Below are 59,626 nucleotides of genomic sequence, written 5' to 3'. Positions count from 1 at the left end.
TCTGGGCTCCTACATAGTGCACCGTGGTCGGTCAATTTAAAAAGCAGTCTTGAAGAAAACATCTCAAAAGTACAACTTTAACAATATACCGCTAGCACTGCACAAAATATCAAAGAAAATCAAATTTCATTCAGACCGAGCTTTTTCAGGATACTCTGTCAACAAAAGACAAAAAAAAAAAAAATTCCGGAACGTGGCGGTACAGAAAACGATATGATGAAAATTGAGATATCAAAACAATGCTTTAAAAACCACAAACTATGTACATGTACAGTCTTTGTATAATTAAAATACTATCACAAAGCATGTACATATATGAATGCAAGAAAATATTTATAACAACCCTTATTATTGCGTGTGGTTACCATGAAAACATACATGTATACACTCGGGTGCCAAAAGTGTGTCATTTTTTTTCTCTTTTCACTATATATTTCATTGAAAACCAATATTTTTTCAAAGAATTATTAAAAATTGTCCCTTACTAATTAACATTATTTTATTTTGTCGTGGGGAAAACTTTGTTTTCAAATCCACTTGAATTATATTTATTGAATATCTTGATTTAAAAAAAAGTTCATTACGTCACGTGTATATAAGTAATTCTATCAAATTCTTCTTTTAATCCGATGACATGACTCAATTTACTTTCCACAGTTAATGCTATGTACATTAACTCAGGAAAGTAACCCCTTGACCAATTTTATAAAAGACCTGGCTTGATAAATTTAGAATTTCTCTCGATTTTAAGCATCATATTAAATATATATTTTTCCAACCTTCTTGTTCCTGAAAGTTGATATTAACAATCCAAAGTAAGATTTTTCGGCTCGCATATTGCAAAAGATAAATAGTTTAGCTCTTAAAAATATCTTAGTGTTGTGTTTGAAATATCAAATTATAATGATCTAAATTCTAAATAATCTAAATTCTAATAAAAATGAGAGGTCAAAAAACTTTTTCAATGTATGTCAAAAAATGCAAATTGAATCTACTGTAATTATGATATCAATTTCTTCAAAATCGGACCACAACCCCCCCCCCCCCCCCCCCCCAAAACACCAGAACTGAAAAAAACCCTTTAAAACTAAGTCTTGTTTTCAATAAGATATAAAGGGAAAAAAGATAAAAAAAAAAAAAAAAAAAAAGATAAACGTTTTGGTGCGTGGTGTACATGTACGTGATCAATACCAAAAACACTCCCCGAGAATAACACATTTTTGGGGAGGGGGGATCCTTGTTTGGTAGCATGTCTGGTTGTCATTTACACGAGAAAACACCCAAAAATCATATATGACTATGTACTCTCTCTCTCTCTCTCTCTCTCTCTCTCTCTCTCTCTCTCTCTCTCTCTCTCTCTCTCTCTCTCTCTCTCTCTCTCTCTCTCTCTCTCTCGATACGGTTTATGAAGCATGAAGTTGTTTTTTTGCCGTTATTGGGCTGTTGTTTTTTTTTTTTTGGGGGGGGGGGGGTGTTCAATTAAGATCGGGTTCGAGGTGCTCGTCTGCTACAATATGGTTTGATAAATCAGATGTTGCAACGTTGTGTAAGACAGCATTTGTGCCGTGTATTCCATACACAATCACCGTAATCCAATAACAGGTAAATATAAAATTAATAATTTTTATTTTTATTTCGATATTATTAGCGTGTTGAACTTCGAAACATTTAAATTGTTGCATTCTGACAAATGACCGTTGTCATCATTGAATTTGAAAAGCCTACAATCAACACTCTAAGTCACTTTTCCCCACATTGTCAATAATTTAAGGTTCCCCCTAACCTATAGTAATGTAGCTCTGCATGACCTGTTCACTTTGTTAGGGTCAATACATCAACAAAAATGTAAGGATATCCATTTCATCCAAATTGATATTGATTTAAACTCTAATATTATATTACCAATGCACCCAAACAGTTTTATATTAGTTTTTCGACTACAATGTAAACACTTCATACAAGTATGCTGCAAACCAACATTTGTGTGCAAGAAATTTTTGTTGGGTTCTCGGCAGCCTCATTGTCGCGAATATTTTTTTGCGGAAAACCAGTCCTTGGTGTGTGAATGTATAAAACAACACAGGTATAGACAAGACTTTACGATAATAAAACACAGCAAGCCAGTTTATCTCTGGTAAATCAAAAAATAAAAAGTTGACATATTGAATAAAAGTGGTTCACAGTAATGAATTTAGTTATATATGCATTCGACCTGTTCAAAAATTTAATGGACTATTTTCTGGTTGATTTTTCTAGTGTTGAATTCTGGTGTTAAAGCAACATTAAGTGCCGAGTATTCTTACTCAGGTCAAAAGAAAAGAAAGAAAATGGCATCCAAGGATACAAATAGTCAACTTCTTGGAAAAGATGAAATTGATAACTGCAGAGTAGTAGATTCCAAGAACAATGCAAAGACAGATGTTGCCCCATCTGCAGATAATACAAAAGCAAAAACCAGCAAACCCAAGGAGAAAGTAGGCAGTTATACACAGTTGTTAAGACAGCATCAGAAGAAATCACCAAGAAATATGGTATGTATTCTGATATAAAACAAGTCCTGAATCCTGACTCCATGAATATATACATGTATTGTCAAATTGCTTGCTTTTGAAAAAATACCCCCAAAAACATGCATTGAAATGCATTTTAGTTTTGCGCATAAAATCTCCAAAGAATGTGTTGAGGTCCCTCTTGGAGAGCTTTTCCCCTCAATGTTATATTTTTGTAAAGAGATATGTTAAGACATTGTGTTTTGCAGGAGGATCCAGAACAGAAGAAGTCTTCAAAAGCAGCAAAGAAAAAGGTTTGTGAGATGATTGTGGAATCCACACAGAGATCTCTAGAGAACGAGGGACGGAAATGTAGTGGAATGGACGATACCACTCCGACAGGAAACATTGCCTCTAGTACTCCCATAAGTGATGGTTCTAAATCTTCTAATGGAACATACCATGATGTTAAAAGTGAACTAAGTTCATTAAGTGTAAATGTTGGCAAAAATGACAGCCAGTTGGTTGCTGGATCACAGGCTGAATTCAAAGATGAAGAAAAGAGTGCCAAAAGTAAGACGGAGATAAGGCCAGATAGTGGAAAATCTAAACAGAATCCTCAAGGTGCTGAAAGCTCAGGGGAGAGGCAGAGAAATGAAAAGGGAGGCATGAAAGGAGATAAAAAGAAAGAACTGCTGGACAAAGCTGATAGGCCCAAAAGTGGGAAAAGTAGACAAAATAATAGAAGGAATGAAGAATTCGTAGACAATGTATTAGAAAGTAGGGAGGAAGAATCCAGTGGAAAGAAAACGAAAAGAAATAAATATAAACAAATTGTAATGGAAAGTGAAAGTAGATCTACAAGTGGAAATGAAAATGAAAGTAAACACAATGAGCCAGAAGGAGAGAAAAGTGGAGACTGTAGACCAAGAAGTGGAAAGTCCACTAAGGGCAGAAATCCACAAGGAGGTCCTAAGAAAGAATTAAGTGAGAAACAGGACAACAATTCACAGAGAAGGGGACATAATAGAGGGAAACAGAACATGAAAGGTTTGTTTTTATTATTTATTTTTTATTTTTATGAGTTAACCTATGCAATCTTCAGAAAATATTTTCAAATTTATACATCTGAATAAAAATAAGTATTACGAAGTATTGATTTGGAAAGCTAACCCAAAAAGATTATTCTTTACACACTATTACATAAAGTACATGTACATTGTAATTTTACTATATAAAAAAAAACACCCCTTATCTTTACTGGCAAGTGAAAGGAGAACAGAAGTTTTTAATTGTTACAAATTTGATGAATGCATAATTTCACCGTTTCACTTTTATGTCAAGTTATTCTTATAGAACTAAACTTCTTGCTTTGAAATTCATTGCAAGGACATGGATTTATATTTATTAGTAACAAAAATCAGACCGGGTGACCCTGAAAATATTCTGAAACTTGTGTTACAAAAATCTGTATATGTTTGGGTACATGAATTTTAACCAAAATGTCTTAATTACTTTAGGCCAGCAGCAAAACAACAACAGAGGACCATCCTCCAAATTCCAGGTATATACAGACCTATAGCATGCAGATTGTTCTCTTTTAGTAATGGAAATTGACTTTTATTGATATCAATGTGGGATTTGGAGCTCATTTCGTATGCTGTAAATAATATAAAGTTATTGCCTCAACCAGCCAAATTTTGTTTTGCATCAAATAAGAACTGATTTATACATGCATGTGTAATACGCATTGTAAAACACCCACTAAATACTAGATGTGTAATGAATTTTAGCCAATCAAACTAAGTGAGAAAAAACCCCAAGAATTCATTTAAATATGTATATGTGTATGCATTTATTGTATGTGTATAATTATATTGATTTATACTATCAATATATTTATTGATTGTTTTTAGCCAGCGTTTGAACCATACTGGTCAAATGAGGAGGTTTCTGCTGGACTCAAGCGAGGAGAACTGCTACAGGTGAATATCAGTTCAGATGTAAAAACTCTAACTTTAATTTTAATAGGATTATATAAAAGATATTTTAATTACTAATACTCAATGTACGCTTTTTATTAATGATTTTATTTGAAGAAGCCAATTTTGGATTTTCTTGCATAAAAATTGTTTAAAAAATAAAATTTTCCTTAAAAAATCTTAATATTTTTTTCTGTATTTTGTTTATTGTGTTCATTATCATAAATTGTATTGAAGCAATTTCTTAATAGGTATAAATACACTATATTTTACTAGATTATGCAAAAATGTATGCAATGAAAACAAGTCAGCCACCTTAAATTCATATTTTTTTGAATTTCATAGGATTTTGGATTACTATTTGTCATTGTGTATTTTACAGGGACAATTTAGGATTAATGTAAAGAATTATGAAGAGTGCTTCATTGATCACCCAGTGAGTCATAGATCTGTAGAACTCCAAGGTTAAAGTTTAAAGACAATGTTTTTTCATCTTAATTAATCTTTCATTTTGACCAATTATTTGTAAATTAATTATCAATACAATTATATTAATGTAGGAGCTTACTAATGATAAAAGTGTTTTTTTTAAGTTTAAACAATGTCAAGCTTTTTGATTGAAGTCTTACTTTTTGATGTTTTTGATGTTTTGATTTGTATTTTGTTGTCTTGTGTAGGATGGTACCAGGGATGTCCTTATTCATGGGACCAAAGACAGGAACCGGGCCTTTCACGGAGATATTGTGGCCGTCCAGCTGAAAGATAAGATGGAGTGGAGGGTAAATCTACTTTAATCTTCTGCGATGCAATTTCATGAAAAAAGAATTGTATACACCCTTGTATCAGTGTGGTAAACAATGTAAAGTTTCTCTCCTCAGGAATTTTGAGGTTAAAGAAGTAAGAATTGAATTCACGTCTTTATATTTATGTATCAGTGCGGCTAATCATGAATGTTCCTGATATGAACGCATTTTTATACCCCCCGCAAACGAAGTTTGGGGGGGTATATAGGAATCACCTTGTCCGTCCGTCTGTCCGTCTGTCTGTTCGATTCGTGTCCGGTCCATATCTTTCTTATGGAGAAACATTAGAAGTTCTTACTTCACACAAAGATTGCTTATGACCTAAGGGTGTGTCATGACCTTGAACCAAGGTCATTCGGACAAGGTCAAGGTCACCAACAGAAAAAGTGCAAAATTCGTGTCCGGTCCATATCTTTCTTATGGAGAAACATTGGAAGTTTTTACTTCACACAAAGATTGCTTATGACTTAAGGGTGTGTCATGACCTTGACCCAAGGTCATTTGGACAAGGTCAAGGTCAATGGCAGTAAAAATGTAAAGTTCTTGTCTGGTCCATATCTTTCTTATGGAGAAACATTGGAAGTTCTCAGTTCACACAAAGATTGCTTATGACCTAAGGGTTTGTCATGACCTTCACGCAAGGTCATTTGAGCAAGGCCAAGGTCACTTGCAGAAAAGTGTAAAACTCGTGTCCAGTCCATATCTTTCTAATGGACAAGTATTGGAAGTTCTTAATTCACATCTAGAATGCTTATAACCTGAGAGTGTGTCATGACCTTGACCAAAGGTCAATTAAGGAAGTTCAAGGTCATTGTTAAAAAAAATCAGACTCAGTATACCAATGATTCAAAATGTTTATATTAAGTGGCTGCTTGACATGTGGAATATCGTTTGATTCGAGTCATGTTTGTAAACATAAGGATGCAAATGTCCTCATGCATTAACAGTTAACTTGAACTAAAATGGAATTTAAAGAATACAAATTGGTTTGTGTACTCATATAAGCATTAACAGTTTTAAAAAATAGAGCAGTTGTTATTTATAGAAAATGGACGATGAAATAGATTCATCCAATATTTCTATAATAGAAAAAAAAACATGAGTTATGATTTTTTCTTAGCGGGGGGTATCAATTGTGACCTTGCTCACAGTACCTCTAGTTCATATAGGAATTTTAAGGTTCATGAAAAAACCAATTAACATCCAAATATTCCAGTATCAGTGTGGTAAAACTTGCATTATTCTGGTATGTATTTTCAAAGCACATTTTACCTGTGAATTTTAAAGGTTCATGAGAAACATCTGACAGATCTAGATGAAGAACATCGACAAAGGAACGGTAAGGAAGAAGCGTCAAACTCCATGAAATCAGGTGACGTTGCCACAGGTGCGACTGGGAACAGCACCAATGTAAACAATGATGGCAGAAAATCTGACAGCAAAATGAACACCCCCAAGAAAAAGTACTTGTCCGTGCAGGGAGCTCTCACCAACAACAGCCCTGTGGTCAAATCTCTGTTTCACTCTGAAGAAAAAGATGATGACCTGGAAAACAAGCTTTTGCAACCAACAGCCAGGGTAAGAGGGGAGCTTGATTTGGAATCACCTGTAATTTAATCATTTTTAGATGCAAATATATGTACAGTTTAGATAATTGATATCTCGTATACTGTGGGATCACACATAGAGTTAGGCGACTTAAGAAATAGTTATTTCAATGTATTTAAATGTGCCATCTTGAATCTTCCAATATCTCAAAGATTTTTTTTCTCTCCGACCCTTTCTTTTTTAAAATTTTCATCTTGAAACATGTAAATTTTTTGCAGGTTGTAGCAATTATAGAGAAGAGAAACAATCGAGCATGCACAGGAAACATAATGCTGATGACAGACAAAAACAAGGACTGGGCGTTCTTCAGACCCATCGATTCCAGAATGCCTCGCATGAGGGTACCAATGTCCGAGTGTCCCAAAGGTAACTAAAAACCTACATTTTCTTCCATAAATATTTTTAAAAAAGCAATGTTTTTAAATTATGTTATGTACATGTAACCATCTTTACTCACTGTTTTCTGCAGATTTTTATGAACGTCCGGATGATCACAAGAACACTCTGTTCATCTGTAGGATTGTAGATTGGAAGGACAATATGCAGGCTTTTGGGTAGGTTCATTAGATAGAAAGAGAAAATGACTTTCATGTACATATATGTGCACATGCAGTTTACAATGGAAGACTGTTTTTATATCTCTCTTTGTGAAATACATATCTTGATGCATTTAAGAAAAAAAGAAACAAATTTGAAAGTGACATTCATCACAGTTTATTTCATTTTAAGTATTTGATAGTGATATTCAGATTAAATTTACAAAAATAAGTTTCAAATAAATATATACACAATTTATTACATTTGGAAACCTGTTTGTTGATTGTGTTAGGTCCCTGATGAAGAGCCTGGGAGAGGCAGGAGAGATAGAGCCAGAGACAGAAGGAATGCTGATCGAAAACAATGTGGACTTTTCAGAATTTCCACAGGAGGTACATTTATGTTGATTTCAAGAGATGCTACATATTATAGACATCAAAGTAGATTGAGAAAGCATCTAATTATTACTGTGCTGGAACTAATATAAAACTCATTTAACACTTACTTGTGCACTGAGTTAAGAATGTAATATATATCTCTACTTAATCAGGCCATAGACAGCCTGCCTGTCCAGCAATTACCTTGGAGAATTCCAGCGGAGGAATATGAATACAGACGGGATTTCAGATCCCAGTGTGTATTTACCATTGATCCCTCCACAGCAAGGGATTTGGACGATGCTCTCTCATGTGAACAGTTACCTGATGGTAAGGAACATTTTGAATTCAAATATTTCTTGATTTGAGTAATATGCATCATTCTGTCCGATTTCTGTATGTAAACATGTATTTTAGCTCCTTCAGTTATAAACAAAAGAAAGGCTTAAGTAATTATCTCTTTTTGTTTACTGTGTACTCACCAGGTAATTTTGAGGTTGGTGTCCACATAGCTGATGTTAGTTACTTCTTGAAGGAAGGAACAATTCTGGATAAGATAGCAGGTCACAGAGCCACTAGTGTCTACTTAGTACAAAAGGTTTGTCATAATGATTGTAAATCTTTGTTTTAGGAATACTACACATGCATATACATGTACATACATTAGAAACAGATATATGGGGATAATTTTACAGAGAAATTGAAATTGATATCATTTTCAGGTAATTCCCATGTTACCCAGAATTCTTTGTGAGCAACTGTGCAGTTTGAATCCTGATGAAGATCGGCTAACATTTTCTGTAGTTTGGAAGATGTCAGAGAAAGGGGAGGTAGGTCACTGAAAATAAATTAATTAGAAGTTATTTAAGATGTTAACAAGCTATATTACGGTACTTTAATTGAAATTTCTTTGGTTTTAATATCATAAAAAAATTCAAGAAAATGACAAAAAGTAGCTTTATTTGTCAATTACAGTATATTTGTTTCTGTATGGTATAGATTTATGAGGAATGGTTCGGTCGTTCTGTGATAAAGTCTTGTTGTAAGTTGGCTTACGAGCATGCTCAGGGATTCATAGAGCAGCCAGACAAGGAATGGACTATTGAAGAGTTACCACCCATATCTGAGAAGTTCTCTGTGGAGCAGATTAAGGAGAGAACTCTGAATCTACACAAGGTATGTCCTCTTTAGTGTCCAAAGAAAATTCATGTACTTATATATGTTTAAAAAAATATTAGATTTTATTATTGAATTTTTGTTCCCTTTATGAAAAAATAGATCGCACAGAACTTGAGGAAGAACCGAGCAGAGAGTGGGGCCCTGAGGCTGGATCAGGTCAAGCTACAGTTTTGTCTGAACGATGAGACAGGGCTTCCCAATGGCTACAGTATCTACCAACAGAAGGACAGCAACAGGTCTGATCTCATTGTGGCTGTAGTCAGTATATAATTATTGTGCATGTACCTGGTATATGTAATTACACATTTTACATGTACATGTATATGGCTATTTTACATGTACATGTATATGGCTATTTGCATTGTCATGTTAAGAAATTTTCTGAATATATAGAAGATTCTTATGATTAGTGTATTGTAAATGTATCTGTAAATGAGCTAGTGAGATTATAGAAACATTTTTGATCTTCTTCTGAAACATAATATCACCCCATAGAATTGATTTGTATGTTTGATTTATTGTTTACATCAGACTTGCCAACAGTTACAAGTTTCAGAGCCTTTTGTATTTTTAAAAGATATAAAAATCAAAGTACCATGAGCTGATGGTTATACTGGTAAATTTAGTCAAACCTTATTAATCTTTAACTTGATGGGACCAAGTCAAAACATTGAAATATTCCAGGAATCAAGGTTAAAACACATATTAAGAATACAATGGTTGAAACTTCCAACTCATTTCGATCTCTTTACCCCTTCACATTGTATACTTTTGCTTTACAGACTGGTAGAAGAATTCATGTTGCTGGCCAACATGGCAGTGGCCCACAAGACGCACAAAACGTTCCCCCAGAAGGCATTACTTAGGCGTCACCCTCCACCCAAATCCAAGATGATGGAGGATCTGGTAAATAGTTTCACAATCAAAGAATTGATTTCTTCTTTATGTATCCCGAGGCTTGTTTAGAAAAGCGGCTGCTTATGAGCGCTTGCCAAAATTTGTGTAACAGAAATATAGAATTTTGGCAAGTGCTTTCAAGTACCTGCTCTGCTGAACAGGCATCTGGATCGTTCTCGACTAAACTTCTTCAGAAATACTTTGCTTGAACTATAATTGCATTTCCTGTAGAGAGACCTTTGTAAATGCCTTGGGGTCCCCATTGACATCACCAGCTCACAGACTCTTCAGGTAAAACAATTGAAATCTTTTGTTCATCTGACAATATGTATTTACACATTGTACATGTATCATATGTTAGACAGATAATGACATTTTGCATGTACATGTATTTATTCATTGTTGTTTCAATATTGACAGAGGTCTTTATGGAGTTACTTAGGGAATGATGAATTCTCAGGGGCCAGGATGCAGGTGCTTGTCAGTATGTGCTCCAAACCAATGCAGGTAAGACATTTGGATAAGTTTACTGAATTTCAAATCTTACTGACAGTATATAAATAGTGCCTGTTTGGGAGGGTAACAGTTGAAATTGACACCCCGAGAAAACCATTGTCAACTGACGCGAAGTGGAGGTTGACAATGGTTTTCGAGGGGTGTCAATTTCAACTGTTATCCTCCCAAACAGGCACTATTTATTTTGTTATACTGAATGTCTTAATTTTTAAGAAAATTTTACTGCTTTTATATAGGAATAACGTGAATTCTACAGCGAACCGTACGCGCATAATTTTCGCGCATGTAACAATTTTTAATGTTACCCGTTGCTAAGTGCGTTGCTAATGCTGAGGGTAATAGAAAGGATTATGAACTGCGTCTTAACCAATCAGATTTCAGTATTTAACATGAAAGTATAACAAAAAAATTTATTATATGATTGAGATGACACTTGGTCAGTTACTTTTGTTTAATATGCTTATCAGTAAAACAGTGATAAGAGGGTATGTCTGTTTCAGAACGCTCTGTATTTCTGCACCGGTTGCCTGGAGGACGAGGAACTGTACAGACATTATGCCCTGAACGTTCCTCTGTACACCCACTTCACCAGCCCCATCCGACGATACGCCGATGTCCTGGTACACAGAACACTTTCAGCTGTCCTAGGTACTTTGTGCATTTTGAATTGTTGTAGTAGAGGTTAGCTGATAAAATATCTTCTTCTTTTTTCAAATCTGAAAATTATTCTGTCCATATTTTGCAAATATAATCTTACATTTAAATTTCATTGGGGAGAATTTGTCACGAGTCAAAAGTAAAAAAAAACCAAAAAACCAACCACCCATACACACAAACTGTCCATAAACATGTAAACTCAGAACATGCCAGACCACATTTGGAAGTAAATGTAATGCATCGTATGATAGTGTACTGATCAGTAATTATTCCAGCTTTTACATACTATACTTACACGTTATACATGTACCCCAGTACTGAGTGTAGAAGCTCAACAGGGCTTTTTTGTGTGTTTGCAGAGTATACTCCAGAAATCAAGCTTTCTCCAGTAGAGATAAACAAACAGGCCCTGCAGTGTAACGAGAAAAAGACCAACTCCAAGCGAGTCCAAGAAATGTCTGTGGACCTCTACTTCTCTGTGTTTGTCAAGGTAATTCTTTTCAATCCAAATGTGTCATTAAGGTAAACCATGTAATATGGATTTTTACACTGTGGTGAAGATTTGAGAGGTTTATGAATCCAAAGAATATTATGTTTTTGAGTGAATAATTTGAATCACTGTTGCAGGAAGCTGGTCCCTTTGAAGAGAGAGCTATGGTGATGGGTGTATATGACAAGTCATTTGACATCTTCATTCTGAAATTTGGAGTCAGTAAAAGAGTTTACACTGATGTAAGTTTTTATTCAAATATGCACTTGTCTTGCTACATGGTTTCACATTTACATACATATGTATAATTATGCATATCAATTTGATACACAACCATTAACTTGATTCTGGAACCAATTGATGGAAAATGCTTCTATTTGCATTTTTATGCATAATAAGCAACTTCACATGTACGTGTATGTTTGAAAAATGATCTAGAAATACACTGTGGAAGCTTAGTTTTACAATTTCACTCTTTCACACCCAAGACTGAAATGAAAAATGCAAGACAAACATGCCATAATTGCTATATCCTTTTTCTCCCCTTCAGAAACTGGACATAAAGGACAAGACCTTTTTAAAAGAACAGAAGGAGTCAGTGTTGACCTTAATCTGGAATCCGGAGAAGGAGGGCGGGGAAAGTGTGCAGGAACAGGTCACCATCTTCTCTCTGGTGGACTGTGTGATGGCAGCAGGGGAACTCCCACTACAGTGGATGGTAAGTCTATAAGTATTAGGCTTACAAGAGATCTACACTATAGTCAATAGTTAGTCTATAGATACAGTGGATGGTAAGTCTATAGGTATAAGGTTCACAAGAGATCTACACTACTGTGAATAGTTAGTCTATAGGTATTAGGCCTAAGAGAGCTTCCACTTCAGTGGATGGTAAGTCCATAGGTATTAAGCTTAGAAGAGATCTACACTCCAGTTGTTAGTCTGTAGATATTAGGCCTACAAGCTCCCACTTAAGTGGATGGTAAGTCTATAGGTATTAGGCTTACACAAGATCTACACTACAGTAGTTAGCCTATAGGTATTAGGCCTACGAGAGCTTCCACTTCAGTGGATGGTAAAGTCTATAGATATTTGGCCTACAAGAGATTTTCACAGCTGTAGGTCTTAAGTTTATAACAGTTACAGATAGCCCTACAGAAGATACTTGACTAAAGAGGTGTAAAAGTCTTTATTCATTTTTAAACTACGGTACAGTGCATGGCAAGTCTATAATAATAAATCCCTAAAACAATAAATATTACTTTTCCGTGAAACTTAAGTCTTTGAGAATATGAACTTACCCTACACATGCAATTTGGATTGGTTTGCTCCATTTCCCTTTACCCTCCGAGGTAGAATTTGAAACTGGGTAAATTCATAACACAGATGTATTTCAAAACTGACTTTTATGTAACAGTGGAAAGTGCAAGTGGATGAATAAAAGAATATTGACCTTATATACAGTATTAGTTGTACAGATGAAAAGACAAAAATATGAAGTACATGTACACATGTACATGACTGTACATGTAATATGCAAGGACCAACCTAGGGGGCGACTTAGGCGAAATAGTCGCTTTTTGATCGGTAACTTCGCCGGAATTTCCTCCGAAAGAGAAGTTGAAGTCGCCCTGTATTATGAGTTCACAATCGTGTAAATTAACCCTAAAGACAATAAAATGATAATTAACTAATTCTAAAGACGTTTTCACAGTCTCAGTTAACCCCTGTTGTGATTATTTACTCAAGACTGTCTTATCTTTAGGGGATTATAAATACGGGTGATGCAACCACATACTGTGCAACCGATGTTTATTTCTTTAAGTGTTGATGTTACAATTAGTTGGTAACTTGTAATTAGTTAATAACTCTGCCAAAGTAATGCTAAAATAATCATAAAACCGTTTGTTTACAGTTATCTTTAAAAATAAGATCATCTACATAACGGTTGTAATTGGGTCAAAGGGTTAGACTAATACCTCCAAAATACACAGAAATACAGACTGATTTTATTTGTCATTTAGCTAACACAATTACAACACATTTCATCTATAAAATGTATGAATACATCAAATAGATAAAATTTAATAAATTGGATATTTTTTTTTTAATTTTTAGAAGTTGTTTTATTTCTTATTGACAACTAATCTAATTTAAATTATTAAAAGTTGAATCATAAGCATTATGCTGTTGTCAAAAAATGGAAGTCTCCCTGATTTCTCAAACTTCTCTCTATTTTTCTGTTAGGGAGAAGTGAAGTCTCCCTAAAATTTTGCTCTAGGTTGGTCCCTGAATATGTTACTGTATCTTACTTACAGTACTTATTTAAGGATTAGTCTGAAACTATGTGTACATGTAATAGACATTGAACCTTCTTAATTTTTTACTGTTTTAGGTCACAATCAAACCACCCCACAAAAGAAAGAAGCAGCAGCCAGAAGCAGAATTAAGTGCTCAAATGGACAATCTGGATCTCAGCTAATCTTTAAACAGACATAGTGCAATATAACTGAACCATGCATATATATATTTCATTTTAGGAGTTCAGATGAACATTGAATACAGTGAATGTGATAAATATTTGTACAAGGTACATTTATTGCTATTTATATGACATCAAAAAGTATGAATAAAATCTAAATCATTTTATTAATTTTAACTTGCGTTCATTTTTTTGTTTTTTCTCTAATGATTTTTAAAAATTCTATTAGTGTACTTTAAGCTAAATACAAATCTATTACGTATACATAGCCCTTTGAGTATTTATGGAGACATACAAACCCATGCTTTACAAATACAAACCCATGATTTACCAAATAATTATCAAATTTTTACTTAATGTTCACATGTTTATTATGGTAAATCATATGAAAAGATGAACTTTTGAAAAATTACAGAATTCATTTGTAAATATATGCAATTAAAAAGAGAAAATGAAATTATTTGTTGGGCCAACACATAATTATTTAGTTTTCTTTCTGCTTCATTGCCACACAAGCACAGGAGAATGTATATTCTGCAGCATGGCATAATAGTGTATCATGAGCAAGCGGCCTCTCAGTAAAACCAGATGTCTCTAAGATCCAGAATAATTTGTATATATATCGAGATGCACTCTCTGTGAATGAATATTTTCTAATACAGACATCAAATAACTATGAAATCTTATTCTTTTCTTGGTGCTTCAATCCCAATGTAACTATTTTTAGACAGCAATTGCAATTCCAGGACACTCAAATTAATGTTCTAAAATAACTCAGTTTGTTTACATGTGTAATTCTGGATGAGTTGTAATGACTTGTAAACTGATGGGTAATGACTTACAATGAGTGAAACCTCTCACATGATCAAATTTCTTATTTTCCTTCTTATTTTTTTTGTCATTATCAAAAAGTAAAACCTTTTTTTTGTTAGTTACCATGTCATTTTCAGTATGAAGTACATTGTAAAAGACATTCTAGAATGTTGCATTGGTGTCATAATAGATGGTAGATGAAATATTTTATCAGAAACTAGCCAAGTAATATTTAAGAGTTTATTGACGCTGAATACTGTATACCAGTACCGGTAATTATTTAAACAGATATATAAGCCTTAGAGTAACCATCGAACAAAGTGATATTTAACAAGTGTAAGTCTGGTTTATTTGTAATTCATAGTTGATTGCCTTTCTGACACGTACATTGAAAACCAACAACAAAAGAATTAATACTTAATATTACAGAGTACTGTCAATACAGCAAATAAATAAATAGTTCAGCTACATTAAAATTATTATGACAGAATAAAATGATATTCATTCAAAGCCTTAATTTCTCCAAAACATCATGACAAATTCACCATGAATGATATGAAGGGTATGTTGAAACAAAATATAATTTGTCTTCATTTATATTGCACAACTTAAAACTTAAAATCATACATAGAATGATTCTCACAGTGTCCCACGGCCACAAGAGGACTCGGGAACCCTGATATTGTGAGGATGATGCAAGATCATCCGAAATGAAACTTGATTATGTAAAATATTTGGAGTACTCTTTTAAAATGTCTAACAAGTGTATACATGTACTACTTGTTAACTGAGACAGCAGTATTACGTGTCGTACACATACTCTCAATTATAACGAGAGCCAGGGTATATGTTAATACTTAGAATTTACAAAAAGATCATCATGTAAAATTGTCCATCAGATCTGATAATTTATGGCAATGAATTGGAACACAAACGCTGATACATGTACTTAAACATGTAGTACAAGTAAGAAAAAGGATTTTTTTTTGTCATCAGTAAAATAAAACAGGCATTTAGAAAAATAGCAGTTTTGTAAATCACAAGCAAGCACACAAACATATCATTTATTTGATATTGCATCACTCCTAATTTGACCGCTAAGAAAAAATGCAACAAAATTCATTTACATGTATGTATTAGGAAAATTATAAATAAAGTGTTCCACAAACAAAAATAAAAGATGCAAAAACTTCTCATTAGGTTTGACACCCATTTTACCACACTAGATGAAAGACTAGCAAATTCAAGACAATGTTAATATCCTTTTGAAGGATATACATGTAGCATAAATAAATCAAAGTGTTCACATCACATCTTGGATTTTTATAACGTGTTATAAAATTCTTTATGGTTGCATGATATCACTGTAGAAATGTCCATGGCCAATGATGAAGGCATCATTGAATAATAGTTCTTGTCCTCGATGAAGGTCGAGGAGATTGCATATAATCGGTTCTTGGGTTTAAATGTCCATGACCCCAGCTGCAGAAATGGAGTTGATGCCCACAGATCCATTCTGAGTGGAGCTCATTGTTTTGACTGCATGTAGGACCTCATTGACTGTCACCTCCACTGAGCTGTTAATTAAGAAAAGTAAATTTAAAGAAAACGGCCATTCCACCTCTATTTAAAATTCACACACATAGAAGCAATTGTTATTTACAAAAATTAGCATCTGACTGCCTGCATATTCAATATGTAACACAGTGTGTGAGAAAATACTAGTGTATAAAATACTGTGTATATGTAAACTATTTACATTTACATGTACAAATAAATTGTAAACATCATGACTTGCTAAGTGTGGCCATGACCTGATCATTGGCCCACCATGAAGTCACTGTTTTGCAAACAATCAAACAAGGAAGAGGAGAAAGTCACTGACATTATTTCAGCAAGAGTATTTCACATACCAGGTACATGTACACATAGTTTTGTAGTAGTTTTACTTATTCTCTCTCTCTCTCTCTCTCTCTCTCTCTCTCTCTCTCTCTCTCTCTCTCTCTCTCTCTCTCTCTCTCTCTCTCTCTCTCTCTTACCCCCAGTTCTGGGCTGATTCAGCCACTGTGGTGGTGTGGATCTCTATCTGTTTCTGGAGACCGCTGATCTCCGACCTCAGTGAACTTAAACAGTTTTGTAGATTGTCTAATGGCCTGGAAGATAAGTACAATTTATCAAATTAAGTTCATAAACTGGAATTCAGTTCATCAGATTCATAAACTGGTCATCATTTCATCTGAATTCAAAAGAGACCATTTTAGTAGAGTCGAAACTTATTTAATTACTCTGAATAGCAGTTGTTAGAAGAAGCTTCATAACTGACAGCTGGATTTTAAAATTGATAGCATTCATTTGATCAAATAAAGAATTGGCACTTACTTGCTAGCTAAAGCTCTCGCAGAGGTTTCCTGAAGGAGCCTCTCTACTGCTTCGAGGTCAAAGGGCAAAGGTGGGATGATGATGTCACGGTTCTCAACTTGCGTTCCAGTATCCTTTGTGGGATCAGAATTTTCATTGATTCTCTTTGTTAACTGCAAGAGAACAGCATTCTGGTAAAAACGATATACATTATAATTCTGTACCTCCATCGCTTAAAATATTAAGTATCGGGAGTGTTTAGAGCATATAATTAGAGGGTCAGTCTCCATTGACAAAAAAACACCATTAAGTAGCATTTTGGATAGAATTGTGAGTTTAAACCATTCCCTCTCATTAATTTGAATGAGTAATTTCTGTCAAACTTTGTCCCGTATAATGTTTTTCAGTGAACTTGCTAATTCAAATATGGTATTTGAAATTTAAATAAACAATGTACATATATTTTTACAGGTACCTTGAAATGATGCTGTACTAAGTATTTTATCAGATTGCACATTATGCTAATTAGTTTGAATATTCATTAGTTGCTACCTTGTGATGCTGTACTGAGGCTTTCAGTGTGGTCCTGAGTTCTGTGACCTGTGTCTGCTGTTCTGCCTTCTCCTTGAGGGCTGTTCCGAGTTCCTCCCTCAGACCCTCTAGCTCCGCCTGGTTTTCTTCGATTGTCCTCTTTAAATCATCAATCTCGCCTTGCTGTCTCTGTTCTGATAGCTCCATCTTCTGTTGAATGGCTGCCACTTCTTTATTCTTTTGGCTGATCTGCCACTGTAAACTCTACAAATGGAAATAGTCATTTTATCAGAGAAAAAAAAAAATCATTAAAATTCATCTGGAATATGTAGGTTCTGTTATCTGGGTTTGATCTATCATGGCAAAAGACTAACAAAATATAATAAGGCAATCTTTTCTTTTAAAATCAAAGATGTTTAATAAGATAACTGGAATATTTCCTTTTATTTTAAAAAAAATCTGTTGGACAGAAAAGGTGAAATTACACAGCTTTTGGTTTCTTTAATATTCTTTGGCATTAGTTTTCATAGATTTAGTAAAAATCAATGATCTGAGGTTAAAAACACTTCATGGACAATAATCTTATTAATAAAATTTGGAACTGCAAGGCCTAATCACCAATGGAAAATGTGGTCTTGGGCAACCTTTTCAACTTTACCTGAATTTGCTCTTGAAGAATTGGTTCTTTGGCAAGATTGTCGGCAAGTTCTAGTTTGGCTTTTTCCAGATCCCGGTGGAGGTTTCTGTTTTCTGCTTCCAGCTGGTTGATCTGGTTGGACTTGGCAAGCTGGAGGTTGTTGCTGCTGTCTAGCTTGGACTGGATGTCCTCAGATTCCCGAGTTTTGTGCTCCAAGTCCTGCTGTAGCAGCTCCTTCTCATTTTTCAAAGAATCAAAGTTTCTCTTCAGCTTTTTGTTTTCTGTGATTTTTAATCCAATCTGAAATTTTTAAAAAATCTTATTTATCAAACCAATCTTGTATCTGAATAAAACACAAACAGTAGGCACATATTATGCTTTAATTCAACATTTATGAACTGGTAAGTTAAATGTATATGGTACATGTACATTGTACATTCTGTTTCCTTTATGTACAAACACATGCTAGTTACTATGTGTATTACAGTTTGACTTGCTAATATTTTATATAAACTTCGAAGCGAAAAATCATCAATGAAAAAAAATTCTTACTATTTATCAGAGTTAAGAACCTACCCAATTTTATTTTTAGCTGTTGAAAGATACCCAATGACTGACCTGTTTTCTGAGCTCTCTTTGAGCGTCTTTTTCTGTCGTCTGCTCCTCCTCCAGCTGTTGAATCTTGACTACATACTCCCTCTCCTTCTCCCCTGATTCTCTCTTCAGACTCTCCATCTCTGACTCCACATCCTCCAAGCTGGTTTCCTTCTCGGCCATTGATCCCTCCAGTTGTTGAACATGATTCTTCAGGGAACTGTTGGTCTGAATCAGTCCTGTAATAACAGCATACTTTTTACAAATATTCATGAAGACATTTTACAAATTAAAAATTCCATGTCCTTTGAGTATACTGTGTATATATAGCTCATATTGTTTGACTTCATGATGATATTTACTGACTTCTATGGCAGAAATCTGATGAAGGGACTTAATTTTGTAACTGAGGAATATATCTAAAAAGATTTAGCAATATCTATTATGATTACAACAATTTATAGCATATGCTACAAATGGAACAGTAACTGCTTTGTAACTTTGATGAAATAAAGCTTACTGGTAATATACATGTATTCAAGTGCAAATTCAATGTAGCAATACATAATTAATTATATAATGGTAATTTCTTGCTTTGCACGACTTTAATTTTCTTGCAGATATTAACCTTCAACTTTTCCTTTCTCTTTTTCCAATTCCAAGGCCAGTTGTTGGTTGACTTCTTCCCTTTGCTCTGCTAGAGCAGCAACCTCTAGGAGCTGGCCGATCTGTGAATCAAGGGCAGACAACCTCTGCTGGTATTCCTGTATCTGGAGATCTTTCTCATGTTGTAAATGATGAAGCTGGCTCTCCAGGGCTTGCTTCTCCATCTTTAGTGCCTCCACTTCATCAATCATTTGCTGTCAACAATGAGAGAAAGACTTCATCTTCCATGTATCTTTCACCTTTAAAGTCTCATTTTTAAGCATTAAAAAAAAAAAATCTTTCGACCAAATGTTCATTTTGTTTTAATAAAATCATTCAATTGATAAAAAAAATCGTACTCGATATAGAAAAATTTAATAAGATTTTACCCAAATCAAAACTAAGATTAGCATTCTTAAAAAATTTCTGGAATAACATCCTCAATCTTATACCATTGTCATTAAGGTAGTTTCCTTACCTGAAGCATGGTTTTCATTTGGTCCTGTTGTTCAACCACTCCAACTTCAAACTTTCTTTGTGCTGAGTCAAGCTCAGTCTCCAAACGAGTCTTCTCATCAGAAATCTCTCTAATCTTATTGGTCAGTAACTCCACATTGGAATCAAATGTAGTCTGTCTCTCGGTTAACTCACCCTGTAGAACCTTCACATCAGAACTCAGCTTTGTGGCTCTAGCCTTCTGCTTCATCAGATCTTTCTGATGTTGTTTCTCCATGGAAGAGATTTTCACCTTCAGGTTTTCATTTTCCTCTCTGAGTTCACTATCATCTGTTTCCTGTGGAACTGCTGCAGTTTGTTGGTGCACCTCTTGAACCTGAACCTTTGCCTCACTAAGTTTGGTCTCAACCTCATTCAACTTAGAATTCAACTCTGTTAACTGCTGCTGCAGTTCTTGGTTTTCTTTTACAGTTGAACTGTTAGTTGAACCAAGAATTGCTATTTCGTTTTGCAAACACTTGACTTCGGACTCCAATTTGACCTTTGCCTGCTGAAGCTCATCAATTATCTGTTGTTTTTCATCAGACTGAACCCCAGTGATTAACATTTCTCGTTTCTCCTTTTCAAACTCTGTGACACATTTCTCAAGCCTGTCCTGTAGTTCAGACTTCTCCTGCAGTGCTTGGTTACATTCAGACGACTTGCTGGTCAGATCTTGCTTCATTTGTTTGAATGTCTTCTCTACTTTCCCCATGTTCCTCTTGAGATCGTCTAAAGCAGAATCAACACACTTCTTTTCTTCCATGGCAGATTGTAAAGATATTTCAGTGGCTGCCTTTTCCTCTTTCAATTTCCAGATTTCTGAATCCATTTGCGACACTCTCTTCTGGAACTGTTTCAGTTCCGCCTCCACACTTAATAACTTTTGTTGCAGTTCCTCGACCACTTGATCCTTTTCTATAACCATCTCCTGAGAAAGAGCAAGTTGTTTGTTGAGCTCGATTTGCTCATTTTCTAAAAGAATAATCTGAGATTGCTTTTTCTTTAAATCCCCATGAGCTTTATCAAGGCGAGACTCCAGGTCATTGGTAATTCTCACAAGAGACTGGTACCTCTCCCTCTCATCTTCAACTGACTGAAGCTTTGAATCAAAAGTCCCCTCCAACAGAGTTCTCTCCCTTTGAACCTCCTGGAACGCGACTTCCCTATCCATCATGTCTTTCTCGATTCTCTCCAACTGTCGGGCTAGCTGCTCCTTGTCTCTCAGAGCCTTCTGCTGGATTTCCTTCATCTGATGTCGGAGTTTGTTGCTCTCAGTCTTCATCCTCTCGATGATTTCCCCCTGGGACAAGGCCTGACCCTGGAGAGTAGTCAATTCCTGCTGCAACTGTAACTTGCTGTCGTTTGCCAGCCTCAGTTGCTGCTGGTACCACTGCTTGGCACTGATCAAAGAAGACATGTCTGTCTTAGCTGCTCGGTGCTCATTATCAGAATCTATCTTGGCCTGCATCTGAGTCTGGACTTCCACATACAGTTCAGCAATCTTGTTCTTGAGAGCTTGTATTGTCATGTCTTTTGTTCTTGTGTCGTCCCGGATCCCCTTCAGGCGGATTTGTAGCTTGGTGTTCTCCTCCTGAGTAAGCTGTAAATCTGCCTCAATGGCCTTCACTTCTGCTAGCTTCTCCTCTAGAATTTTCTGAGCAGACACTAAGGATTTCTCTAGTACTGAGCGATTGCGCTGCATTTTCTCCACCTCTGACTTCAACTCAACTTTCTCTGCATCATTTGCTTGATCACGCTGTGATTTCAATTTCTGTTTTAACGTTGCAATCTGGGACTGTAGTTCACTTCTTTCGGTCAAAGAGTTTTTGGCCTCATAAGTCAACATTTCTAACTGCCCTTCCAATTTTGCCTTCTCTCTCAGTGCTTCGTTCAACTTCTGTGCTGAATTAAATTGCATATCAGAGGTAGCTTTACTTGATATATGTATGTTGGTTGCTTGTGATGCCCTCGTCTCTGCTGGTAAATAAGACTTGGGTGTGCTTGATCGCTCTGGGGACAACATTTGTGGCTTGGAATTTTCAAAATCTACACTAATCCCTGAATCAGCCATTTGCGGCAGAGAATTAGCCTGCCTCTCTACTACTGGCCTCTCACTCTCAATACTTCGGAAAGGTATGAACTGATCCAGAATTGGTTTATATGATGTGTCTCTCTTCGCTGCCATGAAACCTGAATAATTACTGGACGTTTTCGGTATAACCTCACTGATATCAATGGTCTTGGATGGCGGCAATGTACTGAGAAATTTGTCCATGTCCGACTGTGAGAATGAGTCTGTGGATGCTACAGAAGCTGTGTCGCTGGCTGTAGTAGCCTCACTAACCACACTCTCTGATTTGTTCAAGTCAGGGGCAGATAGCTCTAGGTCAGGAGCTGATTGACCTTTGAACCAGGATGTTGATTTTTCCCTGGCGGTTTGGAGATCTGCTGCGGGAATCCTGACAAGTTCTCTTGCGGATATGTCCTGTGTGTGAGCCGGATAATGAACACTGCTGGGGTCTGAGACAGGGAGGGAACTATCTGAGGCAGAACCTGGACTCTATTCATAAATGAAATATCAGCAATTGATTAAATTTCTTATTTATCAAATGAAAAAAGGTAAAATCACCAACTTGTATCTTCATTTAGCTTCAAATTGTACTCAATTATATTTACATATAAATATGCTTATAAACAAACACCTGCATAAAATATCATGATTTAAAGTCCATTTTAAGATATGAGTTTTAAATTCCATATTTTCTTCTACTTAATCCTTCTTTACTTTTTTTTAACATATTCTAACAAATGCCTCCAAAATTTAATCAATGTAGAGCATATCTATAGTATCTCAATTTCTGAATTTCAATTAATTTGCCTAAAAGTAATTAAGAAAAGTATCATTCTATAGCTTCTGCATTCAGAATCATTAATTCATAAGGATCAAGAATATAGAAATAGTTGATGTAAATTACCTTCATTGATTGTTCTTTTAACTTCCTTTGTGTTGCTGCAATCACTTGATTGATTTCCTCAGGACTTGCCATAGGCACTGTGAATTCACTGGGAAGATAACTAGCAGAAGTGCTAGTGGTCTGGCTCTGCATCATCTTCTGAGTTTCTGCTATGGCTTGTGCTATTGCCTCTGGCGATGCCATAGGAACCATTGGTGAACCTTCATTGGCAGAGGATTGACTCATTTTCTTTTGAGTCTCCGCTATAATCCGAGCAACCTCCTCTGGTGAGGCTGGTGTTATTTTCTTCTCACCTAAAACAGATTAATGTCCCTTTATAACTTTTCTAATACTGTGGAATCATAAGATTTCGTGGTGGTTCAATTTTCGTGGAATTTGTGGTTACCTCTCATCCACGAATTAACATCCTCCTCGAATTAATAAATTGGGGCTTTAAAGTCATATTCCCTTTTGTAGGTATAAGAAAATACACGAAATTACCTCCCCACGAACCTGTAAAATTTAAGTAATCCACGAAAATTGGCCCCCACGAAGTTTAATGATTCCACAGTAAAGATCTCTAAACTACATGTACATATATATACTGACAATGTCATGGTCTCCACGATATGTGGAAGATTTGAAATGATTGTTTTATTTGTTTTTTCAATTTACATATGAATAAAATGGTCACATAAAACTTTATTTCATTTTAATTCCTTATGATTACACAAGTTATGACAAATGATTAAAATGGTAACTGTGTATAGGAAAAAGAAAAAAATCTATTTTTTTCCAGTAATTTCTTACCAATGACGGACTTCTGAAGATGAAGTGCATCAGCCATTGTTTGAAATGCTAAAGCTCCATCCACTTTGTCAGGTTTCTGTTGTTCAGACATGGTTGGTTTTCTGGGAAACTTCTTAGCGGAAGAACTGTTAGAGGTAACCTGACAAACACAAAAGCCAAAATTTTTTTACACATTAAATTCTCAAAAATTTTAATAAATCTTTATTTTGTTACCCTTTGACACAAATCATCGAAAAACAGAATCATTGTAAGTAAACGTATAACAAACAGATTTAAATTTTTCAAAATATGGATAAATAAATGTATCTGTACAATAAGGAGGCACAGAAAAACTAATATACATATTACTAAATTTCGCTTTCCTTGGTTTTTGATGGGATATGATTTTTATCAAACAAGCTTTTAATTTCTCTCCTGAAGCCTGTAAGATCTTATAGATATAAACACCATACACCCTTACCTGAAAAAGTGTGCGTATGTCTGTTTGGGAGATGTGCACAGGTTCTCGGCGAGTGAAGAAACTTTGTGATTCAATAAGGCTATATTGCGGGTTGATGAGCGAGTCTTGAGGAGTGCTGTATGCAAAAGATCCAGACTCCAAGTGACCCTTTGGAGGCGATACGGAAGAGATAGATTTGGAATAGATCTGTGTGGATTTCAGACGGCTAGGCTGGGCAAATCCCTGTGGTAGTTTCCTTAGTTTTCTTGGTTTAACTGAGAGAAAAAACAAGGGAATCCTTTTCTGTTTAGAGTTCTAGATACAAAAATGGTACAAAAAATTTAAATATTGGAAATTTCTTCTCATAAAACCATAATCTGACAAACATTTTGTTAAAACTTATGATATCTTAATTCTTCTAACAAAATTTATTCTGAATTTTCTAGACATCTATCATAATAATTCTTTCAGTTTGGTATTGTCTCTGCATGCCAGTTACTATATTTTTCTAATTTCTGGTCACAATTCTGTATACTCTTAAAATTTGTACTTAAAGATGTAAAAATAAAAATCCCTGCATAAAAACTCTAAATATTCTGAACTGGCTTCATACACATCGTTCACAAATTATGATTTTTAACTCTACTACTATTTACATGTACATGTGATTATATTTGAAGCATTACTTAGAAGCAAAACTGTTTCTGTTAGTTTGCATTTTGGTCATTTTTAGGCAGAGTTTCAAAAAAACTTTCACCTACACATACTAGTACATGGGAAGGGAACTTGAACGTGTAGATATGCAATCTAATTAAAATTAGACGTTCTGAATCGATAGCGGATTCAGAACGTCTAATTTTAATTAGATTAGTAGATATATACATTGCATGTATCAAGTACATATATTTGCATGGTGCTGAAACCCTCTCCCTTTTCAGGTTAGTATGTATAATGAATAAGGTATTGAAAAAATCTTAAAATGGTGATTTGTTGTATAAAGTTGCAAAAAAAAAAAAATCAATTCAAGAATATTATACATAAAAATAATTGAATGAAAGAAAATAACAAAAAACATTGAAACATAAGTAAGCAAATAATGTTACTAGTTTTCCTTTTCTCTATCACTACCTATATGTGTCACAAAATATGACTGGATACATACAATTGTTAATTAAACTCAAATAATGTAAAATCTTAATTTAAAAGAAACCTAAAATTAAAGTACTAAGTCTATCCGTAATTATTGAGAAATTGAGATAAGAAATGTTCCCTGGGGATTTATATAAGATGTTAATTTTTCTAGGTAATAGAGCCTACACAGTGTTTGAAAAATAGTACACAATACAGATACACATATATAGTAAGTGTCACACACACCATTTACCATTTGTTATCAACCAGTCTCTGTAGAGAAAGCAAACTTCAGAGTTTACATGCTGTAAAGTCAAATACCATAACTAGGGGAAAATTGGGAAAGAAAATAAATGTTTTAAATTCTACATCAAGCTTGTTAAATTGTATGTATCATCCCTTAACATATGTGTCTGAAATGGTTGAATTAAATAGAATTTATTTACCTCTGTTTTCAGTAGCTGCAGTAAATGTAAGAGGGGTTGAGCAAGTTGTGGGCACAGTGTCTACTTGACTGAAGTGAGAGTCGTAGTTGACAACAGTGCCGAACGAATCCAATTCATCAGGCGAATCAGAACCTTCTTCGTAGGTTACTTGATGGAGGGTGAGATCGAAGGGCTCCATCTAAGATCAGATAATTTTTCCTCTGTATCCAAGGCCATCCACAACTGAAAATGAAATTTCATGGAAAAATAAAGAACTGCTATTCCTCAGTACATATCATATTTCATATTTTTATGTCATGGTACAAAATACCCGGATTTTTCAAGCCCAAAACTCTTCAAATGACAAAGCACTTAAAATCATGACAATATGAACAACTGATTTTCCAGCTGTAAGTAAGGATCGGTTGCATCACTTGAAGCAAGTAGGTATTCAAAATGCAGTTTTGCAATGCCTTCAACACAATCGAGGACATTCGAACTGCAACAACACTTGCGATTTGTTTTCCATAACTCAAAACATAAAAATCATATATACAGAGAACATGATATCTAATGATAATAATAAATATTCAATATATGTGTATCCTGTTTATTCACTCGTGAATATGGGCTTTTACACATTTTGATGTTGAAAATTTATAATGACAATTTATTGTTTTGGTCTGACAATTCAGCGAGTAGAGTAGTTGTATTTTATATTTTTGCACGAGAAACAAACCATTATGCGCTGGTTTCTTTACAGAGGAGCATTTATCGGCAAGTCACATCCTGACGACGTGTTAGAATGTTGACATGCATCTAACTTCCGGTATGAAGGATACTTGTTAGTTTAATCTATAGAATATTCGGGGCGTTCTATAAATGATAAAGTGTGCGGCTAATGAGCAGTTTTAGATAGTAGGGATGAGTCTCACAAATTTATGTAATGTAATAATGTTAATATAATTGGAATATTTCAATGGGAGGGTATTGATAAACTGGTATGAATGTAACGTTAGTTTTTTGCCTCTTGCCATATCATGCAAATTATGTACTGTGCAGAACAGTTGGATAAGATAGTGATTTACGATTCAACCATGTATTTGACTTGGTAAAATTGTGGAAATACCTCTGATTACAAAATGTACTTGAGGGTACATCTGGCCACGCTGCCATAAAAGTTAGACGAGCTTACTTTTGACCTCAGTATCACTTTTCAGCCATTATAAATTCCTTTTGTAAAAGTGAGACTAAAATGGTTAGCATTTATGTTTCACTTAAAGTTGGTTTAACAAATCTTGTGTGATAGGTGAACTATTAGAAATCAAAATAAAATAAACTTAATTTATAAGACCTTTCGCTGAGACTTAACTTTCTCTCAGCTCAAAGTACAAAAACCTTACTCTACTACACTGAATATTTCAATGACTTATGACATTTGTACTATCTAAAAATTATTGAGTACCTCTTCTATGTATGCGATAAAACCCCTGTGAATTTATTGACAAATAGTAAATTTACCACTCTGCTCAATGGTTTAGAGGCAAGTAATTTTAGTTATGGGGGTGTGCGGCCATCTTCTACATTTTAGAATGAAAATGTCAACTTTTTTTGAACTAGCTTGTTTCTGCCCAAAACTAACTAAAAATGTTGTCAAAGGATAAAAATGCAATAAATATGGCGATCTACTACAGGCACGTAGCATCTTTTTTTAAAGTGGGGGAGGGGGGGGGGGGGGGGCAGACTCATCCAAAAAATCTTGATAAGCAAAAAAAAAAGGTTAGAAGGTTACGAGTTAAGTATCTCGTAATTACGAAAAAAGATCTCGTTATTACGAGTTAATTATCTCGTAAATACGAGAAAAGATCTCGTTACTACGAGTTAAGTATCTCGTAATTACGAGAAAAGATCTCGTTATTACGAGAAAAGATCTCATTATTACGAGTTTCTTATGTCGTAATTACGAGAAAAGATCTCGTAATAACGAGAAAATATCTCGTAATTGCAAGAAAAGATCTCGAAATAACGAGATCTTTTCTCGTTATAACGAGTTAATTTTCTCGTTATTACGAGATAAGATCTTTTTGAAATGGCGCGTTTCATTAATTATTCTCTTTATATAAAGTGTATGAACTACTGCAATGTCTATTATTATACACATACTTAGCATAATCATCGTTTAAAAGCGTACACAAAATTTTATATAAAATCGGACCAAGCCCTTTCTTATTTTTTTTCCAGATTAAGTCTGCATCTGCGCAGTTCTACAGCTGTTTTAAGTGATTAAAAAGGCGTTGTTCTGTTCTTGTATGCGTAATTTGCATACAAAACAACACGTAAAACCTTATATTTATTGGTTTTTGACAACAGTTTTGGCCATTTGTGGGCAGACACAAGCCAGATCAAGAACTGTTTACATTTTTATCTTCAAATGTACAAGATGACCGCACATTCCCCCTTAAGGATCCTGAATGGTCAACAAATTGACCACCTTTGCCTTCAACCTTTAAACATGATATTTTGGCCATTTACTTTCATTTAGGAAAGAAAATGTTATATATTTTTGCTTTAAAATTTGAAAAATATTCTACATCTTATTACAGAGCTCCTCTTCTTAATGAAATCAATTTACTAAAGTAGCCACGACCACTCAGCCACCTTAATGTCATAACTGTCGTTTACTAATTAACGGTTTCCACTGAGTTTAGGAACATATTGACAATTAAAAATTGTTAATGAATTAAAAACATAATTGCAATTGCCACACATAGTTGTAAATTCACATTGTATCATTTTAAGTTTACCGTTGATAGTTCTTACTACCCCCCCCCCCCCCCCCATCCTCTTTTAACTCCCCTTTCCAGACCCGCGCCTATTTCAAATCTATTACTTGTTTACCCTCCCAATTTTATATGATACTGAACTTAACAACCTCTTCCAAATCACTAAATACAAGTATAAAACATCAAACATATTACCCCAAACAACATTAGTTGTACAACTAGCACTGATTGGCCGCATGAATTGGAAGACTGTTTATGGACATATTGATTGTTATCATTTTTCTCAATCGAAAATAATAGCAATACATTTCTAAATCGAAAATAATAGCAATATACAGGCAACTTCGCCACATATGATTCACATATGAAGGAATTTTCATATGTGAATCATATGTATATTGTTTCATGTGATCCACATATGAGTATTCATATGATTCTCATATGATCTGCCACATATGATACTCATATGATTCAATATGCATATGATGCACATATGATGCACATATGATTATCATATGATTCTCATATGAAAGGCAATACATATGAGAATCATATGTGGCGAAATTGCCTATGTATATTGCTCATGTTGACCCATTTATATCTGTCTATAAGCCATCATTACATAAACATCGATATCGATTCATTCGAACACTTGGCAGGGCTTCGTTAACAAACTATTCATCGGTTGATTTATGGTAAGATTGATTTGAAGTATCAATTCATTTTGTCTTACTTAATGAAGCCATTGAAAGTCATGATGGCCTAAAGACGGTTGATTTTGCAAAGAGTTGGCATAGAATTTCCAAATGCACTTAATTTTATCCAATCCAAATTTTTCATTCCTTTCTGAGAAGTTTTGTTGATTTTACGCAATTCAAGTATATTTTTGTTGATTTTACGCAATTCAAGTATATTTTTGTTTCAAATCCTTTTTGAAGACCTGGATATTTGTTGAGTTTTCCCAGTTCAAAGTGGATCGAGTCGTCTTCAATTTGACTCTGTGAATTAATTTGTCATCAATTTTTAAGGACTCACATCTAGTGGACTTGGAGCCATTTATATTACCATACATAAATTTTTTGAGTTGGTATATACATATAGATGAATCTAAACACAAATTCTCTCTCTCTCTCTCTCTCTCTCTCTCTCTCTCTCTCTCTCTCTCTCTCTCTCTCTCTCTCTCTCTCTCTCTCATATGACTTTCATTGTTTATTGAAAAAATATCTATATATATTTAACTAATCTGCTTTAGGAAAAAAATCAAGAAGATAAGCATAAACAGTGCATTAATTACCACTGCTACATTAGGGTACTTAGAAATACTTTCTTTGGTTATTCATTGGGTATGAAGGCATTTAAGAAAAGAAAAAAAAACATACCCCGTACATTTTTCCTTTTGTAAATTATTGAATTAATCATAAAGAGTAAGTAAAAGTAACTAAATTAATGTTAATGTCAGTACGTTAGATAAAAGAAATACCGAACTCTTCATCTATGGGAATTTTGAGTCTGACGTCATTTCGTGCATTCCTTGATTTTGTATGTAGATATAAAGTTTCAACCGATCGATAAACTGGTTGAAACTAGATCGTGTAGATTTTCTATAAAGCTTTGAATCAGAATCGTTTTTTAACAAGTATAGAAAATACCCGATAAATATAAATATTTAATCAATAAAATGCTTTCTTTGGTGATTCCTGCAGGTTATGAAGGTAGCGACATTGCAGAAAAAATACACGATCTGCATAAGCGGGTTATGTATTTTTTTTCTGCAATGATCGCTACCTTCATTACCCGCATGAATCATTAAAGAAATCATTTTATTGTTTATATTTACACTTTTCTAATAAGAAATTAATAAATTGATTCTAAAAAGTAACTAATATTCACCAACTGAAATTGCTGTTAATGTACACCAGTACGTTAGCTATTAGAATCAGCCAAATCGTCTCCTATAGGCCAGAATTTGAGTATGAAATCATCATGATTATTTCGTGCAGTTCGTGATTTTTCTTAGGCCGCTGTAGGTTTTGACCAATCGATAAACGGGGCGTGTAGATTTCAGTCCTGCAGGCTTCTATAGAGCTATATTTACATCTACCAAGTATAATTCCCTCTATTTCTTACGGAAACTTATAGTCAATTCATAGCTCTATACAGCCAGACGTATATCTACGCGCCCCGTTTATCGATTGGTCGAAATCTTACAGCGGTTGAAATTGACGAGAAACTAACAGGACTGATATTGACACGCCCTGTTTATCGATTGATCAAAACCTACAGCGACCTAAGAAATATCACGCACTGCACGAAATAATCATGATGATGTCAGACTCAAAGTCTCACAGGAGACGATTTGGCTGGTTTTTTTAGCTAACGTACTTGTGTACATCAACAGTAATTTAGTGAATTTTACTTACTTTACGTAATGGATTTATTTATTAGTTAAAAGAAAGATGTTAATATAAACAATAAACTGCTTTCTTTGTTGATTCATGTGGGTTATGAAGGTAGCGATCATTGCAAGAAAAAATTACATACTAGTAATCCGCTAATGTGGGTTATGCATTTTTTCTGCAATGTCGCTACCTTCATATCCCGAATGAATCATCAAAGAAAGCATTTTATTGTTTAAATGAATTAACTATAGGTTTCCGTTAGAAATAGAGGGAATCATACTCGGTAGATGTAAATATAAATTGATATACTGGTATTTCATTTCTAAATTCATTCTATAAAACTACACAAACCATCCAACGTGCACGTATGCACGGTAAGATATGTGGCCAAGAGGAGGGAATATGATGACTAGCACTACCTCTCCCGTGCAAATTACATATAGTCAGTCGTAAAATTCGAATCAGTGTCACGTGTTCCACTTTTTTGAAGCAATGTTTTTGCTATATCAAGTACATTCCCGTTTGAACAAAAATACATCTGTGCTTTTTTATTATTCCTAATGAATCGGGACTTCTATAAAAATGAAAACGTTATAAAACTGATAGACTTATGTCCAGGTAATCCAATGTACCATGTAGAATGTATATAGTGTAAAATATTGAAGAATAACGTCAATACAAACGATGCCGGGAACAGAATGGAAGAAATCTCTATGTTGGAATTTATTGAACATTGGATAAAACATGTGATCTTTTTTATCAGTGAGGCAATAGGTACAACTATTATGATAAATAAATAAATGTAGTGGTAATTGTGCAGTGATATTACAATATCATAAAAATGCTTGTAAAAGTTCATGACCTCTCTTCTTTTCTGAGATATACCAAGTGCCAGTGACAATAACATTCATTTAATAATGTGCACAGTCGAAAAAAAATCTTATTTCTAAAGCGTTGATGGGTATTGTAAGACACATTGATAGTAAAACGACAAATCGATATTTGATGAACTAATACCTATAAAATTCAAGTACATGTTCGTGTAGATTTGGAATTACTTTCTGGATTCGATCAGACCAAGTTTTTGACCTAACCACCTGAATTTGGCTCGTACCTCCTCCTGCATTAAGTCAAAACACATGGCGATTATAGCAAGTCCAAAGATCAAGTAAAATGAGCATAGGATAAGTTTTTCTTGATTTGCCACGGAATCGGACCTCATTCCTGGAACCAGATCTCCGAACCCGATCGTACTGAGTGTAATAAAGCAGAAATAGGCGCCATCCAACCATGGCCAATTCTCCCATTCTGAGAACAAAATGGCGCCTCCGAAAATATACAGTGCGATCAGCATTAAACTGACAAAAATCGGAACACGCACTTGTTCTTTGGGAAGTTTGGCGTTCATAGCCATTGTTATGTCCTCATGGCTTCCTGTCAGCTCTCCTTTCTCCAAACTCTCGTCATTTTTTCCCTTTTTTGGTAGTGTTTGGGGAAGGTGAGAACCTTTGGTCAAAGTTCGGCTCATGCGCTTTCTTTCCGACGTCCATTTTGCCTGCGACGGACAACACAGCCATATCGTCAACAGGCAGACGTGTTTGTAAAACCACCGGAAACAGTCTCCGAGAAAACCCCCGAGATTTGTCAGACACAGCAGTGTTATTGGAATTCCCACCAGAGCGTAGACTATCGTTACAAATTTTCCTTGGTCGGTCTTCGGGGCGATGTGACCATATCCTGACGATTATAAAAAAAATCACATTAAATATTTGTTAACTTTAAAAACACTTTAAAGGGTAGGCTACATTGATATCGCAATGTTTGACCTGTATACATACATGTATGAATGAAATGAATTGTATGAACAATTAGAAGCATTGGTACATGTACAAGTGAATATTGATGTTAATTTCATATTTCTAATTATAAAAAAAACCCTTTCCTATTATCCTTTGGACACAAAATGATAGGAATTCGTAATATTCGAGTTGATCATGAAAGAGAACTTTTACTTACTTCGATAATTTGCTATATTCGTTATTTCATAATAGCTGTGTCCATACTAAACTAGTTTTACTGTACACAAAAAAGGAATATCAATATCGTTTTTTAAATTTTGAATTTAAAGGGTGAGTGTAAATACCAAATTTACAACATGACAACACTGTATATATATCTTATTAATTTTTTTTATACATATGTAGCTGTAATAAAAAAACATTTTAACTATGAAGTATTTGAATTTATTTGGTCAAATATGAATGCTAGTAAACGCAACTCTTTATAATACTTCACAAAACTATTATTAAATTAATACGAATTGCTAAATGTTTTTTTCAAGTAAAAATACTCAGTAATGTTTACACTTGTTGGACTATTTTCGCGACTGACTGGTACATCGTGTCGGACTTAAAAATATCAACACAATTTCCAAATACATATGTTTTAGTATGAAAGTCAAAATCAACGCTTCAGTTTCACCTACGTGTACTAAGTCTGCAATGCGTAATGCATGAAATAGGGTTTTCAATGTAAAACAATATTTTACAATCATTTCCTCAAAAGAATATGGTTAGCCAAAACACTTGGAAATACTCAAATATAAAAAAAACTAATGATTTACGACCAAGTTCTACATGAGAATTTCCTCAATTAAAAACTTAAGATTTGATACAGCAAATAAGTACGGTTTTGAAATTTAAGAAAATGCAAGAGAAATTGCTTCAACAAGCCAGCGCTCCCGGCGATAATTGGTGATGACTTGAATTATCCAGAAATCCCTTTAGTCCATAACCCAATGTCAGAGACCCCCCAACTCATTTATCAATGTTAGCTCGCTTCGGCAAAAAAGAAATCTCAAGACGCTTCCTGAAATTGAGATCTTTGGGGGTTCGTACTCTGTAAAAGTCTGGAGATAGGAAGATAAAGATCTAGCTGATGAAGCGATGTTTGTACAACATATCGAGTTAACGCAATAACGGTGAGGTGGAACTTTTGTAGATGGTTTTACATATATGTACTACTGTACGAGCAAGTTTCACTTAAAAAGCTTCGTGCTAAATTTGAAACACTTACAGATATACTAATACTAAATTATAAATAACGCCATATATATATATATATATATATATATATATATATATATATATATATATATATATATATATATATATATATATATATATATACACACACTTTGTTGAAATAGTCCAATTTTATATCTATTTATTGATATTGTTTGTAAATGGAGATAGTGAAAAATCCTGTAAATAACTATAATGAAGCACACAGTAGGGTAAGATTTTAAGCATAAAAATCAAGGATAACACTTCTGTATATCTTAGTTTTGAAACAAGTGACATTGTTTCTGCAAATGGTGAGAAGTCTTGTAGAGCAAAGAGAAAAATGAGGAAAAAAAAATCATTCACTGATCGCTTGATTCGCTTCATTGAAAATTTGGGTAAAATACACAGAAAGCATCAAATAACTCGTTGAATAATAAATAAGTATCAGTTTCTTTGAACTTTTCACCATTCATCGTAACACAATTGAGTATCATCAAGCTCGGCAATAAATCGCCACATGCGAATGAATAAGACCCGTGCGATGTTAAAAATTCATAATAAAGACACAAACGTGATAAATATTGTTTTTTGCACCATATCAGTAAAAAAGTAATTCAAGAACGGTAACAAACGTAAAGGGTTTTTAGAGAAAAGGGACTTATCAAAGCATCTTGTAATTTGTTGTACTCGAAATTGCCCTTGCAATCGTTGCAGCGTTGTTATTATTTCATTGTTAGAATTGTTATTGTTGTTGTTAAAACGGTTGTTGTTATTGTAATCATTATTAATAATTTGTAATCGCTGTTGCAATTGTAATTGTCAATGTATTTGTTAACAATGTTGTTATAATTCGATCATAGCTTGCTGTACTTACTGTTGTTGCGTTGTTACTTTCACTAGATTGTAATAAACGGAGTTTTTATTGAAATTGCTACTTTTACGCAATTAATGTTGTAGTTGAAATTAGTATTTTGTTGAAAACTGTCTTGTAGCAATCATTGTTGTTCTCTAGCTTGTTTTGATCGTTGATGTTCTTTGATCTAGTCGTTGTAGCAGTTACTATAGTGTTATAACAGTGTTGTAGTTGTAGCTACTGTATTGCTGTATTTGTTAATTGTTGTTGTTGTAACTACTTTATTGTTATAACCAATGTTGTTATTGAACATGAAATTACTATCATGCAATATTAATTTTGCTGTTATTTTGATACATGTAACTTTGTTATAACTGTTATCACTACGTTGTTGTAATTGTTGCAATAATTTTGAAATGACATTCTTCCGTAGAAGTAAAGTTACAACAACAAACATATCATAAGCCTATCCAACAATCGTTGTCACTATTAAAACAGCATTGCGTTTGAAGGAATTCAAGCGAAAAGATTTACTTATTAATAAACTATTCTCTCCTGATTCGTTTTTTGCTGTATGAACACAATCAGGTTAACGTTTCTTAATAAATATGGCGGGGGATATCTTAACTAGAAAGATCTTTAACTGACCTAATATCGGTGTAAATCGTCTGGAAATATGAACTTAGGGAAAGAATATCTAAGCTTGGGAACTTAAAAAATTAAGAAGCCTCAGATACTGTTTTTCTTGGCATATTCCATTATTGACAATGAAAATCTTGATTGATGTGCATTTCAATCGAAGTGGAAACGCATTTAAACTCTCTAAATACATTGATAAAGGTAACCTCGTCCTGTAGAAAAAAAATATAAATTCTTCAAACGTTTCTCATAATTACGAGGGTTAACTTTATTTCTACAATTCGATTCTAAATTGAAATTTAGGTCATGAGCATAACAATGGATTAGGCATAACATATTGTATTATGACTTTCTTTTTCATATTTGTTCTACACACTTCAAAAAGTCCTGTGTTCTTTTATTTATTCAAAGAAATATTTCAGAAAAAAAGTTTTCATTTTTAATTAAAAGTGAGCACGGTGGTTAAGTTTTAATTAAAAATGTTCCATCCTTGTCTGAAACGTTGATTGTAACAAGGATTTTATAACTTCGGTTACAACATTGTTTAAATGATTTTAACGTGTGATCCCTGGTCTGACAAGAGCGATAATTATCTGTTAATTACAACTTGTCAATCACCACTTGATTTTCTTTCCACGATAGTGCAGCCAGGGCGATCTCTTAGAAGAATGATTTTCTTATACTCCTCCTTTGTTCCTTATACCTATACCTAACTCGTACACTATTTGAACCAAGCAGACTGTGTGCCATTTTTGACAAGCTATCAGATATATCAGTTACAGAGGAAATTCGAAAGATAAGACACTCTTCAGATATACGTATAATTATTTTCTAATGTAAACAAAACTGATTTCTACCCACGATAATTTTTCCCTCGTGCTAAGCAGAAAATTAGGTGTGTCAATTTCATTTTAGATTTCTTTTTAAAAAGCGTTACGTGAAGTAAAAGCGTTCTTTGAAATGGTTCCTCCTCGCCTTAGACATTAACTCCCGATCGTGATGCTACTGACATGCAGATTGATCTCTAACTGGATTAGAACACATGGAATGGGTCACTGATAACAAACAGCTTTTGAAGGCTTGAATCGCTAATTATATTGTCAAATTTTTACAAAGATTAATGCATGTCTTACTTTATAGCTAACACGTGTCTTTATATACAGTATACTTGCAGAATGATACATAACGCACAAGAAACCTATAGTCTGTCCCAAGTTATTGCTTCCATCAATTTTTGATGATTTTTAATAAAAATACACATACCTATGAAAGAAATACAATTGAAATCGATGGAAGGGAATATATCCAAGATATCTTCATTGAACAATTATCCCTTTTCACTCATAAAATTTCACAGGAACGAGAACAATTTTCTTACGGAGATTTATAATTGGAAATGTTTACAGGAATATACTCGGAATACATCGCGCAATTTTTTAACGTTATCATCCGGGCTTATTAATGGCTGATGCAATGCAAAATCTCCGTAGACTTTCAATTTTGGGATGTGTATTGAAACCTGAAACGGAGGAGGGGGCGTTTCAAAACAGATAATCTGGACATTTTTCATATTAGTGGATGAACGTAGTTTGAGCACAAAGGTATTTACTATTATTGAAATATCAAGCAAAAAGTGGGACAGAGTATAGTCGAATACATGTACATGCATATCGTCCGAGACATAAAACTTTCGGATGAAACAAATAAGGCCTCAAGTATTTTTTTTTACTTTAGAAAAAAACGCATTATAAGTATTCAAATATAGATGATATTTTATTATGCTTAAAGTTGATTGATTGAAAGAAACAAAAAAAAGATTCTTTATAGAAAAAAACTAGATCATGAAAACATCTCACCTATTGTGGTAATGACTGTAATGGAATACAGAAGGGAATTGGGGAATGACCACTGAGCCTCAGCAGTGTCACTTTGCCCGTCCCAACCCCTCAGTTTGGTCGCCTCATAAATCTCTGTCTGGAACTCTTTCAAAACCCGCTCCATTTCGTAAGTCCAGTTTTGCTTTCCAAGAATAAGAGTGTCCACGGTAATGTTCCACATTCTTTCAAGCTGCAGTTTTCGAGAGAGATCCACACTCTTTCGTTCCAGCATTTCCTGACTTGATTCCAGAGACATGAAAATGAAGCCACCCATAATGGAATAGGCGATCACAAGTCCACAGAGTCCGATGTGGGAGAAGAGGAAAGCCGTGAACTTCTTGCAACACATCCAGCACAATTCCTTCCGCCGCTGGCTTTTAGACATATTTCGGACTTGTGAAGGCTGTTTTTTAACTTTCTTGTCATTCTTCGACTTTTTGCTTTTATCGTTACCATCTCTTCCTTTCTTACTTCTGCAACAGTTATAGCAAAACAGACAACAATGACAACAGGGGCGACGACGTCTCTCAGTTTTTTCTTCATTGTTCGTCTTTTCATCATGATCACCCACCAGAATTATTTCGGCTTCCCCGCCAATAGAATATCTCCCACCATTGTTAAATTTCACTGATTCGACGTCATCGACAATGTCGTCTGAGTTGTCATCCTCCTCCTCCTCCTCTCCCACGTCTTTCTCTTCCTCTTCGTCTGCTGACAGTCTTTGCTCGTTCTCATCGCTGGTTCCCGCCATACTTCCCACCGCGGGGCCACACCAAAAATCTCGTCGATACACTAAACTCAAACTATACACACGGCACTTCCTGGAGCCAAAATCCCCGCATGATCCGAGTGTAACACTGTTCAGACATCAGTAGAACCTTTCATTTTCAATTCCAATTAACCATTTATTGTAATTGTGACAACTACTTTATTTGAATTCCGTACCTCGGATGATCGATGGTGGCCCAGTACTCGGTAAATATACCAGTAATGAAACCTATTTCAATAAACCTCCAATAACTGACTGTACGGGTCGTTCCGATAGTTTCAGATCCTCGCCGCCTCGACCACTACTTCTTGAGGAGTAATCTTTAATTCCCTCCGACACTGAAGAATGGAGTAAGGAACTTTAACCCGCTCATGACATGGGATGCGCGCTTAAATAGCACCGCCAATTAAGCCAACTGATTTATGAGTAAGTTAAAGCAGAAGATTGCCTTGAGCTTTAGTAGAAGTTAAAAAGTTTTTATCGTTGAAATGGACTGATGGTGCTGAGCGTGGTAAATACACTGATGGATGTTCACAAGCATGTGCCTGCATATCCCCGAGCCCCTCAGATAGATATCTGAAAAATGTGAGAGATGGAAATAAAAGTTAAGTAGACATTTTATTGATAGCAATAAAATATTGAAATCCAGAGATGCAAAACAAGAAAATAATGATAATATTTACGACGTATGGTCAATTACAGATCTAGAATGTCGTTGAATTATGAGTAATGGTCATAGTTTATTTTCTTCATAAATGCCTCCCATGAACGAAATGCGATCAACTTCGGAGGCATGTATTTTTATTTATATGAATACACAGTTAGCAGAATGGGATTATATATTTAAGGGCTTAATCATTGTAGATTGTTTATCTAATGCATTTTCTGACGAAAATCCATCAATTTTATTGGCATGATCAGAGGACTTAAAGTATATCGTACAAATTATTTAGGCACATGGCTCATTAGCCCCAGCAGATGCTTGCGTCATTAATGTATAGATACATTACATGCCTATATGACTGATTGAATGCTTAATTGTGCAGTAATTAAAGGATTTTTTTAATCTATTATTCACAGACACAATAAACAAAACTCGGTTTTGATGACAGACAGCGCCAGATTAACATGCAATATTAATAAATGAGAGATGCAGTTATAGGTTCAGTAAGTTTAATGAATATGACAGAAACAGTGTAATATGAATTAACGTACATATTTCGCAAGGGTTAGGATGTAGGTGGCACATTAATGTGTGTAATTTCTATATTTCGGCTACCCATTCATTTATATAATAACTACGTACCCTACACACATATAAATTGAAGAAGTGTTTAAAGTTGAAAACGATAGAATTGTTTGACTTCGAATCTACTTATTAATATTACGTATTCTATGCCAATTAAGTGGAGTCACCCTCACCCCCCCCCCCCCCCCCAAAAAAAATCATCATTACTTTAACAAGAAATGTATAGTTTTATATGGATAGTATTCTTAGAGTTGGGGCACAAAGAAAAGAGTAAATTGCAACACAGAAGATCGCTGGGACAAACATGTACATGTATGTATGGTCAAAATGCTCAAACATTCGTATTACATGTATAGCAGCAATTTGAAAAGCGTTGACCAAGGACTGAATCTGATCTAAAGTATTTCTGCAATAACTTTTTTGCATTTATTGAGTTTAGAAGCGTTTCGATGTAAACAAGAGACAACAGTGATCTACAGATCGAAGCCGTATACAGGCTATACGGTGTAACCAAGCCTTCACGGTCTAGAACCCAGCCAGGAACTCGATCATTAAAGAAAAACACTACAATCTCAAAGAGCTAGGTTCAATCTCTGTGGGACAACAAGTCAACGAACACTCATTAATTACTTAATTGTTTGGCTAGCTCTCAATCGGTTTATAGATTAACATTTTTTTTAAACAAACACCTTCGCCATCTTTTCAAATTCCGACAGCAAGAACGAAGTTTTATGTGATTTGACTTCTCTTGCCAATCGCCAATAAAACTGTCCTGATCACTGTTGAGCGGTATCAATTAAATCGCAGTATTTCATACATTCTAAACATGAAAGATACCTTAATTGAATAACGTTGCATGAGAGTTTGAAAACCTCTCGCGTAACGTTAACATCTCGTTATTTCAGTTTTCATCACATATTGATCTGCTTCATATACATGCTTGTGTCCTATTCTGACGATAATAAAGAACAATTTATGATTTCGAATGAAAAGATAGGCAGTGTTATCACACCATGCAACCTTCTGAAATTCAATATAAATATGAAATATTTACACATCTCTTGTCTTTATTATCTCTGTAACTTTTGAAGTTTTTCCTATATTGGCTTCATATGATACTTTATACCACGCATAAAAAGCAACGCTTCTGTAGTAATAAGAGGTTGTGTGTTACGCACTTTGAGCAAAAACAATTCTACATTATGTTTTATCACTATCAAAACAAAACACCGGGATATCATATTTCACAGAATATTGTCAAAATTCAAACGACGTGAATTCTTATGGAAAATTCAATTGTTCAGAAACTGTAAACAGTATATAAACAAATATTTTAGTTCTGTAATAAAATACATATTTTACGATGTTAGCGAATGCATGACCCTAATAAATTCATCATTTATAATTCACACTGTATTTCATCATCATCATTTCCGTCGATCATGCATTACACTCGATCATTATCTGCATACATATCGATCACATTGTAATTGAAAAATAAAAGAGAAAGAGAATGGAATGAAAGAAAAAGGAAAAAAGGCTCAGTATTAGTGGGGCACCATGGGAATTTGTACAAAAAGTTGAACGTTCACGAACTCTTTGCAACGGCGACACTTTCGCGCCATCTTTACGTTTGATCACAGAAGCAGACGATCCCGTGATTAGGCATCATACTGAAAACAATCACCATTTGACACCAACGTAACGTGCGTCATCACGTTATGTTTGTTTGTTATACTAAGCCGTTCATCTATCTAGATTAGGTAAATTATCGGTATGCATGAACTTTAAGCATCTGTATCAAGCTAAACTGCATACAAATATTGCATGACGAGAGATAAATGACGGAGGAAAAGAATTATATTTTTTAAACAGTTGGAGGAAAAAACGATTGTTTGGACGGAGGAAAGAAAAGAGAACAAAGATGTACCTTCTGTTTCTTTCTAAAAATAAGACCTCTGCGCATATGACGTAATTATATAACAGCCTCTAAAAGCAGCTTGCTTATTAAGAGATCAAAATATAAGATTTGGACATGTTTTAGCGAATTCTTTTCCGATATTTATTTTTCATGCAGTGTTTTTAACTTCAATTAAGTTGATAAAACCCGACGTATTTCAAATACGCTAGATTTTTAGGTTAATTTGCTTGTTAATATGTATACGTTTTGATGCTGTAGAAAACAACTTGCATTAAGGACAAAAAGATGCCCATAGAAAACAGATAAATCCTTCGCAAACTCTTTGAATTCCCAGTGAATTAGAGTGAATTCGTCACTCTGAAAAATCAATTAATGGCTAATCATTCAAATCAGATATTTCCTTACGAATAGAAAACACTTTCACTTAATATTTCGAACTTCAAAAGCTGTCCCGTATTTTTATGGAAAAAAAAATCCGAAAATGATTCAAACCATAGATGGCTTTCATTGAAGCAGAGCCTGATTATTCAGTCTGAACAACGGAATGCTTTTAATTGCATGAATAACGAACATAGTGTATACTTGCAATACCATGTTCCAACTAAATAATTATATTCAAATGTCAGTTACGCCCTTTTTTAACAAACTCTGAATATTGTTTGTCATTCTGAACATCCATTAAAACTTCATATGCCTAAGGTGGTTTTTTTTTACTGCGATGCTTGTATACTCCTACCATACAGAATAAATACATGCTGCTCTATAAGAAATACTATTATAAAGTGATATTTTTGGATATAAACGTTCTTAGAAAATGGAAAATCATATATGAGCACATTTCTGTCCCGTTAATTCAGCAATAAAATATTTTCTTTGCTTGAATCATTAACTTGGCAGCATTATGAAATAAGTATTTGGTGGGTTTTGTGGACAGCATTATAAACTAAGTAAATGTTCTTTAATTTTCGACATTGCAGATCGGTACGTTAAATGGAAAGAAGATCTCGAGCAATTTCTTCCATATCGAATTTACATCAACTAAACTTAAACTCTTTGGTGTCATTTCGTGCACTCCGTATCGTTAATGATACTTTTAATCAAAATACTGAAAGTACTGATAGACGGAAGCATCATTTCGTGAAGCGGTTTAGTATTATGGCAATTTAAGGTCGCGAGGATATTTTTCAGGTTAACATCAGAATTAGGTAGATAATATTAAAATAATTAGTGTTGTTCTCTAATCTTAACCTTGTAAGCTTGTTGATATATTACTACTTAAATATGTTTATTCTTTACAAAAAAGGAAGGAGGAAATTATTTTGCACAACAAAACAACATGGGAAACTGTACATGTTATTAAATGCATACAACTCGAACTCGAAAAATACAATGCAAACTATTTACACATTTCTTTTCTTGTGTATATTTAGTTTAAGTTGATATTATTTCCTGTGTATAGTGATTTGCAAACCCAAGGTAGAAAACGGCATATCCAAGAGGTTTCCACACCTGTTCAAGACAAAAGATAACCTCTAAATTGCAAACTACTTTGTCTAACTGTACAACACCCCCCCCCCCTTCCTTTTCTATCTTGCAGAAGGGGTTTCTTTATTAATGAGTGTCGTCGATCCAGATATTCTCTTTATATGATCGGAGAGAGAGAGAGAGAGAGAGAGAGAGAGAGAGAGAGAGAGAGAGAGAGAGAGAGAGAGAGAGAGAGAGAGCGCGCGCGCGTTTTAGGCGTAATTTTACGTATTATTATATATTCATGAAATTAGTATCCACAAAAGAAAATAGTACATTGTGATTGAATCCTGCATGCAGTTACAGTCCAAGTCCACGTGTTACTCCTGTGTATCAAATCAACGCGCGAGGTGCACCACGTGTTCCTTCCAAGATAAGGGAAAAAAGTTTCGTTCTAAGTTTTCATTTCAAGTAAGGAAAACTGAAGTATGCCTAACAATAAAGTATTCTACACTGTTTGTGATGCTTTGATTTCTAGTAAAGAGAAAAAAAGTATGTCTAACAATGAAGTACATGTATTCTACACTGTTTGTGATGTTTGATTTCAAGTAAAGAGAAAGGAAGCACGCCTATCAATAAAGTATTATACACTGTTTGCGATGTTTTGATTTCTAGCAAAGAGAAAAAAAGTATGTCTAACAATGAAGTACATGTATTCTACACCGTTTGTGATGTTTGATTTCAAGTAAAGAGAAAGGAAGCATTCTTTACAATAAAGTATTATACACTGTTTGTGATGTTTAATTTAAAGATTGATATACTTCCTTTTTCTCAACAGAAATCTCAATCTCTCTCTCTCTCTCTCTCTCTCTCTCTCTCTCTCTCTCTCTCTCTCTCTCTCTCTCTCTCTCGTTAAGACTATGGACACAATATAACACATCAACTTAATTTTGCTATTTATTTTGAATTTGCAGAGAACTCAAGTTCAGTCGTATGGTACCAGTTAGGAGTCACGTGAACAACCTCATGTGTAAATTTATCAGCGATACGTCATATGCACAACAAGTGATGACGTATCGCTGATGACGTTCTCTGCTTGTTCATTCCTCGAGCAAGGACGCCATTTTCAATGGGAGAGGAAAATCTCACATTTGCGGACCTTTCGGAAGTTATTTCGAAAGAATTTAAAGTGTTGGAAGACAAATTCGATTGCAAATTAGAGAGTTATCGCAAAGAATTACACGAGCTCGCTCGGGAGCCGATTACATGTGATAGTTTGGGCGATCGTGATCCGCCACGTGGCAGTGCCCCAATCACTGGCTGCACTGAACAACCCAGTCCCACTTTTGTATGTGCCGCTGGGATAGGCCCGGATACCCAGGGTGAGTTTCAGACATTAAAAGATACTTTGAATAGAGTAAAGCTTCCATCCGAACTTAAGCTAAATGAATCACGTCAAGGGATCCAACGCGCGGATCAAGCGGTGTACCACGTTTTGACAAAATGTGCTAGATATGCAGAAACTTCCTTAAAACTACTTTCTACAATAGAGCCAGGAACAAAAATTTCCTCGGAAACACTCGAACAATTCTTTTTGATAAACCAAGCTCAGATTCAGTATCTACAGGATGAATACGCATCCATCTTAGTCAACAGCCAGTTCGACTCGACGACATCAAAACTCTTTCGCGCACTGCAAAAGAACACTTCTGGACTTAACGCCAGTTCTTTGGAGACGTTACGGTCGGCGGCTTCCTTATCAGCGGCGGCCAAACCACCACCAACCAGACAATATAGTGGATTTAGCAATCGTGGATACTATAGGGGTGGATCTCGTGGAGGTTATAGGACCGGACCGGACACGTTCGATCGTTTTTCGCGCCGACAGTTCCCTACCAAAAGAAGACCGGACGACGGTTCGTCGGACAGGGACGTTCTTGACATCCAATCTACTTCTTAATGTGTAGGGCGACTTTAAGGAAGAGCATCTCACACTGGAATAAGATTGGTACATCGGATGTTGTTAAACAGTGGATATTGGAGGGTGTGAGGTTGCCTTTCCACGAAGTGCCGGATAACTTTGAACTACAAAATCATACATTGTCCAATGCACAACAATTGTTTATACAATCTGAAATTCACAGACTCATTGAATGTGATTACGTAGAGGTATGTGAGAGAAAACCTAAGTGTGTGAGTCCTTTGGGTTGTGTGCCAAAACGAAATGGTAAATATAGGTTGATTACTGACTTGAGAAATTTAAACTCATTTTGCTCACCTCCTAGATATAAGAATGAGGATGTGAGAGATCTTGCATCAGTCTTAAAACCTCATGACAAATTCATTTCTTTAGATATTAAAGATGGGTTTTACCATATTCCTGTCCATCCATTAGATAGAGAGTATTTAGGATTTTGTTGGTCAGGTGTTTATTACAGGTGGAAAGTACTACCTTTTGGCTTGAATTCTTCGCCTTACTTTTTTGCAAAAACAGTCAGACCAGTGTTAGAGTATCTTAGAAGCATTGGTCTTAGAGTTACAGTTTACGTCGACGATTTCTTGCTGGGTGCATCCGACAAGTATATTGTAGATGCTAAAGACCAATTGTTACATACATTAGAAGATTTAGGTTTTTTAATAAATTTTGAAAAGTCCCAATTAAACCCATCAACAAAAATTAACTATATTGGGTACACTATTTCTAATGCACAGAATAAGCTGATCGTAAAAGTTCAGTCTAGTCGCATTTCAAAACTGAAACGCGCCATACGTCGCGCATTAAAGGAACGATACATTAAGGCGCGTTCGCTCGCTAAGATTGCCGGTCAGTGTGTATCAACTGCGTGGGCAGTCACGCCGGGAAAATTATTGCTGAGAAATATATACCGTTTATTAAGTAAACGAGATTCTTGGGATTCCAATCTCGCGATCGGCGCGGAGGTCGTTAATGAGCTAACGTGGTGGCTAACTGCCGCGAGTCACTGGAATTCGCGAGAATTATGTACTCGTCCAGTAGAAATTCAAGTTATTACGGATGCCTCCCACCTTGGATGGGGCGCTGTTTGCAACGGCAAAGTAGCTTCAGGGGACTGGAACACGCGCGTGTCTTGCGCATCATCAAACTACCGCGAAATGATGGCAATTTTATTGGCGATCATATCATTTCGGGCGATACTGAAAAACAAGAGCGTTCAAATACTATCGGACAACATTACGTCGATCGCATACATAAACCACAAGGGTGGGCCGTGTCCAAAACTTTCACAAATAGCCACGTCAATCTGGACAGAAGCGTTCGACAATGGAATGTCCATTCAATGCGCGCATATTGCAGGTCGCAAAAATTTTGCAGCCGACTACTGGTCGCGAACACCAGACAAGCACAACTGGATGCTTCACCCCAATCTCTTTTCATACATAAACCGGATGTGGGGCCCACACACAATAGACAGATTTGCAAACTGTCTCAACACTCAACTCCCGCGGTTCAACAGTCGTTACTACGAACCACTCTCGGAGGGTATCGATGCGCTCAGCCAAGACAACTGGCAGCAAGAGAACAATTACGTAAATGCCCCATTTTGTCTCATACCACGGGTGCTAGATGTAGTAGAATCCCAGAGGGCGGTAGCCACAGTTATAGCCCCAAAGTGGCCAGCCCAACCATGGTATCAGAGATTAGTGAAACTGTCGATTGCACGACCCCTGAAATTACCCCAAAAGTCAAAAATCTATCGGTCCATGGGCGTAGTTCCGGAGCCTTGCCGAAATACGAAATGGCAAATCTATGCCTGGAGGATATTTGGCGTTCGCGATTAACGCGGTTGGGCTGGTCACCTAGAGCAATAGACAGGTTCGAGCTGTCTTGGGCTCGCGGTACGTTGCGCTCGTACAACAACGTTCTTTTACAGTTGTATGATTATTGCCATGAAATTGATATTAATTTTCCACCAATGAAATCGGCTGCACTTGCTAATTTTTTCTGTGTCATATCAAGTAAGTCTCACCGTCCCCAGTCAATATTGCGCACTGCATCCGCCGCCATTGGCCACCTTTACAAGGCTAAAGGCTTAGAGAACATTGTACAAGATGAGTCATTACAGCGACTTATAACAGCTCTCATCAAAAGTGGTACAGAATGTCCAATGAAAAGGTCAAAAGTTATGCCGGTGGAAAATTTTAATGAACTTTTTACTACGTGGCCGGAAAACGATACGCTTAGTGTGAAAGATTTAAGGCTGAAAGCGATCACACTTTTAGCACTAACTCTAATGCTAAGACCTTCGGATATTGCCCCAAATAATATACTTTTCGACGATATCTCGGGTCATACCCTCAAACAAAATTTTACCATGAAAAACATTGTATTTGAAAAAGATTGTATGAAAGTGACATTTTTTGGTATAAAAAATGACGCTTTGCGAAAGGGCTTTGAAGTACTATTGCCAAAAAGCAAGTCTGTTAAAATTGACCCTGTGCAAACGCTGTATGATTACATAGAAAGGACGCGGGGACACAGGGGTCAGGAAGGCCCTGTGTTCATTTCGTTAAAATCTCCTTACAATGCAATTGATTCCTCAACGGTATCTAGGATACTCGAAGAGGCTATAGTTTTGGCAGGGCTATCTACTAAAGAGTTCACGGCAAAATCTTTCCGCCCCACAGGGGCAACAACTGCTATTGCACAAAATATGAATCCTGAGATTGTCAGGAAGGTTGGTAGATGGAAGAACCAAGAGGTGTTTTTTGAACACTACGTGCATAGTCAAACACCTAGTGAATATACTGAATCTGTTCTTTGTGCGAAATAGATTCGCTTTCAAACTTTCATTCATTTTTTTTTTTCCTCAGTAATTAGGCAACAATTGTAATTATGTTTTATTTGTTCAAATAAACTTGTATAATTATATATAATATGTGGTTGTTCACTGTGACGTATGTTTCCATAAATAGGAGTCACGTGAACAACCTCATGTGTAAATTTATCAGCGATACGTCATATGCACAACAAGTGATGACGTATCGCTGATGACGTTCTCTGCTTGTTCATTGGTTAAGCTGTATTAGAGGTGTGTGCGAGGGGAATGAATGACAGTGGGGAGCTAGGCAACAATTGTGATTATGTTTTATTTGTTCAAATAAACTTGTATAATTATATATAATATGTGGTTGTTCACTGTGACGTATGTTTCCATAAATTTACTGATATATATTATGGCTATTATAAACGACAACTGATTTTCTTCTATCTGCCGTTTTGATACGCCACCACTCTACGAGAGCGGTAGCGTATCAGAACGACTGATTTTAATCAGATTGGATTTTCTTAAGAAAAAAAACGAAGAAAATTTTAATGAATATTGAACAGTATATGATACAAAATTACACATAAAAACTGGGCACATTATGCACTATATTACGCTTAGACAATTGAATTAAATATAGAGAACACTAATCTATGTTTGTAACCTTACACACTGTACTACAGTAATATATATCTCTCTCTCATTATGATTAACATTGATTGATTATATATCTTAAATGCTCTATGCTATCTAACGTAAATTACTTAAGAATTGTCTTGTTGTATATTTTGAATTTACCGGGTGGCAGTAAATACTACCGGGTGGCAGTAAATACAAAATTTACAACATGACAAGTTGTCATATTGTAAATTTTGTATTTACTGCCACCCGGTAAATTCAAAATTTACAACATGACAGAATGTTCAGCCCTTTCGGTCGATTAAGATTTCAATTCAATTATGACCAAACATTACTAGTATTCAAAATATTATTCACGCAATCTCTTGTTTCTCAATGGTCATTCCATCCAAGAGTAAGCCCCAGCACTCTACTGCAGTACGCGTTACTACATTCTACTGACACTTTCTATTTAGGAGCCCTCCTATATATAGTCGATGGAGAAAGTTTCTGCAAAATTTAATTTCGGCCAGTTCCTGGAAGTCTTGTTATTATTGGGAATTCTCCGCTTGCTAAAGGTGACTCACGATTATTTTAGCAACTCTGCTTACCGAATTACTTCAAGTTGAATACATGTATCCATCACATCTTCGCCGGGTGTTTAAACTGTATGCGAGCAACCTGCAGCGCCAGTGAGCGTAGTATTTCAAGACCCCCCTTCAAGAAATGCTGAGAAAGGAAACAGAAAAAGGTATCAAATAGCAGGGGCATCCGTCCTCTCGCTGGATGAGTCTTTCCTTGCAGACACCCAAGAGAATTGTTTTGTTGTCTATCCTCTGGTTGTCAATTAACTGACTAATTAAGCGAACGATACTTGAAATTCAAACAGCCACAATCATCTTTATGATGTTTACATATAATTTATTCTTCCGATCAAATAAAAATCAAATCAAATGTTAGCATTTTTTTCTTTTGGTAAGATAAACAAGATATATTCGATAAAAGAAAAAATGCCTTATTTAATTAGAATATACTCATTTCCCTGCTTCAAAAGAACAGACATATGGTATAAAACAGTGCAGCTTTATGACTTAACTTTTTTCAGATTATTACAGCATTCTTGCTCTCGATATACAACCGATATAGAAATCTGCGTTGAGGGGTGTAAATATCATTTGCATTTGCCAAAAGTTAATCAAGTAGTGCAAAGCAATAAACTTACAATCAATATCTCAAAATATTCAAATTTATTTTGACGACACACCCGGGTGAGACCCCTGTCTGGAGACACGGCTATTTCCATTACGCAGGGTTTAAAATTATGACATTATCATTACCTTGACTCATTTTTCATTTCTTACAAGATCAAGAAACAAAATATATCTTAAAAAGAAGATAATTGCAAAGATGGTGGAAAATTAAGTTTAAGATTGGGGATTTCTTTAAAAATAACTTATCAGTAAAGAAAATAGTTTCATTTTCTTGCAAAATTCGCTCGTTGCAATAGTGCAAGCAGGGCATTTCTCTGTGCATAATGTTTTTGTTAGTTTTTGTTACATCATATAAGTTTTATAAACAACCCATTTGGTGTATAAAGGAGGGCACCAAAAGACCGCAATACAATCGAATCAAAAATTCCATCTCACGGTGCACGAATACCTGCATTTCTTCGATGCATAAATATAATTTTGCCCACTTACCTGTCTGAACGATTAAACAATAATGCCGATAGGAAAAATTAATTAGAATCACTAAAAGAGTTCGCCCTCCTCCAACTCTCACAGTGCATTGATGTGTACCGTCATAATCTTGCCAATTTACTCATCACAATCAAGATTTTCTCACCGTCGTTGCAGTTTAAAAATTACTCGATCAATTTTTATCAAGTTATTTTTATCACTACATATAGACAGAGCTTCCGCCAAATATATAGGTAAAAACAAGTAAATCGAGAAAAAGTAAGTTTATCTAATTTTAGGTAATCGGATACTTGATAGAGGGTCATAAATTAAAACTTTGGATATAAATGGGGTTCTGTTTTATTTATCAGGTGCCCTACATGTGGTGAGAAATTTGTCCGGTTCCGTCAAATCTACCGAAAGTCTTGGTTTTTTTTTTTTGGTAATTTCCTGTATTCAACTTTATCTTAACGTTTTAATCAGCCAAGATTTTTTTTGATAAACTTCTTACTTAGCCAATTTTTTAAAAGAAGACCCCCTTCAGTAACAGGTTATGAAATGTTTACGGGAAAATAAATATGTTTATTATATAAATAGAATCATATTTACAGTCTATGGTTTTGGGGAATTTGACACGATATTCATTTATAACCTGCATCTGAATGTTTGTGAATGCCGCCTAACGTTCTATTTCAATGGCGCGCGACGTAAAACTATAATACTAAGTATTTTTTTGAAACGGTCGAGCTCATGCCTACACTAAATAGTTATGACTCATTGACAAATATTTCTTTTAAAAAAATGACGAACAAATTCTTACTATTTGCATTATTAAGATGTGTAAAAATCTGGGACGACAACAAAATATGATGCAATGTTAAGGACATTAATCTTTTCAAATAAATACGTAAAATGTTCTCAAATATTAGACAGATAATAAGACCATACTATTCAAAAAGCCATTTATATTTGTGGTTGTAATAAATTTAGCTGCAAGAAAACGCATCTATGTTATAATTTTTTTTTGTAAACAGGGCAAAATTAACCTTGCTTTTGATATAAATATGCGTTCAGAGTTGACTTGTAGGTACCTTTGAAAACAGGATGTGTATTGTTATGCAAATTCACAATTCATTGATCAAACATACGGTGTTTGACTTCCATAACGAGAAAAATAATCAATCTTATATTACACACAAAAAAATAAATAAAATGCAAATGATTACTAATTCTGTCTTCATACCACTTATTCGAATATCATTGCTTCTTTTTTTTTAAATTGTGAATTGCCAATGACACTCTTTATAATTTACCGAATCCATGCGTATTTAACTTTAAAGACTTCAGTCTACTTTGAATTCAGTTACATTGGGTGCAGATGGTAGTATATATAGTCAGTTAGACTATTGATGAGAAAGATAAATAAGGGAGATTGAGAGAGAGAAAAAAAAAAATAAAGGACGAGGATGACATGGGCAATTGGAAAAAGCACAAACAACGAATACCAGCCATCGGCAGTAGAAACAGCAGCGAGAACAAGGAGATTAATGGATAGAAGAGGATGTGCATGAATCACTTTCTATAAAATAATCTACGAACTGACAATAATGGCGAATAAATGCAATTATGTGATTATTTCTATAAGACGGCTTGATGAAGCACGATTAAGAAACATTGTTTGTTGACTGTTGAATGGAATGCAGAAAAGTGCGGTACGCGCCTCTCTTGCTAATAACAATATTTATAACCTGCAATGATGAAAGGATAATATTTAAACAAAAAAAAGACCAGCTTGCTGCACGATATATAATAGACTTTTGGAGTGTGAATTGTTAAAACGGATTATTTACTGCTTTAAAAAGGCTGTTGCTAAAAGCCAAACCTACCATACAAGAGCAATTTCTGATTGGACCGCATGATTTTTTTTTTAAATTCTACGGTTCTTAAATCTTTGTGACTAATTAAAATAATTTTCCAACTGAAATAAAAGTTGGACAAGAATTCTTTGCGCCCTTTCACTGTCAGAAAATTTGACATTTTTTTGGTTCTGTGTACATGAAGTTTTACTTCATTAGAATTCGATAGATGAGTAGCCTCTATGAAATAATAGTTGAACTGAGCTCAAATGGGCACTTCATTTGCTGTCCTATATTCATAGAGGTAATACTCGAAATTGAAACGTGAACTGTACGAAATTATTGTTATCTAGATTATAGCAAAGTGAGATCATTATCCATTGAATTGGTACTTATACGAAAATATCAAAGACCCATACATGTTGTTCGATAGGATAAGTTTCAGAAATATTCCTCTCATAATACAGTAACAGATAATCTAATAAATCAGAAAGTGGGAAATACAAGTCTACGTGTATTTAATTTACCTACCACATTTTCTAAAAACAGACACAATTTGGTAGGCTTATTTATTTTCTTTCTTGGGGAAATATACTGCGTAGATGTAAATCAAAGCAATTTCATTGATTCCAACGCGGACCATCTGTAATGATGAAAATTGCTGATTTATTTTAGACCAGATAGGAAGGCAATGTGCAGACATAACTATCGTCTTATGGCGATTCCCAAAGAATGCGGGTAATATCTGTGGACAAGGGTTAGCACTTCTACTTGATAAGATGGTCAGATCATTATCTGAAACTGGAATAGGATAGGGCGGGCGGTATAAGAAGAAGAAATGATGATGATGACGTTGATGATGAAGATGATAATGCTGGTGGAGATGATGAAAATGAAAACTAGTAAAGAAAATGATTATGAATACGGTGACGATAACAACTAAAACGACGAGGAGGAGGAAAATTTCAAAATAATGAAGATGACAAGGCAACGTAATGTTAATGACATAAAGAAGACGGCGACGTAATGTTAATGACATAAAGAAGACATAAAGAAGACGGCGACGTAATGTTAATGACATAAAGAAGACGGCGACGTGATGTTAATGACATGAAGAAGACGGCGACGTAATGTTAATGACATAAAGAAGACGGAGACGTGATGTTAATGACATGAAGAAGACGGCGACGTAATGTTAATGACATGAAGAAGACGGCGACGTAATGACAATAACATCTACAGCTAGGATTTTTTTCTGATAAAGATTATAACTAAACCAATAACAGAAAATGAAAATGATGACAAAGAAATACACGTTGATATGATGATGATGATGATGGGGTAATTGCATGTTGAATAAATTTATCTCCTTTCTGCTTATCAAAAGAAACATCCATGAATATGTTTTGCTAACTTTGCAGGTTGGTCTGCTCTTTAAGATGGCGGGACAGGTCCTTTTATAATTAGACACAGTTCTGTCTGGTTTTATCGTGCGCTGATCGATGGATGAAACACTTTTACAGGTTTTTGTTTTTGAGTAATTGGCCGTGGTGTGGAAAATCTCCTTCACAAAGATAAACACTGGCGAAAACCCCCAAAATAAATTTGAAGAAGCCCTCTCCCCTCGTCTTGCGGTCGGTGTGGATAATAATGGTTTGCAATGTGAATTCCAAACTTAACCCCTTGACAAAAAAGAGGGTTCATTTCCTATAGATCAGGATAGCACAAAGCTAAGAGATAAAAAATTCATTTGAATTAATTCGTATTGCCAAGGACAGGACATTTGTAATGGGTTCTTCGTTGTTTATAATGGTGAATAAGTTTAGCTATTTCCGCACGTTGAGTGACCGATTTTTTCCCCATTGACATTCCGGAGAAAAAAAACATGATCTACAAAATTTGCAGGAAAAATCGGGTCAAAAAATGATACAGTAAATGATCGCTGTTTTCTGGTTACAGAACATTTCCACATATTACGACATCCAAATTACTAGAATGCAGGAAACGGTAATACAATGTAATATACACCCTGTTACGTCATTGAAAATCCCAGAACAGCTATATATTTTGCCAAAGTTTTGCATAATAAATGAGAGTGTACTTATTTCTTTTAAAATAACACATTTTCTCATTTTTAATATTCTTTTTCCAATTTTTGTACCATTAACTTTGATTTATGCAGTCTCCATTATTCTGGGTTTCTAACATGCAGGCATAACCGATAACTTATCTTGAAATGTCTTTAAACAACTATAATGAATAATGCGCGAAATTTATATAAAATGAATAGGCATGTAAACATTTGGAAAGAAAATGTTAGAAAATTGGTGCTGTTCTAAGTCAGCGAAATTCGCTTATTTTCGTCTGAAAGGAAAATTTAAGGGGGCGAAAATAAAAATGGACAAAGCTTTTAAAATGGAGTAATGAAATTTAGATTACGTTTCCTAATGGGAGTCATATTTTTTTATAACGTAATAGAAACGCACTCCGCGGCATTCTCTGGAGGTCATCAGGGATGATCCTCTATAATTTCACCCCTCATTATCTCATCAATTTTTGTACTCTAATGTTGGATTATCAAATCACGTGCTATTGTCTCATCAATTTACTTGTGTCTGTGCGAGCGGCATAAACTTGCAATATTCTAGCACCCTTGTGATGCAAAAATGTCATCTCAATAGGAAGCTGGCGTGGTAATTAATATTCGCAATGTGGATCGAACAGATGGCATTTTTGGGATGGTGCGCAAAAGGATATTTGATATTTACAATAAGTTTGAATTTTAGCAAACCTAAGAAGTTTATCAGATGATATGGTTTCAAAACTTGCTTTGTTGCCCTTAAATTTTAAATAATTACTTCAAAATTACAAGTACATGCATATATATCATGGTAGGTTATTTTTTGACAAGATAGAAGTTTGAGAAAGATTTCGTTCGATGGTCTGACGAAAGACAACATATAATATTAGTTCGAGCAACAGTAACCAAACTCTGATCGAGACAAGTAAATGACCTTTTGCAATTTCGTGTATTACCATCATGCCAATTGATCATTTTAAATCATTCTCCATAATGTATGTTGTTTTCCTTGTTGTTTACATAAGTTAAATGTTCGGGTCATATAATATTTCACTGTTCTATTCCAGTTTTGTCTGGTTTGGGAGAGCAAACATGTGATCATTATCATCATCATCAGAATCAGTATTGACCTATCAACAGCCATTAAGAAAACCCCAACAGTGCGATGATGCTGATGACGACGACGATTATGATCACGACGATCATCATCATCATCATCACAAATACCACCACCACAATAATAATAATAATAATAATAATCATCATCATCATCATCATCATCAATAGCACCACAATCATCATCATTCTCATCATACTACAAACATTGCAAATACCTGTAATTGTCGAACATATTTGTTACAATATACTTCTGTGAAACAAAATATCGATGCCTTAATGTTTCATAATTAAATGTAGGGAAACTGCCATTGATGAACAAAGCCATTGCTGTCACGTAATAACTGTTCTGCATATGAAAAGTTTCAACATTATTCTAATTGGAGGCCAATTCGTACAGCGCTGTAATTTTATAAATCCTTGAACCCAGACCATGTTGACGTTCTTAATGATCATTTATAAATTAGTATACATGTACATCTGTCGTAGATGAATAACATGTGAAGCAATACATATGTTACATTGAAATAACAAAATTTTTACTCCTGCATGAGGTCTGAAACAATAATTTTATCGAAAATGCAAGTTTCAATGCTGATTTCTATTTTTAATATTGTCATTTCATTATTAATTTTTTATTAGATGGTTCTAGACTTTGAGTGAAAAATAATATTTATACCTTTATTTACGAAAATCAAAAAAACATAAACAAGATAACTTACCAGAACGATTTTTCAATGCCACAGCTTGAAGTCGGGGTTTTTCAAAATGGTCTATACACATATATAAAGTTCTTCACCATATAATTGCATTAAATCAATAGCTTATTAATAATATAAAAAAAACTTTCAAGAGATCTCTGTGCGCATCCAATAAACAGTTGCATACCAGGCGCTCTTAGATCCTGCCAAGAATGCGCTTCCGCGTTCACGATGCTCGGTGCTACCGAGTCTGTGTGCTTGGCTGTCTTGTTGTGAGGGTGAGGGCGAGTCGTGTTCTTTTAATGTCAGTCCACCCCCATGGCTATCAATAAAGTGGCACTCACGTGCGTTATTTGATTGTCAAATTCTTGTTTGATAGTTATGCGTATTGGTGTAAGCTATTTTTAGTAAGGTTGTCAGATATCATTAGTTTGATGGGTATTTTACTATTCATAAGTGCATTGTATCATAATATACATTATATACATGGACTCGAAACACATGTACTACTGTTACATCATATACATTACGTAGTAAGTTTGCTGGGGTATTTCAAATTTTGATTCGGTCATCAAATCGTTGTCCATACTCTAACGTACACTTGGAAATACCCGTATTTACATGTAGCATTCCATTTATTAATACACTGAAAAAGTCATCATTGTCGGTGAACAAACCTCATAACTTGGTCTGTGCGAAATTAAAGGAGGCTAAATACGTAGTTGACATGGTGGCGAAATAAATTCGAGGCGATAATAACCAAAAATTTGCTTAGTTTAATATGATTGTGCGGTTTGAATTTTCATTTTTTAGTTATCGTTGCAAAGAGTTTTCATTTGCACCCAACTGACTCCGTTCGAGATGAATTGTGCAGGGCAAAGAAATCATATCTGTACTAGACTTTTATTATCGATTTGATCATTACGAAAGAGTAAAAAAAAAGTTTTTTGGACATACAAATAAATACTCACCCATGTTACATGTTTAATTGAAAGTGCATCACGATTCAAGTTTTTAAAGGGAACTTTTTAGTGACAAATGTATGATATTTATATGAATTAAACAAAAAATCAATTAAATATAGCATATTTATTAATTGTCTTTTGATCACTCTTCTAAATGATTATGCAATATGTTTTCCTGTTTCCTGGATCAGAAGTGAATAATGCTTTCCTTTCCTTGAAGTTTTCGCATTCAGCCAAAGGGATGAAATATGCATAGTTTGCTGCAAAATTTCCTGATTTATGGCAGTTGCTAAATGTGCACGAGTTTGAAAAAAATATTCCATATATTCTTTTCAATATAATGTGCGATCATGAAACAAATTTGTCAACCATATGAACTGAATATTTAATCAACAGTAAAAAAACAAAAAAAAAAAAACAAACAAAATACGGGCGCGTTTATAATAAATGTAACACAATTTATCCCCTAAATTTAGAAAAAAATTTATAAAATTAAAAAAATTTCATACTTCAAATCATATTTGTAGGGACTAAGAGATGGAATGGAATACTAGTACCAAACAGAAAAAGAGTGAAACCACTATGTCCAATCAATAATGGAATGCTTTTTGCTGCTATCATTGATATACGAGGGATGTTACAAAAATAATGACACTTGCCTGTTGTCACCCACATTCATCATAATTTGATCCTTTTATTCGTCCCTGTCCTTCAAAGTACCCACCATTGGCCTGGATAATATGTTTTAGACGATCAATCCACTTCTGGAAACATTTTTCGTATCCTCAATACTCATTAGGGACATCCATCATATTCTGTTAAATTGCAGACTCAAGGGCATTTCGCAATTTGTATTTTTTTTTTCAGATAAGTGGAATTTAAGTTTTGGGGGAACACAATGAAGTCGCACGGGGCTTAAATCTGGAGAAAACAAGGTATGGAGGGTACTTCATACCCGTTTTGGGGCGACGGCTTTCGTAATATACATGAATCTTCAGTTTTCTAATAATAACATTTTATAGAAGTTTTGCCCTTTGGCACAGGAATTTGCATGACAGAGTCTTGATTGTCAAAGAAAAATAGCATATCATAAAATTATCAAACCTTTTCCATGGTTTGTAAACTTTTAGCAATGCAAAGACGTTTTGCATTCTTTGATGCCCAGATTCTATTAGAGCGTCTTGGCTCAAAATAGTACACTAGTACCCAGGTCTCATTGCCAGTAACTAAATATCAAGTCTCTTTGGTATATTTTGGATACAATTTTAATACATAATTTTTAAGGAAAGATTCTTTGCAACACGGACTCTCGTTCATTTATCGCTAGGCAATGAAGTATGCATCTAGCGTTTATCTTTCTAGGCCTTATATATTTTTTTCAAAATATCAAGAACACAAGTTTGTCATCATAGACAATTGTCTCAGGGCATATTTTGCGTCTTTCTGTAAGAATTGGTGAATTTTTACGATGTTATTTTTGGTTGTAACTGTTGCAGGGCAACCTTGGCGAACAGCATCTTTGAGGTGTTTGTAATAAAGGATTAAGGATTAAGGATTCTTTGAGTATTGTAAGGTGATAATTTTGGTCGGGGCGTAGTCAAATTCAATAAAGCCCGAAAGGCTTCATGATACTGAAATTATCACTTCAATATATTCAAAGAATGACTTCTTATTACTTATATAACTTTCAACAATTGAACGATTAATAATTACAATATTGAAATATTTATGCGATTTTCAATTCTTTTAATTATGCAAACCTCTCTTGTACGCCAAGCATACATTATTTGAATTTATTGGAGTGTACATTACAAAATCGATTCGTAGTGTTATCACAGACAAAGACACTGAAAAAATGTCAATATTGCGCTATAAAGCAATGTATACTTTAGCTCAGTGAAATTGTGAACCACGACATTTTCTTTGGCTACGGGTCAGCAATCAATCGTGTCAAAGTGGTTTCAGTAAGATATTTACACGATCCTTACGCGAAGGTAAAATGACATTATTTTGGAACACTCCTCGAATTTACACTAACTTATCTTCAGAAAAAATACCTTATTTACTGTTATACACCAAAACAGCAAAACGGCCCTAAAACGATGTTTAGGTTCAATCAAAATAATCATATTGATAGCAACCAGGTTTATAGAATACATGTACAAAGAGATTTGGGATAGTGTTAGTTTTATAAACTGTGACGTTGTAAGTTTGTCCCTTTTGTTGTCTATTCACATCTTATGTTGAAACTCTCAGTATCTTCTACTATTGTACAATTAAAAAAACCAAAAAAAACCAAAACACTGAGACCAAAATATCTAATACATGTCTTCATAATTTAAAAAGAGCTAACAATTTAATGTTATTCATAATTTCTGTTGACAGTTATTCCAGGATTGCTCACTGCAGACAGGTCGGTTCTTGAAGGGTAGACAACTCTGAGATTTCCCTCCTCATCTGTGACCTTGACCTGTTCCACAGTCAAGGTCTTCTGTCCAGCAGATGGTGACGCCTCATCTATAGGTTCAAAATATCACATACATGTATATTAAAATTTGACAGTTTTTCCCCCTCAGTTTTTTTTTGTACAAAATTGTTTCAAAATGCAACAGATGTCTCTCTCAAATCTGTTTTCTTTAATATTTATACAGCTTTTGAACGGACAGGATTTCATTATTGATTTTCAACTTTCAACTTTTACAGAGTAATATTAACTCTATTCGAGAAGGTTTTTTCTCCAATTACCGGTAATTATGTAAGGTTTCTTTCTATTTACCTGCTGAATCTTTGCCTAGACCCATCTCCAGCATTTTCACCAGGAGTTCATCACAAACCTTCTTGCAGACATCTAGACTAGTAGAACTGGTCACCTCAATCAAGATGGAACTAGTTTCTTTGGATATCTAGGGAAAATGGGAAATTTTAGGGATTTTGGAAT

General features: G+C 34.8%; 4 protein-coding genes across 7 annotated transcripts in view; 1 reads left to right on the top strand and 3 right to left on the bottom strand.

Moving 5' to 3' along the window:
* The first annotated feature begins 1,493 nt into the window (after nt 1-1,493).
* LOC105325230 (DIS3-like exonuclease 2) lies at nt 1,494-14,191 on the top strand. Of its 2 annotated transcripts, none has more exons than XM_020065785.3 (24): nt 1,494-1,602; nt 2,308-2,531; nt 2,759-3,539; nt 4,010-4,053; nt 4,406-4,474; nt 4,854-4,907; nt 5,149-5,250; nt 6,562-6,852; nt 7,101-7,248; nt 7,352-7,436; nt 7,712-7,811; nt 7,970-8,126; nt 8,282-8,394; nt 8,519-8,626; nt 8,796-8,972; nt 9,075-9,211; nt 9,758-9,881; nt 10,104-10,163; nt 10,293-10,379; nt 10,889-11,036; nt 11,405-11,535; nt 11,673-11,777; nt 12,086-12,253; nt 13,928-14,191. In XM_020065785.3, the coding sequence occupies exons 2-24, from the start codon at nt 2,328-2,330 to the stop codon at nt 14,012-14,014; spliced, it is 3,480 nt and encodes a 1,159-aa protein (XP_019921344.3). In that variant the 5' UTR covers nt 1,494-1,602; nt 2,308-2,327; the 3' UTR covers nt 14,015-14,191. The 2 variants fall into 2 exon arrangements, with proteins under 2 accessions (XP_019921344.3, XP_011423005.3); XM_011424703.4 differs by having other exon boundaries at nt 2,257-2,531.
* An 895-nt stretch (nt 14,192-15,086) lies between these two features.
* On the bottom strand, nt 15,087-26,687 carry LOC105325239 (golgin subfamily A member 3). 2 transcript variants are annotated; one of them, XM_011424715.4, is made up of 13 exons: nt 26,589-26,687; nt 25,871-26,092; nt 24,315-24,568; nt 23,855-23,993; nt 23,066-23,358; nt 20,071-22,650; nt 19,576-19,807; nt 18,972-19,186; nt 18,375-18,653; nt 17,738-17,980; nt 17,207-17,358; nt 16,867-16,980; nt 15,087-16,404 (listed from the first exon to the last, which is right to left on the bottom strand). In XM_011424715.4, exons 2-13 carry the CDS (start codon nt 26,046-26,048, stop codon nt 16,290-16,292), a joined length of 4,794 nt encoding a protein of 1,597 aa, XP_011423017.3. In that variant the 5' UTR covers nt 26,049-26,092; nt 26,589-26,687; the 3' UTR covers nt 15,087-16,289. The 2 variants fall into 2 exon arrangements, with proteins under 2 accessions (XP_011423017.3, XP_011423022.3); XM_011424720.4 differs by lacking the exon at nt 26,589-26,687 and adding an exon at nt 25,671-25,697 and having other exon boundaries at nt 25,871-25,983.
* Nucleotides 26,688-31,739: 5,052 nt separating this feature from the next.
* LOC105325398 (TWiK family of potassium channels protein 7) lies at nt 31,740-56,011 on the bottom strand. 2 transcript variants are annotated; one of them, XM_034482703.2, is made up of 3 exons: nt 55,745-56,011; nt 37,445-38,810; nt 31,740-32,768 (listed from the first exon to the last, which is right to left on the bottom strand). In XM_034482703.2, the coding sequence occupies exons 2-3, from the start codon at nt 38,214-38,216 to the stop codon at nt 32,086-32,088; spliced, it is 1,455 nt and encodes a 484-aa protein (XP_034338594.2). In that variant the 5' UTR covers nt 38,217-38,810; nt 55,745-56,011; the 3' UTR covers nt 31,740-32,085. The 2 variants fall into 2 exon arrangements, with proteins under 2 accessions (XP_034338594.2, XP_011423242.3); XM_011424940.4 differs by lacking the exon at nt 55,745-56,011 and adding an exon at nt 49,992-50,146.
* Nucleotides 56,012-58,818: 2,807 nt separating this feature from the next.
* LOC105325255 (leucine-rich repeat-containing protein 47) overlaps nt 58,819-59,626 on the bottom strand; it is a 4,663-nt gene continuing 3,855 nt past the window's right edge. The window contains exons 5-6 of the mRNA XM_011424731.4: nt 59,465-59,591; nt 58,819-59,205 (exon numbers count right to left, since the gene is read on the bottom strand). Of these exons, the coding sequence (XP_011423033.3) occupies nt 59,051-59,205; nt 59,465-59,591 (282 nt within the window). The 3' untranslated portion in view covers nt 58,819-59,050. The remainder of the gene's footprint in view (nt 59,206-59,464; nt 59,592-59,626) is intronic.

This window comes from Magallana gigas, chromosome 3 (genome assembly GCF_963853765.1).
Source record: "Magallana gigas chromosome 3, xbMagGiga1.1, whole genome shotgun sequence".
NCBI lineage: Eukaryota > Metazoa > Mollusca > Bivalvia > Ostreida > Ostreidae > Magallana > Magallana gigas.
Note: the sequence above shows the minus strand (reverse complement) of the source record. Positions and strands in the feature narration are given on the sequence as shown.

Excerpts from the sequence above, each read along its gene's own strand:
- LOC105325230 (XM_020065785.3), top strand. The coding sequence starts at position 2,328 with ATGGCATCCAAGGATACAAATAGTCAACTTCTTGGAAAAGATGAAATT. Across the intron at positions 2,532-2,758 it reads AGAAATCACCAAGAAATATG|GAGGATCCAGAACAGAAGAA; the intron begins GTATGTATTCTG and ends TGTGTTTTGCAG. Across the intron at positions 8,127-8,281 it reads ATGTGAACAGTTACCTGATG|GTAATTTTGAGGTTGGTGTC; the intron begins GTAAGGAACATT and ends TGTACTCACCAG.
- LOC105325239 (XM_011424715.4), bottom strand. The coding sequence starts at position 26,048 with ATGGAGCCCTTCGATCTCACCCTCCATCAAGTAACCTACGAAGAAGGT. Across the intron at positions 23,359-23,854 it reads TCTTCAGAAGTCCGTCATTG|GTGAGAAGAAAATAACACCA; the intron begins GTAAGAAATTAC and ends AATCTGTTTTAG. Across the intron at positions 18,654-18,971 it reads AAAGAGAGCTCAGAAAACAG|ATTGGATTAAAAATCACAGA; the intron begins GTCAGTCATTGG and ends TAAAAATTTCAG.
- LOC105325398 (XM_034482703.2), bottom strand. The coding sequence starts at position 38,216 with ATGGCGGGAACCAGCGATGAGAACGAGCAAAGACTGTCAGCAGACGAA. Across the intron at positions 32,769-37,444 it reads TACAGTCATTACCACAATAG|GATATGGTCACATCGCCCCG; the intron begins GTGAGATGTTTT and ends TATAATCGTCAG.